We start from the raw sequence: 72,089 nt of genomic DNA, 5'->3' as shown, positions 1-72,089 counted from the left end.
TCAATCACTGCCACCAAGCTACAAGAGCTTCGTGATGAACTATAATATGCAAGGGATCGATAAGACGATTCCCGAGCTCTTCGCAATGCTAAAGGCTGCGGAGGTAGAAATCAAGAAGGAGCATCAAGTGTTGATGGTCAACAAGACCACCAGTTTCAAGAAAAAGGGAAGAAGGGGAACTTCAAGAAGAACGACAAGCAAGTTGATGATTAAGTGAAGAGCCCAAGTTTGGACCTAAACCTGAGACTGAGTGCTTCTACTGCAAATGGACTGGTCACTGGAAGCGGAACTGCCCCAAGTATTTGGCAGATAAGAAGGACGACAAGGTGAACAAAGGTATATGTGATATACATGTTATTGATGTGTACCTTACTAATGCTCGCAATAGCACCTGGATATTTGATGTTGGTTCTGTTGCTAATATTATCAACTCGAAACAGGGGCTACGGATTAAGCGAAGATTGGCTAAGGACGAGGTGACGATGCGCGTGGGAAAAGGTTCCAAAGTCGATGTGATCGCGGTCGGCACGCTACCTCTACATCTACCTTCGGGATTAGTTTTACACCTGAATAATTGTTATTTGGTGCCAGCATTGAGCATGAACATTATATCTGGATATTGTTTAATGCGAGACGATTATTCATTTAAAACTGAGAATAATGGTTGTTCTATTTATATGAGTAATATCTTTTATGGTCATGCACCCCTGAAGAGTGGTCTATTTTTTATGAATCTCGATAGTAGTGATACACATATTCATAATATTGAAGCTAAAAGATGCCGAGTAGATAATGATAGTGCAACTTATTTGTGGCACTGCCATTTAGGTCATATTGGCATAAAGCGCATGAAGAAACTCCATTCCGATGGACTTTTGGAATCACTTGATTATGAATCACTTGGTACTTGCGAACCATGCCTCATGGGCAAGATGACTAAAACGCCGTTCTCCAAAACTATGGAGCGAGCAACAGATTTGTTGGAAATCATAAATACTGATGTGTGTGGTCCAATGAATATTGAGGCTCGCGGCGGGTATCATTATTTTCTCACCTTCACAGATGATTTGAGCAGATATGGGTATATCTACTTGATGAAATATAAGTCTGAAACATTTGAAAAGTTCAAAGAATTTCAGAGTGAAGTGGAAAATCATCATAACAAGAACATAAAGTTTCTACGATCTGATCGTAGAGGAGAATATTTGAGTTACTAGTTTGGTCTTCATTTGAAACAATGCGGAATAGTTTCACAACTCACGCCACCCGGAACACCACAGCGTAATGGTGGTCCGAGCGTCGTAATCATACTTTACTAGATATGGTATGATCTATGATGTCTCTTACTGATTTACCGCTATCATTTTGGGGTTATGCTTTAGAGACGGCTGCATTCACGTTAAATAGGGCACCATCTAAATCCGTTGAGACGATGCCTTATGAACTGTGGTTTGGCAAGAAACCAAAGTTGCCATTCCTTAAAGTTTGGGGTTGTGATGCTTATGTGAAAAAGCTTCAACCTGATAAGCTCGAACCCAAATCGGAGAAATGTGTCTTTATAGGATACCCAAAGGAGATTGTTGGATACACCTTCTATCACAGATCCGAAGGCAAGACATTTGTTGCTAAGAATGGATCCTTTCTAGAGAAGGAGTTTCTCTCGAAAGAAGTGAGTGGGAGAAAAGTAGAACTTGATGAGGTAACTGTACCTGCTCCCTTATTGGAAAGTAGTTCATCACAGAAATATTTTCCTGTGACTCCTACACCAATTAGCGAGGAAGCTAATGATGAAGATCATATAACTTCAGATCAAGTTACTACCGAACCTCGTAGGTCAAGCAAAGTAAGATCCGCACCAAAGTGGTACGGTAATCCTGTTCTGGAGGTCATGTTACTTGACCATGACGAACCTACGAACTATGAGGAAGCGATGATGAGCCCAGATTCCGCAAAATGGCTTGAGGCCATGGAATCTGATATGGGATCCATGTATGAGAACAAAGTGTGGACTTTGGTTGACTTGCCCGATGATCGGCAAGCCATTGAGAATAAATGGATCTTCAAGAAGAAGACTGATGCTGACGGTAATGTTACTGTCTACAAAGCTCGACTTGTTGCAAAAGGTTTTTGACAAGTTGAAGGAGTTGACTACGATGAGACCTTCTCACCCGTAGCGATGCTTAAGTCCGTCCGAATCATGTTAGCAATTGCCGCATTTTAAGATTATGAAATTTGGCAAATGGATGTAAAGACTGCATTCCTGAATGGATTTCTGGAAGAAGAGTTGTATATGATGCAACCTGAAGGTTTTATCGATCCAAAGGGCGCTAACAAAGTATGCAAGCTCCAGCGATCCATCTATGGACTGGTGCAAGCATCTCGGAGTTGGAATAAACGTTTTAATAGTGTGATCAAAGCATATGGTTTTATACAGACTTTTGGAGAAGCCTGTATTTACAAGAAAGTGAGTGGGAGCTCTGTAGCATTTCTAATATTATATGTGGATGACATATTGCTGATTGGAAATGATATATAATTTCTGGATAGCATAAAAGGATACTTGAATAAGAGTTTTCCAATGAAAGACCTCGGTGAAGCTGCTTATATATTGGGCATCAAAATCTATAGAGATAGATCAAGACGCTTAATTGGACTTTCACAAAGCACATACCTTGATAAAGTTTTGAAGAAGTTCAAAATGGATCAAGCAAAGAAAGGGTTCTTGCCTGTGTTACAAGGTGTGAAGTTGAGTCAGACTCAATGCCCGACCATTGTATAAGATAGAGAGAAAATGAAAGATGTTCCCTATGCTTCAGCCATAGGCTCTATCATGTGTGCAATGCCATGTACCAGACCAGATGTGTGCCTTGCTATTAGTTTAGCAGGGAGGTATCAAAGTAATCCCAGAGTGGATCACTGGACAGTGGTCAAGAACATCCTAAAATACTTGAAAAGGACTAAGGATATGTTTCTCGTTTATGGAGGTGACAAAGAGCTCATCGTAAATGGTTACGTCGATGCAAGCTTTGACACTGATCCAGATGACTCTAAGTCACAAACCGGATACATATTTTTTTGAATGGTGGAGCTGTCAGTTGGTGCAGTTCTAAGCAAAGCGTCGTGGCGGGATCTATGTGTGAAGCGGAGTACATAGCTGCTTTGGATGCAGCAAATGAAGGAGTCTAGATGAAGGAGTTCATATCCGATCTAGGTGTCATACCTAGTGCATCGGGTCTAATGAAAATATTTTGTGACAATACTGGTGCAATTGCCTTGGCAAAGGAATCCAGATTTCGCAAAAGAACCAAGCACATCAAGAGATGCTTCAATTCCATCCGCGATCAAGTCAAGGAAGGAGACATAGAGATTTGCAAGATACATATGGACCTGAATGTTGCAGACTCATTGACTAAGCCTCTCTCACGAGCAAAACATGATCAGCACCAAGACACCATGGGTGTTAGAATCATTACTGTGTAATCTAGATTATTGGCTCTAGTGCAAGTGGGAGACTGAAGGAAATGTGCCCTAGAGGCAATAATAAAGTTGTTATTTATATTTCCTTATATCATGATAAATGTTTATTATTCATGCTAGAATTGTATTAACCGGAAACTTAGTACATGTGTGAATACATAGACAAACTGAGTGTCACTAGTTTGCCTCTACTTGACTAGCTCGTTGAATCAATAATGGTTATGTTTCCTAACCATAGACATGAGTTGTCATTTGATTAATGGGATCACATCATTAGAGAATGATGTGATTGACTTGACCCATTCCGTTAGCTTAGCACGATGATCGTTTAGTTTGTTGCTATTGCTTTCTTCATGATTTATACATGTTCCTATGACTATGAGATTATGCAACTCTCGAGTACCAGAGGAACACTTTGTGTGCTACCAAATGTCACAACGTAACTGGGTGATTATAAAGGTGCTCTACATGTGTCTCCGATGGTACTTGTTGAGTTGGCATAGATCGAGATTAGGATTTGTCACTCCGATTGTCGCAGAGGTATCTCTGGGCCCTCTCGGTAATACACATCACTATAAGCCTTGCAAGCATTGTGACTAATCAGTTAGTTGCGGGATGATGTATTATGGAACGAGTAAAGAAACTTGCCGGTAACGAGATTGAACTAGGTATGAGGATACCGATGATCGAATCTCGGGCAAGTAATATACCCATGACAAAAGGAACAACGGATGTTGTTATGCGGTTTGACCGATAAAGATCTTCGTAGAATATGTAGGAACCCATATGAACATCCAGGTTCCGCTATTGGTTATTGACCGGAGACGAGTCTCGGTCATGTCTACATAGTTCTCGAACCCGTAGGGTCCGCACGCTTAAAGTTCGGTGACGATTCATATTATGAGTTTATGTGTTTTGATGTACCGAAGGTAGTTCGGAGTCCCGGATGTGATCACGGACATGACGAGGAGTCTCAAAATGGCCGAGACGTAAAGATTGATATATTGTACGGCTATATTCGGACATGGAAGTGTTCCAGATAGTTTCGGAGAAAACCGGAGTGCCGGAGGGGTTACCGGAACCCCCCGGGGAAGTATTGGACCTTAGTGGGCCTGAGGGGAGAGAGAGGGCTGCAGCCCAGGAGGTGGCGCGCCCCCTCCCATGAGGAGTCCGAATTGGACTAGGGGAGGGGGGCGCGGCCCCTCTTTCCCTCTCTTTCCTTCCCCATTCATCCTTCCTAGTAGGACTAGGAAAGGATGAATCCTACTCATACTAGGAGGAGGATTCCTCCTCTCCTTGGGGCGCACCAAGGCCGGCCGGCCTCCCCCCTTGCTCCTTTATATACGGGGGCGGGGGGGGCTCCCAAAGACACAAGTTGATTGTTCCAAGCCATGTGCGGTGCCCCCCTCCACCATAATCCACCTCGATCATATCGTAGCGGTGCTTAGGCGAAGCCCTGCGTCGGTAGCAACATCATCACCATCATCATGCCGTCGTGCTGACGGAACTCTCCCGTGAAACTCTGCTGGATCGGAGTTCGTGGGACGTCATTGAGCTGAACGTGTGCTGAAGTCGGAGGTGTCGTGCGTTCGGTACTTGGATCGGTCGGATCGTGAAGACGTACGACTACATCAACCACGTTCTCATAACGCTTCCGCTTATGGTCTACGAGGGTACGTGAACGATACTCTCCCCTCTCGTTGCTATGCATCACCATGATCTTGCGTGTGCGTAGGAAAATTTTGAAATTACTACGTTACCCATCATAGACGTCAACTCACACATAATGGTAACCCTCCACCCCCATGCGATGGCATATGTCAGTCTTGGCAATTACAAATAATTTCCAGGAAGCTAATTATAAACCGAGTGGAGACAGGGAAAGGAGGTGAGTTAAACCTGGCCCTAGATTTGTGAAATTGAATGTTGATGCAGCTTTCTTTGCTGATGAGGGATCAGGAGCAACAAGAACGATTATCCGAGATGACAAAGGTAATTTCCTTGCCGCTCTGTGCAAAGTTATTGATCATGCGGCAGATGCTATTGAAACTGAAGCTTTGGCAATGCGTGATGGTCTAATACTCGCAAACTCTCTCGGATTCCCCCGTGTTGAGGCAGAATCAGATTCTTTGAATGTTGTCAATTTCTGTGATGGTCAATCTAGATGGTGAGATGCGGCGACAACAATATTTGCTGAGTGTGTGGATGTTGCTTCTTCTATCGGGAAGGTTACCTTTATGCATTTTTATCGCTCGTGTAACAAAGCGGCTCATGTGCTAGCTAATTTCAGTCGTTGTAATAAGGTTTCTTCTAGTTGGACAGACGAACCTCCAGACTGCCTTATATCCGTGCTAGTAGATGATGTAATCCCTTTGTTTAATTAATAAAGCTAGCCATGATGGCCTTCCATAAAAAAAAAACTAGTTACTCCAGCTGCCAGCTCCCAGGGATAAGTGCCCAAAGTTAAGTGGGGAAACGTTCGGGGCTGGAGCTTCGGCCAAGTCGGGCCGCAACCGCTCTAACCGGTTTGTTAGTTTCCCAACAATTTGGATGGTGGAAGAGACCAAAGAGCGATTTTTCTCTCTCCTTGCGTATCATGGCGCTCATGCGGTAGCGGTTCCCAGGGCATGAGACTCGTATGAGATCGTGATTTGTTCGCGGTTTTCTTGTAAGATTTCTCCCTCCCCTACTCTCGCTTGGTGATTTCTCGTGGCATCAACAAGTTCTCATTTTTCTGCTTCGTTCGGGGTGATTCAGGGGCGAGCCTTGCATCGCTGCCCACCCTTGGCGATGGCGGAGCGAGTTCCTGTCGAGGCTACCAGAGTAGCGATGTCAGGGGAAGGTGGGACTACTGGCACGGAGGTGGATCGTCTTCTTTCGGCTGGGGGAAGTGGTGTTCTTGCGCCATCGCCTTCCGTTGTGGAAGTTCCTGCAGTGGCCTTCAATCCTGCGCAGGAGGCGCACAGTTCACACTCCGCTTCCGGTGTTGAGGATATGCTCGAGCGTCTTCATCTCACGGCGATTGAGGCGCAACCGGTGATGGTGGATGATGACGATGATGCTGATCTGGTTGTCTCGGATTGCGCACTAGTGGGGAAGGTCCTCTCCCCTACTGTCCTCCATAACAACACAATTTCATCGGCAATGAGGCTGGCCTGGGGAAATCCTAGGGGTCTGCTATTTCACCCGGCGGGTAGCAACCTGTTTGTGGCTGAGTTTAGCACTGAGATGGACAGGGATCGTGTTCTGGATGGTTCGCCATGGATAGTGGGCAAGCATGCTATCTTACTCAAGGTTTTTGATCCTAACATACAACCAATGCGAGTGGAGTTTAATACTCTCTCTATTTGGGCACGTATTATGGCCCTGCCGCCCAGATTGATGAAGTCTAAACTGGGCATGGAGTTTGATATGCCAATTGGTAGAATTGAGCGTGTGGAAGCGGATGCTGATGGAAGATGATGGGGTGCTTTGATGCGTGTCCGGGCAGATATTATGGTACAGGAACCGTTGGTTCGGTATGTCACTATCAGTTCTGCGAAGACGAAGACGATTGAAACCTATGTTGTTATGTATGAGAGTTTGCCATATTATTGCTACTCATGTGGTATTCTAGGTCATTCCTCCATGCTTTGCCCAAACCCAGGTACACGTGATGTGAACAGAGACCTTCCTTATGCTGCGAAGAAATTGTGTGTTATGGAGGTCTTGTCCAGGAAATCAAGTGGATCCAAGTCGGGCAATAATTTTTCATATTCATCTTTTGATCCAAGGAACCGGGCTAACAGTGCTACTTCTGATGATGCCAGACCAGCTAATAATAGTGGCAAGTATTTCCCCCAAAATTATGAGGGTGTTGGGGAAGCTGAGAGATCATCTCCTATCATGAACAACCGATCAGGCAGGGGGCGTGGTCGTTCCTCTAGTGACCGGAGCCATGGTCGGTCTGCCGTTGCTGGAGATGAGATCTTTCCTTATCAGAGGACCAAGAGCAGTATGGCTGGACAGAAGAGGAAGCCCACTAAGAATCATGTTTCTGTGCATTTATCAGATGCGCAACCTTCAAGTTCTGCTGGTATTTTGACTATTGTGGTTTCTGACAAATCTGGCAAAGATGTTGGCACGTCTACTGAGGTGAGAGTTTGTGACTCAAACAAGAAACAATGTATTAAACCTTCTCGATCGGCGGATCCGGCGAAGGCTGCAGTGCAGCCCCGCCAAACGCAATGAATATTTTATGCTGGAACTGTCGAGGATTGGGTTCGGCCTCGACAGTTGGCGAGCTTCGCCGGCTTGTGAAGCTTCATCGACCCACCCTCCTCTTTCTGTCTGAGACAAAGATGAGGGATACTCATGTCCGTAATTTTATGTGGTCTTTAGGTTTTTCTGGTTGTTTTGCTATCAGTTCTGAGGGACAAAATGGTGGTCTAGCTCTATTCTGGAGGGAGTCGGTAACTGTATCTTTGAAGGCATGTAACTCAAGATGTATTGATGTTCTTGTATCTTCTGACTTGACTACAACATGGAGAGCTATATTTGTTTATGGTGAACCAAGAAGAGAAGATAGGGCTAATTTTTGGGGTCTTCTTCGACGTTTGAAACCGTTGTGGAATGGTCCTTGGATTATATGTGGGGATTTTAATGAAGTTCTCTCTCATGATGAGCACCTTGGCCCTCGTGATCGCTCTAAACAACAAATCGCTGCATTTCGTGATTGTTTGAGGGATTGTGATTTGAGGGACCTGGGCTTCTCTGGTCCCAAGTTTACTTGGTGCAATCGTCAAGATTCAAATGGCCATGTCAAAGTTCGCCTAGACAGGGCTGTTGTGAGCATTGCTTTTACTGACTGTTTTAATGGGTTTCACGTGAAAAATATCATTGCTACCTCATCTGACCATTATGCCATCCGTATTGGGCTATCTTGCTTTACGCAGGAATGTGAGCGACGCCCGGTGTAGCAAGGTTTCAAGTTTGAGGCCATGTGGTTGTGCGCCACCGATTACAAGGAAACTATGGAGCAAGCTTGGGCTGATGGTAGAAATGGTGAGATTACGCTTCAGTCCACATGGGATAATCTACACAAAGTGACGACATCTTTGAAAACCTGGAGTCGTGATTGTTTTGGGTCTGTTCATAAACAAAATTTTAAACTGGAAAGACGTTTGTGGTCAATTCGGGCTGCCCCAATCTCAGCTGCAAGTGTAACTGAGGAACGTGCTTTAGAGAAACATTTATGTGAGCTTTTTGAACACGAAGAAATAATGGAGCATCGACGCTCTAGGATTGACTGGCTCAAGGAAGGTGATCGTAATACCGATTTTTCCCAAGCACGTGCCAAGGCTCGTAGGCGCATCAATAGAATTCATTCTCTTCAGCAAGATGATGGATCAATATGTGAGTCACAAGATGCGATAAAAAAATATGGTGCAACAATTTTATGATGAGCTTTTTACTTCTCAACCTTGTGATACTTCTGCAGTTCTTGATGCTATTACTCCTAAAGTTTCTCCAAAAATGAATGATGATTTGTGTAAACCCTATTCTAATGAGGAGATCAAGACCGCTTTATTCCAGATGGGGCCTACCAAGGCGCCGGGACCAGATGGTTTTCCAGCATTGTTTTACCAGACCCATTGGAATTTTCTGCAAGAAGAAATTTGTCAGGCTGTTAGAAGTTTTCTTGAAGGAAATCCAATTCCTGATGGTTTTTGCGATTCAGTGATTGTGCTTATTCTGAAGGTGTCTAGGCTGAAGCAGCTTAAATTTTTTAGGCCAATCAGTCTATGTAATGTGTTGTACAAGATTGCCTCTAAGGTGCTTGCTAACCGTTTAAAGTTGCTTTTGCCAGTTCTCATTTCTGATTTTCAGAGTGCTTTTGTGCCTGGCCGTTTAATTACTGACAATGCTCTTATTGGATATGAGTGTCTGCACACTATTCGACAACAGAGGGCTAAGCAACCTTTCTTTGCAATGAAGATTGATATGATGAAGGCCTATGACCGTGTGGAGTGGGATTATCTTCATGGATGTCTCTCCAAACTTGGTTTTGCCCTAGCATGGATTAATTCCGTTATGAGATGTGTTACTAATGTTCGCTATGCTGTCAGGGTCAATGGAGATCTTACCGAGCCAGTTGTGCCCTCTAAAGGTATCCGATAGGGTGATCCAATAAGTCCTTACTTGTTCCTCTTATGCACTGAAGGATTGTCAAGTCTGTTAGTACAGAAGGAGAACTGTGACGAGCTACATGGTATCAAGAATGGTCGTCTAGGCCCACCTATCTCACATCTCCTCTTTGACGATGACATCATCTTCTTTGCATGGAGTGATACACGTAGTGTGGAGGCTTTGAAGTCCATCTTGAATCTTTATTGCCAAGGTTCTGGCCAGTTAGTCAACAAGGATAAATCTGCTTTGTTTTTTGGAAAGAAGTGTTCGGTGCAGGTCAAACATAGAGTTAAAAATCTGTTAGAGATTTCAAATGAAGCTTTCAATGACTCCTATCTTGGTATGCCATCAGAGGTTGGCAAATCCCCAACAAAAACTTTCAAATTTTTTATTGTTCGTGCTTGGGCTAGCATTTCTGGATGGTCTCACCGTCCAATTTCCAGAGCTGGAAAAGAAGCCTTGCTAAAGTCCATTATCCAGGCTATCCCGACATACATTATGAGTTGTTTCCAACTGCCAATTGATATTTGTGAGAAATTCCGTCAAATAATTGCTGATGAGTGGTGGGGCCGCGAAGATGGAAAACGAAAAATGCATTGGCGCTCGTGGGAGTGGTTGACTACACCCAAGGCTCTTGGAGGTATGGGCTTTCGTGACATGGACCTTTTCAATCTGGTTATGCTCGCCAAGCAGGGATGGAGGCTACTGACGAATCCATTCTCGCTTTATGCTCGGGTTTTGAAAGGACGATATTTCCCCACTTCTGATTTCTGGAATGCATTAGCGCCAAGGTCTGCGTCTGCTACTTGGCGTGCTATATTAGCCGGACGTGATTTACTCCAGAAGGGAGTCAGGTGGGGCATTGATAATGGTGAAGATGTTTATATTCTCTCAGATCATTGGATCCCTTCGACTCCTCCAAAGTGACTGTATCCTTTTCTGCCTATACCTGCTAATGTTAAGGTAAAATGCTTGATTGATGAGGAATCTAGTACATGGAATCAAGATTCTGTTAGGGCCTTTTTCCGTGATGATATTGTTGCAGAAATTCTCCGCATTCCTATAAGCAGGCATGGTGGTGTGGATTTTGCAAGCTGGCCTCTCACTATGTCTGGTGAATATTCGGTGCGATTTGCATACAATATGGCGCGATCGACGCATTTTCTTGAAACTCGCAGCAACTGTGGTTCTAGACAATCCTCGAGTGTGGCTGCTGAGGAGAAGAGTTGGAAGGCGATATGGTTTATTAAAGCACCCAACAAAATGAAGGTCGCACTTTAGCGTTTCGCTCATGATTGCCTTCCATCTGGGGCTCAATTGCAACACCACCATGTTCCTGATGCTGCGTGTTGTTGCTTCTATGGGCGACTGGAAAGCGTGGAGCACGCCATACTTTTTTGTCCACGTGCAAAAACTGTTTGGGATGCGATCAAGGAGTGGTCTGTCATTCAGCTTCGTCGCTCTTCTTTCAGGAATACCAAACTTTGGCTTTTTTATTTTCTCTCAAGATCTTCTGACAAAGAAGCCATGGTTCTGGCTGTTTCTTTTTGGCACTTATGGGAAGCACGAAATGATGCGCGGCATTCGTTAGAAGCTCCACATCCTTGTATTACAATTGAGAAAATCCGTGCTTATACTGATTAGATTCTGCAGCATCTCTATATCCAAATACCTTTCATTAGGCGTGAGTCTTCTTCACCCAATCCAATATGGACTCCACCGCCGCCTGGTGTTATTGCCATCAACTCGGATGCTGCAATCTTTTTAGATATAAACATGTCAGGTGCTGGAGTGGTGGCCTTAAACCATGAAGGTAGATGTGTTGCTGCATGTTTTGAACCTATTCAAGGCACGATGGAGTCTGAACTAGCTGAGGCGCCAGCTCTACGAAGGGTTGTATACCTGGCAAATGATGAACATTTTTCAAATATTTTATTTGCATCAGATTGCCAATCGCTGGTAAATAGAATTATTTCTGGCAAAATTTTGTTCGTTCCAGTATCGGTACGGTGATTAATGATATCAAGTTTGCTTTAAGGGGCTTTGTGTCTGCGGAATTCAAGCATGTTCGTCAGCAAGTTAATGTGGATACTCATCTATTAGCTAAGTCTTGTAAGAATTTGTCTAATCTAGTTATTTTTCATTCTATTTCGGATCGTATCCGGAAGACTCTTAGAGCAACTTCAATGGGGCGATCCATTTCATTCGCCCGCGTTCGTTTGGGTCGGCGCGGACAAAAATGGCGGCCCAACGCGTCGACCCAAACTCAAATCGTGTCCGTCCGACGTCCGCGCTGACCCATTTCCGGCCCCAAATTGTGCCTGGAATGCGTCGGCGCGGAAGCGCCGCACGTCTCCTCGTCGTCCGCCGCGTCCTCACCTGGCTGCCGTCCAACTACCTTGGTCAACATAATTTATGACGACCGCCTACCTTGGGCCCATGCGTCAGCGACGGTGGTCGTCCTTTTTTAAGCCGGGCGTGCGGTAGGGCCGTCCTCATCCACTACCACTCGCCCCCGTCCCCATCTGGCCACCCTTGCCCTCATGCCGGCGACAACCCTAGCCACCACCAGTATGGGTTTCTTCTCCGGCATCGGCAGCAGCGGCAAGGGCAAAGCCCCCGCCCGCCATTCCCCCTCCCTCCCCTCCCTCCCCGCGCCGGCGCGCGTTCCCCGGCAGAGGCAGCGCATCAACGTGCCGTTGCACCAGGCCGAGTGGCACTGGCACCACCGTGTGCCTCTGTCGTACCCGGACGTGACGCTGCCGCACGACTGGCATTTGGGTCCGGAGAGGATCCCAGTGCCGGCGGCGCCCGGATGGCCAGGGTCCATGCGAAGGAGGTGCGGCGCCGGCGGGCGTTGCTGACGTCGGAGCAGCGCGCCGACCCGCGCTTCGCCGTCGACTCGCTCAACTGGGCTCGATGGTTCGCCTTCGAGCACGAGAAGGCGAGGCGACGCGGCGTCCGCGGCATCGACCACAGCCTGCCGCCGCCCGCGCTCGTCGTCCGCGATGAGGACCGGGAGGCCGAGGCCGTTTACCAGGCGGCCATCAAGGAGAGCGAGGAGGAGGAGCGGTGGAGGGAGGCGGACGAGGCGGCGTTCGAGGCAGCCATGGCGGAGGCCATGGCCCTCTCCGCGATGGGCGACTGCGTCATGCCGCCGGTGGCCCCGCCGTCCCCGTCCAAAGCCGAGCCGGAGGAGCCGGCCTACCTCGAGCGCTACTCCTGGACCGGAGTAGTCCGTGAGTGGGTCAACGCTCCGTCGATCTGGCTCTGGGCGACGGAGAAGCAGGAGGCGGTCTACCTCGACCACTGGCGCCGTGTTCGGCTTGCCGAGGACCGCCGGGAGGGCGAGCGCCTGCAGATGCTCGAGCGCGAGGCCGAAAAGGAGGCGCGCCAGGCCCAGGCAGTTGCGGCAAAGCCCGACATCACCGCCGTCTGGAACACGGCGTTCCCCTGGGCCGACCCTGCGCCGACGTTGATCGACCTCACCGGTCCCGACGCAGACGCCGCCGCCGACGAGGATGTTTAGTGTTTTAGTTAATGTAATGTGGACTTTCGCAGGCCTTCGTGGCCGGCTTTTATGTTTAATTAAATGCATGTATTTATTTTCAAAATGCTTGCAATACTTTTTTTTGGCGCGCCGATGAAATTAGTCAGGCCAGCGTTGGACGCTCGCGCCGACCCAAACATAGCGTCGGACGCTTGTGTCCATCGGGCCGAGCCAAACGGACAAAAAACGGATAAAAGCGCCGTCCGTTTGGGTCGGCCGTTGGAGTTACTCTTATATCTTTGGTTATGTGATCAATAAAGCTGATGTTTAAAAAACAATTTGGATGGTGGGAAGTAAGCAAAGAAAGAATGGGTTCTTTCTTCACACGGATAGACCGACGTCCGACTCCCGTGAGTGTCCCGCTGGGCGTGGTGCGCCATGACCCCCGCCGTGCTTCCCCTCGCCCCCTCGCCTCCTTATCCAAAGCCACCACGGCTATGCCACAAACCCACCCCCGCGCGCCCGCTCTACCGGTGCGACGCCACACGCCGCGACTTCGCTGTCTACACCGCCTCCGCTGCCGCAGCCGCAATGAGCCCCGCCGCCGCTACTGCGGCAGATGAGGGGCTCCCTTCGGCGTCACAGTCACCGACGCTTCACCCTCCAAACGGCGGGGCTACCTCGTTGTTGGTCGGCATCGCAAACACGAGGTCGTGGTGGCAGTACTACGGCAGCGGCTTCTCCATCCGCGTGCCGCCGTCCTTCGACGACATCTTGGAGCCCGAGGTGACCGGTCTCGTCTACTTTTCTCCCTACCCTGCTTCAGATTTTCATAGCAATTTTGGGGTGAGCTCAAGATTTGTTTTCGGCTGCATTTCAGGATTTCAGCGCCGCCATGACCTATTATGGCGACAAGGCCAAGGTCAGGGCGTACGCAGCTCGGTTCGCATCTCCAGATAGGTAGGTAAGCAAGGCCCCTTTCGACATACCAGCTACAGACCTGTTGCATTTACAGCTGTGTGAAATGTTTATATTTTAATGATTACTTCCTCCGTCCGATGAAGAGTGTACATCTAGAAATTTTAGGACAAATTATGAAGTGAAGTAAAATATGCATTGGAAAGGTGCAAGCCACCATCTCTCTCCTCTTTAATTATCCAACCCCCAATGAGCTAAGTGCATGTAGAAATTAAGAAGACCATGTGTAGAATGTTATTGGTCTTGATTACCGTGTGATGAGAGAGAAGTATTTTTTCCTACTTTAAAGTGCATTGGAAATATAGAAGTACACTCTTTTGTGGACAAATTTTAAAGCCAAACACACACTCTTCACCGGATGGAGGGAGTAAACTTATAAATTTTGGCTAGAAAATTAGGAAAGTAAAGGAACTATATTATTCTCTGGGCTTTCCTGCGTGAAAGCTTAGATGTACTCCTAGCTACGAAATATTGTTACCACACCGCAAACACAAATTATGTTAAGTTAGCACTTTAATCGTTTGAGATTTTTGTCCGTAAGTTAAACTTTTTTTTTTGCGGGTAAGTTAAACTGATTTAATGATTTTTTTTCTCTCATGTCGGTTGATATATGGTGTTCACTTTCTTTCATTTGCTAGGCTCATCCCAAAAAAGCTCTGAAACCAATCTAGAGTTTCTTTTAAATAATTGATTTAAGATCTTGGATACGCGGCCTGTGATTACCCTATACCTCTTCACAATAGTTCTATGCACATGCCTTCTCCACTTACTCTTTTCCCTGTACCTCTTCACAATAGTTCTATGCACATGCCTTCTCCACTTACTCTTTTCACTTTCAATCAGTTGTCCACACCACATGCATGAGATGGCATGATAGCATGGTTAATAATATAGCCAACTGATGGCCATAAGGAACTGCCATGTCATCTATAGCCACCATCTATAGGTACTCATACAATAATGTGGTCTATGAGGTTGGCTATTACCTTAGTACTTTTTTTTCATCTTCTCTCTACCTCTTCCTTCACATTTATTGCATTTACCTGGAAATGCGAATATAGCTAGGCTCTTGCATGAGAGCCAACTCCCCTTACTTTTTCACATCTCCCTCCACATAGGCAAAAATGACATGGCTATAAGCCCACTATTGTACTAGCTCTTATGCAATCAATGCATAGCGCCATCTCTAACTAATTCTTCACACAACATGCATGAGATGACATAATGATGATGTCGCACGCATGCATGTGGCGTGCTTGCACGGTTAAGAAAAATAGGCAGTGGGTTGCAACTATTTAGAAATAGAGGATTCTTCACACAACATGCATGAGATGACATAATGATGACGTCGCACGCATGCATGTGGCGTGCTTGCACGGTTAAGAAAAAAAGGCAGTGGGTTGCAACTATTTAGAAATAGAGGATTACATTCGAATATGCCTAATGCAGAGAACCTTCTTCCTGTTTCTAATGTAGGTCAGAACTTGTAAGCGTGGTAATCAAGCCATCTAATCAGCTCAAGATCACATTCCTAGAGGTATGTTGAGGAACTTGCCATTTTTCACAACTGTTTCTTTACTTAAGGGCACTGCTAACTGGGGTGCACACGACCAGCCCGTGCGGTTTTGTAATTACATATATAGATCTTTTAGAAAAATAGATCTTGCCCTGCTTCCACCTCCTCCAAACTAGAAGTCCCCACCTGCACTTGTCATGCCGCTTCCCCGCCTCCGCCGCTGCGGCGTGCCCGTCTCCTGCGAGGTCCTGGCATGCTCTTGCCCCTCGTAGGTGACGCTGTGGCCAGCCGCAACGTCCCTGTCTTGAGCTCGACCAATTGTCTAATCTGAACGGCGGTCAAAACTAAGAGGCCCCCACCCGCACCTGTCAATTTGCTTCCTCGCCTTCACCAGCGATGCCGTGGCGTCCCCGTCTCCAACTCGGGTGTTATTCTTCTCCACGGTAGAAATCGACTGAACCGAAGGAAAAAATAGGACGTAAAAAAATCTCAAAGAAAAAATACGCAAAAAAGCCCACAAAAATACACATGCAGCTCTCTTGTACGAAATATATCAGCCCCCTTCCCCTTTGGCGCATTTAATTCACACCAGACCGACATTAAATGGGATGCACGTTACGCGTGGTCCATCAATTGGTCGCTGCTGCAAGGAAGGTGTTTTGCTTAACATCGGGGTTGTTTTGTGTTGAGCAGAGGAGGGGCCTGCCGAGTCAATGGCTCTTGCGGATGTGTCTTGCACAACTTCGCGCACCTCCTGGTCTAGGGCGGCCACTCATTGGAATGGGCCTGACCTGCAAAATATGGGGCTCCATTCAACACCCCCCCCTCAAGAGGGGTGATAGATATCTATTATTCTCATCTTGTCACACGCCAGACTACATACTTTAGTTCCTAATCCTTGTCAAGCAGTCTGCAATTTATTGCTCTGAACTCACATGCTCTATCTTGATGATCCCAACATCTAACTTCTATTTGATGAAGAATCTATCTATTTCCACATGCTTAGTTTTGTCATGCTGCACTAATTTTTTTGCTATGTCTGATTGCTGATTTGTTATCACACCACACATTCAAACAACTAGTCTTCAATATCTTCAATTCTTCTAATAAATTTCTTGTCCACAACCTTTCACTTAGCCCTTGAGCCATAGCTCTATATTCGGCCTCGACAGTTTAGGTGCACACAACAACTTGTTTCTTCTCCATGATACCAAGTTCCCACCAACAAAGACACAAAATCATGAGGTTGATCTACAATCATCTAGGCAACTTTCCCATGGTATCCATCGACCACGAGATGCTTGTTACTCTCAAATAAGAGTCTCATTCCTGGTGCCCCTTCAAGTACCTTGAAATTCTATACACCGCTTCAAGATGATCACTCGTAGGTTCATGCATGTATCTTCTTACTACACTTACCGCAATGGCAATGTCAGGGCATGTATGACATAAGTAGAACAACCTCCCAACTAATCTTTGATATATCTCCTTATCCACTTCTTCTCAGGCTGTCACTTTGTGGTTTTGCTCAATTGGGGTTGAGGCCATCCGACATCCTAGCATTCCTACATCACTTAGTAGATCTAAAGTATACTTCCTCTAAGATAGCGCAATTCCCTTGGCAGACCTGGTCACTTCTATGCCCAGGAACTATTTGACTCGGTCCAAATCTTTGACTTCCTCTGAGATAGTCAAGGGACGCCACGCAGGTGGCAACGTCAGTGGCGGCGTGGCGGCGCTTGGTGTGAGGTGGCAGCCATGGCGCTGCCGAGGGCGACGAGCAGCGCCGGGGGTTGGGCGGCACGACCTGGGCTGAAGACGGCATCGGTCGGCATGGGAGTCTTGAGAGTCGAGGCGGTCGGTGATAGGTTCATAAGGCGTTGTGGGTAGCTGATGTTGGGTGGGGGAGTTGTTGTACCGCGGATAGCTAAGATCATGAGCCCTCCGTCCCCGTTGATCGCCGGAGTTGTGTTAGGAAGGATCCGCATTTTGCCTGGTGGTCACCAGCTAGGCACTTTAGGCAGTTCCAACGATTCCCACTCCATTTCCGAACTCCCTGCCCTCTCGACGCCAGTAGTAGGAAGCCCAGGACAGTGGACTGGGCTCTTGGTCGGAGGTTCTTCGTCTGAAGTACCAAAGTCGATCTCTTCTTCTGCTTTTATATCGTTGATGGAAAATCCCTCTTTGTCGAGGTTGTGGATGGGTGAGGCCATTGGCTCGAGGTTCATGGACGTGATTTCAATTGGAAAGGGTGTTGGAAGAGAGGGAAGATATCCGTTGGGGACCTAGGGTGGGCGCCAAATGTCGATGAATAATGTTGTCATGGAAGATTGTAGAGAGAGGGATAGCTCGTCATCAATGATGGTGATATAGTAGTTTTACACAGGTTCAGGCCCTTGGATGGGAAAAAGCCCTACATCCTTCCTACCTATCTTTATTTATTAAAATCACAATGGAATTTTTCTACCTACCGAGCTATAGGCTACCCGCTTGACCCCCTTATTTTGTGGGCATATGGATAGTCATAGCATTTTATATGCACACATATGAAACAAATAGTGGTTTTTTTTGAAAAGGAGGAAAGCTCCCGACCTGTGCGTCAAAACGATGCATGCAGCCATTTTATTTAACGAAAGTACGAAGACAAAGTCTGAGGTCCAGTACTGGCTCACAAAAGGAGCCTGCACGAAGTAAAAAATGTAAAGTAAAAGATGCCACATCCGGCAAAAAAAAGGCTACGATGACTAAACACCTAGCCTATTATTAACTCGCCATCCAAATCGGTTGAAGATAGCCCGTGGTACCATCTCCCACCGGTTGCACCCAGTAACCAAAAGCTCCCTGGAGTCCGCAGGAATGAGTAACGACCACGTACGGATCCAAGCTGTGGCTTTGTAGATAACCTGCAAAAAGTTGGTAAAAAATTTCCCGTTAAGATCATATCATTTCTGCAGTTCCATATAGCCCAAAATAGTGCACATATTCCTATTTGAATATGTCTCGCAATATTGGATTCCACGCAATTTAGCCACATCCCAAATAACGTGTTGATGCTAGTGGGAGGATTAACGTTGAAGGCTATATGAATCGTACGCCAAAGCAGTTTGGTTAGCGGACAATCGAGAAGAGGTGTTGTATATTTTCATCATGGTCGCAAAAACAACATCGAGAGCTACCCACCCATCTTTGCTTTAGCAAGTTATCCTTGGTTAAGATCACTTCCAACCACATGAAAATTTTAATCCTCAACGGAACTTTAATCTTCCAGATATGAAGTGATCTCGAGATTGGCCTAGAGTCAATTAGATCCAAGTACATGGATTTCACCGAGAAACTACCATTCCTAGATAATTTCCAGTGAATGGCATCTGGTTGGTCTGAAAGTTGAACGTCCATCAACCTGTGCACCAAGTGCAACCACGAGTTCCAACATTCCCCCACCAGAGACCTCCTGAATTGGATATTAAGAGGGACCCTTTGTAGTACTATAGCAACATAAGCTTCCTTACGTTGTACAATATTATATAACGTGGGGTATTGCAGGGCTAAAGGCGTCTCCCCTAACCATGCATCTTCCTGAATCTAGTTGTGTTACTGTTACCAATGATAAATTTCACCCTTTGAAAAAAGGTTTCTTTCATCCTCAATAACCCCTTCCAAAATGGTTAGGTCTAGCGGTAACCTAGGCCAATGTCTTAGATTGTAGGTACTTGTTACGCAAAATTTGTACCCTCGTACCCTCAATCACAACAGACAACCGAAATAGGCATTTGCTAAGTAGGCATCTACTTCTAAGTTCTCTACCCCTAACCCACCCTGGTCTTTGGGTTTGCAAATTATATCCCATCTCGTCAATCTGTATTTCGTCTTAACTTCATCACATTGCCAGAAAAAGCGAGATCGATAAAAGTCTAGTCTTTTCCGTACCCTATAGGTACTTCAAAGAAAGATAAAAGGAGCATCAGCAAACTAGTCAGAACTGAGTTTATCAACACAAGCTGGCCCCCATAAGACATAAGCTTGCCCTTCCAGCAGCTTAGCCTTTTTTCAAATCGATCTTCAATGCATTTCCACTCCTTATTAGATAGTTTGCAATGATGAATTGGTATCCCTAGATAACTGAACGGTAGGGAGCCCATTTCACATCCGAACAACTATTTGTATGCATCTTGTTCCTCTTTGGCCCTCCCAAAACAGAACCATTCGCTCTTGTTAAAGTTAATTTTCAGTCTCGGTAGTTCTTCAAATAAGCTTCATATTTCTAGCTTCTTCAAGATCATGTTCCATGAAAATAATTGTGTCATCCACATATTGTAGTATGGACACTCCCGCATCCACAAGATGACCCACATCCACAAGATGCGGAACTAGTCCTTCTACTTGGCCGTTTTCTTTAGCCCGACCGATAAGAATTGCCAACATATCCGCAACTATGTTGAATAGAACAGGAGACACCGGGCTCCCTGTCGTAAGCCCTTATGCGTCTGGAAATGATGACCTATGTCATCATTCACCTTAACCCCAACACTATCTTTTTGAATGAAGGAGTCCACCTGTTTCCTCCAGGCCTCATCGAACCCCTTCATGTGCAGGGCCTACTGGAGGAAGGGCCATTTGACCTATCATACGCTTTCTTGAAATCCACTTTGAAGATAACCTCGTCCAGTTTCTTCGAATGGATCTCGTGAAGAGTTTCATGTAAGACAACCCCTTCTAGGATGTGTCTTCCTGGCATGAAAGCAGTCTGAGATGGTTGCACCACCGAATGGACAATCCGCGTCGACCTAGTCGTGCCAACCTTGGTGAAGATTTTGAAACTCACATTGAGCAGACATATCAGCCTAAACTGCTCAATGCGTATCGCCTCCTCCTTTGGCAACAACGTTATTGTTCCAAAATTTAGGTGGAATAGCTGTAACTGTCCGTTAAATAAGTCATGAAACATAGGCATAAGATCACCCTTAATGATATGTCGGCATCTCTTGTAAAACTCTGCTGGAAATCCATCAGGTCTAGGAGCCTTATTCTGTTTCATCTGTGTTACCGCGTCAAACACCTCTTTCTCCATAAACGGGGCAGACAAAATCTCGTTTTCGTCTGTGTTGAGTTGTGGAATGTCCCCTGTTGCGCCCTCATCAAGCAACACAAAATTATCTTCGCCTCCCTGCAAAAGTAGCTTATAATAATTGGAGGTGTACAACTTGAGGTCCTCATGCCCTACAATTGTACCCTCATCCTGTTCTAGTTGGATTATTTTCTTTCTATGCTTCCCATTTGCAATCATGTGGAAGAACTGGGTGTTGTCATCACCTTGGACGACCTTTGTCACCTTCGCTCTGAGAGCCCATTTCATCTCTTCTTCTCTAAGAAGAGGATGCAACTTCTGCTCAGCCTCATTCTTAACAGTCCGATCCGACACATTAAGAACATTAGACTCAGTTTTCAAATCTAACTCATGCACCCGTCTAAGCCGTCTGATCCCAGTTTTTTTAAATGCGATTGCATTGCTATTAGTCCCCTGCGTTTCAAAAGATGATACCTGACAAAATAAAAAAAGTACCTGCAATTGCCGAAAAACCTATGCAAGTTCTTAATTTTCGGTCAAGTAATCTGCGAAAATCATTTAAATCTTCAGATATAATGATGAAAAACACACATGAGTTGGCTAGCCAGGTCAAAACTAAACCCCATATGGATATGTTTCTTTGATTCTTTTTCAAAATCAACCATGACGCTAGATGAGGCAATTTTAGTGCTAAACAGAAGCAACTTCACTCCTAAAAATAACTAATTAGCAATAATAAGCAACTAACTAATAATACAGAACAACTTCGAAACAGAGGTGGATAATATCACATCACCTTCATAAGCAACTTTCCTTCGATAAGAGGCAACCTTAGTGCTAAAAGCAGGCAACTTCACTACATTTTGTGTCCTAGTTAATTTATGTAACATTCTCCTAACTTCCTCATCGGTACTTCTAAGTTGCCTATTGTTCATGCTCGTATGTCGTCATTGTTTCTAAATGGCCTATAATACTACGATGTCGTCTTCCACTTCAAAGTGTTTGTAGGCAACTTAGAAAAACAATGATAAACAACTTCATAATATTGTAGGCAACTATTTTGCAAAGTTAGGCAACCGAGAAGCAATTGTAGGCAACTAATTACCAATAGCAGGCAACTAGGCATCAATATAGGCAGTTTATTTCATTTATAGGCAATTGACCATCAACCGTAGGCAACTAAGAATCAACAATAGGCAATTGAGCAGCCATGATAGACAAGTTGGGACAATGTTACCAAACTCACAGATACACATAGTGCAGTGAAGTTGCTTTGTATGTAGAACTATAGATGCCTTATGTTTTGTGTGATTTTTCTTGTTTTTACGCAAACCAACCTAATAGTCAGTCCAACTAGGCGAAAAAGTAGTTGCTTCCCTATAACACTATAGTTGCCTCCATTGCATCCAAAGTTGCTCTCAAAAAAAGTTTGACAAAACCTACTCATATGAGATCTAGTTTTGGAGAACTCGTCGTCAGAAATCTGCCGGTGAAAACAGAACTGGATTTCGATGCTTGAATCAAAAGTTATGGCTTTTACAACTTTTTAAACCCCCAAATAAATGCACGTGGGGACAGGATTTAGGCTGATTCAATCGGCACCCATGTGCGCTACGGGATGTGGCCAAACAATTACCTTTTTTAGCGTAGACAGCTGGACACAAGGACATGCACTTACTATATACGGCGGTGCGCTTCAGACAACAAACGAGTGCAGCGGCGCTCCCTAGCCACGTCCTTGATTCTTGGTCCAGCCCCTCAAGAACTGGTGCAAATGTCGAATTTTATTTTGCCACGTATCGACATTCGAATGTCCACCTGACTCCTTGGCCCATTCTCTAGCAATGAGATCCATGAAGCCGTCCCTCTCGAACCATCCTAATTTGAAAGAGAAAATGGTCCTGTTTCCCACATGGGTCGCTTCCCCAGAGTCAACCAGTAACGGTGTATGATCAGAAATTGCTCTCTGAAGCGCCTGAACCGTTACCAACGGAAACTTCTGTTCCCACTCTATGCTGGTGAGCACTTGGTCCAACTTCTCATATGTTGGAACCGGCAATGTGTTCGCCCACGTGAACTGTATGCATTGTCTGGCAGTGAGGTCAATCTCCCTCAAATCGAGACTCTCAATGATCGTATTAAACATAAATGACCATCTTCCGTCGAAGTTGTCATTATTTTTCTCTTCTCTCCTAATTATGTTAAAATAAATAGTGGGTTAAAAAGCTTTTATGAACATATGCTAACTGTGTTACTATTGATCATGCTATTCCTTATCACTTTATCCTTGTTACTTAGAAGGCTTGTGCTTTTATCAGATATTACGAAAATAGAAAATCCTCATGTTCTTACGCGGATATTTGTTCACAGGCCAAAGATATAACGGAGTTGGGCACTCTAAAGGAGGCGTCCAAGTTATTTGTACCTGGTAATTTCTATCATCTTAGCTTGAAAGTCGCAACACTTTTTTAATGTGCTTTTAAATGAAAGTTGCCCTGGACAGTTGGACTACTTACTACTTCCAAATATTAGACGAGGTATGAAAAGAACTTAGTAGACAAAGGAACCACTTAATGTTAGCCTTAGCTTGCTGTGGGATGTCACTCTAAATATGTTGATTGATGGTCTGATCAACATATTATGTTTACTACTGAAATTGATTTATTACCATAATCATATTGGTGTGTTGTAAAGTTTTGCTTAATGTGCATAAAAGTTCAAAATAAATAGCAAACATAGCTAACTGCTTTTGGTGAGTTGTCTAATGGGGTTACATTCTTTATTTTGCCTTATGTTTGACATTTTATAATTGCGTAACCGTGCAGTGCAATAGTTTTCGTAAAATAGTTATGTTCCTAGATGAACATATGAGTTGAAAAACTTTGGTAAATAACTTGTGTTAAGGAGTATAAGTATTGGTTCAAGTCCCCTTGCGTATTCATACTAGTCTAGATTTCTTCACTTGTACCCTAAGTCCCTTGTAATCTATATTCACCCATTGGGCTATGTAATACAGACACGTTGGTCCTCTTAACCTGGTATCAGAGCCCTAGGTTTTACCCCGGACACCGCAACCCTCCAATCTCGATCGATTTTTTCAGTCTCTACGTTCTCTCCGTACCACTGATTACGAGTAAGAGGGACTAGTCAAGACTAGTCGACAGACTAGTCTACGAGTCGCAACTTGAGTGCCGACTACAAATCTCGTGTAGACTACTTGGTCTAGTCGAGTAGTCGACAGACTAGTCGAGCTATTTGAGTCAAGCGACTCAAAATTTTGAGGGGATAAGTCACCCAGCCTGGCCGGAGCTCGTGCTCGGGCGGCAGCGATGGCCGTGACACATAGGCGCGCATGGCCCTGAGACGAGAGAGAAGGAAGAGAGATAGAGGAGAGGAGAGGAGGCATGGAGGTGGTTGGCGGCAGCGGCTGAGGCCAGCAGAAGGCGGCTGGAGGTGCGGGTTGCGCATGCGTGCTCCCGTGTGTGATGGTGCTGGCGGCGGCAATGGGATTGATCGGGAGCTAGGGTTCCAGTGACGGGAGCTAAGTAGGCTGGCCACTTGGGCCCAAATGGGCCAGCTAGGGGGTGTTGTGTGGGTGCTGGGCTGGGCTTGGCGAGCGTTGCCTAACACTTCTGGTTTTATTGCATACTGTACTGTTTATATATACTACATACTACTACTTAGTTATTAACAATAGTTGAGTACTACAGTACCATGTCGACTAGTCCAGCACTAGTCTAGACTAGTCACGATTAGTCTATGAGTCTCAACCTCGGAACGACTCGTCGACTCATAAACATTGCTCCGTACCAATCTCCTTCTCTCTTGAACGAAGTTAGCCAGGGTTGTCTCCTGGCTTGACTCCATCCGCTCCCTGATTGAACTTTCTCTCGGTCTCCGTCGATCTCCCTAGATGGATCAAATCTGGCCGTTCCAACCAAATAGCCGCGCGTCGGGCCGACCATCACCCTATACTGCTGCTATACACCACCGGACTCCTCTGACAGATCGGGTCACCGCTCCTGCATCACATCTCCAAGATTCAGCCGCCTCTCCTACTCGATTCCTCGGTTCTTCGCCTCTCCAGTAATAGGACTCCCCCACTGTAGATCACGACATTAACACCCTCTGTTGGCTGGTCCAGATCTACGCCCCAACTCACACCTTGTTTCAGTCCGATACCCGTGACCGTCCAATGTGCCGTTCCCCACCATGACGCCATTGCCGCAGTCTTCAACACTAAATTATGTAGAAAAGGCGAAGCCCAACATATAGTTGTCAGGACCTATTATGAATCCTGAAGAACAGCGACACCTTCAGTTATCAAAGAATACACCTCCTATTCCATTGGCAGGCCCCGTTTGCCAAATTAATAAGGCAGAACACACTACTTAAACTGGAATTTGCTTGTCATCACATCAGCATGGATTTTGCAGAGGGACTACCATAAGGAACTCATCCTGGTTGTGGTAGACAAATTCACCAAATATGCACAATTTTTATCCATGAAGCACCTGCTTATTGTCCAAACAGTTGCTAGAACCTCTGATTACATTTTCAAGCTCCATGGGCTCCCTGCAGTCAGATAAATCTTCACTAGCTCCCTTAAAAAAAATATTCACTAGCTCTCCCCGGCAGAAACTTTCTGAATCCCTGTGAGTCAAGCTCCATCTCTGTAGTTCAACCATCCACAAACTGATGGTCAGGCAGAAAAGAGTAAATCAGTGCTTGGAGAACTACAACTACTTGAGATGCATGGCATTCCAGCAACCCAAGACATGGCATTCCTGCCTAGCTTTAGCAGCTTAGCTGAGTGGTGGTACGATGGTATTTTTTACATTTCCTTGCAGATGATACCTTTTCAGGCACTTTATGGCTTCCCACCCCCTCTGATAGTTGAATCCACCTTGCATGATTTCATCTCCGAAGACTCCCTTGACCTCCTCCATAATAGGGAATTAGCAAACCAGGCCATCAAGGACAACCTCCTCAAAGCACAATGATGAAACACTTTGGTGACGAGAGAAGAAAAGAGAATTCTCTGTTGGAGACATGGTCTACTTAAAGATCCAACATTAGAGACACTTATTTCAGTATTCAAAGAAATCTGAAGCTCCATTCCAAGTTCTATGCCCTCTTTAGAATACTGGAGAAGATAGGTAACACTTTATACAAACTGTTACTCCCTGACGGTTGCAAGTTACACTCAACATTCCATGTCAGTCTACTAAGGCAACATATTGGACCTGATGTGATTCCACTCCCCACCTTCCTCTGTTGGATGATCATGGCCACACTTCAACAGCAAGCTTATACCCAGACCTCAAGGTGCTATCAGTGTTTACCCATAAGGTTTTCCCCTTCACGTGTTGAAAACAAGTCTGATCTTCTAGCGCGCACATGGTTCTGAATCCTGAACAAAAGCGACACCTTCTGTTTTCTGTTCCTCGTCCGACACTAGCTGGAAGCTATGAGATCGTCCAAGGCCAGAATCAACGGCTGGGATGACCTCGATGAACTGGTGAGCAAGTGAATAAGAAGAGGACGCTGCAGGTGCAGGATCCCCACGGCTCCATTTAGTTATTTTTACCCGCCATTTACTGTTTCCTGTGATGTCGTTGTCATCCCTCTCTTTTTAGTTTTACCGAGCCTTTGGACTGTAATGCTATAAAGCCAGTGATTCCAGACAGATCGGGCATCGAGTTGTAATTGTGATAAAGCCTAGCCACCACTGGAGTGGTTTGGCTCTACTTTCCTCTTCCAAGAAATAGAACCCGTGGTAGATCCCCTCTTAATTCAGGGCTAGTTTCTGATCTCTGAATTTTGTGAGGTATAGTAGTTCAGCTCTTGACAATAGTGTTAACAATTAACATGATATACTCATTTGAAATGCTTTATAGACTGTCCTAATATGTTAATTATGTTATTTGTTTCATTTCATAGGCGGTGCAAAAATATACTCAGCTCGAACAATTAAAGTTAAGGATCAGGAGGGTATCAGGTTATTTCTCTCAATTTTCAAGGGAATATTACAAAAGGCAATGGCTTCTGTAGTTAAATTGCTTTATGAGATAATATTTTGCAGGACGTATTACTTCTACGAATTTCGTTTTGACAGACAACATGTTGCTCTAATGGCCACCGTGGATAGTGGGAAGGTACTGGCTTGTCACATTTTATTTACATTTTTGGAAGAAATAAAGACAAATGATATTTTCTTTTCTTTTGCTTTTCATCATGTATTTTGTGCGAAAATTCGTTTCTGAGCCCGGGCTCAAGTGCACCTGATATCTTGGCCATCCAGTCACATGTGGATTCCCGCTGTAAGTAGTATTCCACCCGGTATTCATAGCGTACATGATATGGAAAAGAAATGGGCCATCGCCTTATTTATTACGTGTGCGACCTCACCGCTCGGCCGGAACAGGCCGCCCCGCACGGCCCTCCATTTTTCCTGCGCTGTCCTGAGCCATCTGCGTGGCCTGACGGACAAACACAGCGTACTTATCTTACCCATCTCGCTCAAGCCCAGAAACAAACCCTGTCGACTCGTCCCCTCGCCCCGCCTCCTTTAGCCGCAGAGTGCTCGTACTCAAACCCACCATGGTTGCATGCTCGTCTTCCTCTGCCCCAGTGCCAAATGATGCACTTCTTCCCATGATCTAGTGCCCCTTCTGCGGCGATGACCTTTTCACTGCATCGTCACGGTCATGCCACTTGCTTCGCCAACAATAGCCGCCGGAGCCATGGACACGCACAACCGCTCTGCAACCAACAAGCCTGTTCAAACAGGAGCAGCTAGCTGTTCCAATTTTGAATTACATCACACTAGCCGAGACTGTAGGCTTACTAACTAGTAGATGCACCACATGTTCTCCCACTCCATGTGGCCAACCACACGCAGGCCAGCAAAATACACAAACCAGTTCACCAGCTGCAAAATCGCCAACAAAACTCACAGAGCACAGCGCCCAAGCAAAATTCACAACCAGTTCACCTGAAAACTTAGTCTCTGTTTTTATTCAGGTCACTACTAACTAGATTATATATCCCAATCTGGGATCATTACAAATGTTCAAAACAATAAACACTTAATACATGGATGGATAAGCGTCCAGCACAGATCACACAACACACCAAAGAATACTCATATCACATTTTTTCCAACTAACGTACTAGACTACTAGTTTATGGCCCTAGACTCTCCTTCGGTTACTTCGAAATGTGCAACTTGCACCATTGGTGAACGCTGTCAAGGTACACTTAACTAATTGCCACCTCCACAGCTCTGTTCTGATCTACAAAGATTACCAACACACTCAGTCAGCATGACGGATTCAAACCAATGAAACAGTAAACACCACCGCTGCAGTGGCATGTAAAGTGCACAATCTGTAGGTCCACCCATCATCGTCAAAAATTCCGCAAAAACCCACTCAAAACTTTCTGCTTGATCGTCCCTCACCAACACACCAGCCAATATAATGCTCAAGAAGTGGTTGTTAACCCCCAACAAAAAGACCAAACGGCATGTCATATAGATTCATCCTATACGTCGTATCAAAAGTGATGCCATTCCTAAAGAACTTGTACTGCATCAGGCTGCTACCGTTTATCCACATCAAATTCTCACTCCTGCTCCCGCTATCCACAAGAACTACGTGAAATCAGGGTCTCCAGCCACAATGTCGGCGAAAACCTCCAAAGTTTTCCACACGTCATCGTCTGCCAGTTCACGACCTGAAGAAACTTCCGATGATGCTATACACTTTCCCAAGGTTCACAATATTTTCCTGCAACTGTTTTATAGGATCCTTTGCGTAAACATCTATGTGTGTTGTGTGACGGCCAGTGAACCTTCTCGACCATTGTCAATGACAAAGAGCGGTTGTGATTCTCGCTGTACTCAGTTATGTACAACTTGTTGTCGGATGCCCTCAACAGCCTAATCAACACAGGGCATTTACACCTACACGACCGGCCGTTCTCCGCCTCAGGCTTCCCCTGCACAACAACATGCAGACAATTTAACACATGTTTTCTCGCATCCTCGCAATAGACAAATGCCATCGTTCAAAAAAAAATCAGTCTAGAAAGAAAAGCTCTCACCGAACAGCCACTGAGCCACAAATTATCTCGTGCATCGACTTTGTCCGCTCGTCGTTCAGCCTGCTCTCCCCATACCGTATGCCGAAGCCAACCTCCCAAGAATACAAATTGTAAGTCATACGCGTCACCCAACAAGTAAAAACTCAACCCAAGATCTGGTTTCACCGCACTTTTTGTAGGTTCTTCTGCAAATTTGTGGATAGATTGTTCAAGCGCACTCATCCGCGAGGCACGCGGCATCTGGTCTGGTAGTGCACTACAGAAGCACAACCTGAATTACCCAGAAAGTTCTAGTATCAACTAACAGTTTTCCAAAATTCTGAAAGAAAAAAAATCACCTAACACCCATATTTGAGCATGTTGAACAGACGGCACAAACCAGCCAAACACATGGGACCAATCATAAAATCCCTAAAATCAACTATACAAACTAACTTTGAGGATTTCCAGCATCTATAGGATGGCCACGCACAGCAGGATTCGAACAAACAAAAGTTGACTGGATTACCTCTCTTCGTCCATCAGGGGGCTTCGGGATTCACCTTCCCAGTGGATTTCGCAGATTGGGTCGGCGAGGCATTCTTCCTCCGGCAGCACTCGCCTGCAGACCGCCCAGGGCTGCAGCTCCCTACCCGCTGCGCACAGCCGGAGCCGCAAATTGGAATCCGCCGGCAAAGCAGGCGCCTCCTCGCGTGGCGACAGTAACGCCAGTGGCACATGATATGGGTGCTCAAACCTTTCCGCGAATTCTTCCCTAGGCGGGAACCTGAAACCGACGCTGGAATAAGCGGTGGCGACGGGGACGACGGCAATCCACAGAAGCAGATCTTCAGACGAGTTAATGGTGTGAAAAAACTGACCGGTCTACTGGATCCAGCAAGAACTCGAGCCCGTCGGCTTCCATCGCAGCTCCGCTGGAAGGGGTCGCAGCCGCCGCCGCCGCCGCCGACGACGACGCCATGCTCGCGAGCTACCATCACCCACTTCTCGGTCTCACTACTTTTTTCTTTCCCTTGCGAAGCCCACGCAGTAGACAGGACAGCTCAGCTTCGACCATCGAGCTGGACTACTTGGGCTTACGGCATGGGCCACGGCTCAGGACCCCAACCACTCACGGACGGACACCGCCAGCTACGAAACTGGCCCACCTGTACGCACTGTGCAAAGCCGTATATCGAGCGTATCCTCATTTTTCGCCGCTCCAACCCTGACGCGTCTGACACACTTCCGTCCATCCCTATGCACCTGCCAGTGGCTGAGATATCAGGTGCAGCTGAGCCCGAGCACCAAAAAGACCCTCTCTGTGTTGCTACTTTCTTTAGTCCTTGCAGCTGCATTCTAGATTCTTAAACTATAAAATTATATATCCTACTAATGTCCCCAAGCATTCATCCATTCGTTCGCTCCTTGAATACGGCGTGAACCGATAAACACAAAAATAATGCATGAGTCGTTTGGAGGCATATCACCTACTCTACTCCCAGGCATTATTTCTCGCGCTTGTAATGTTCTTTTCTCTGTTTCCGGTAAAATTTATTGTTGGGCTTCCTCTATGGGTTTCAACTAAAAGAATAAGTGCACATAACATTGATATGTTCAGCTGAAAGACTGCTATAGGTAGACCTTGTCAGAATAATTTCTTTTCGAGAAACTTTCAGACTAATGTCATAACCTTATCAAGACAAGTAATTTTTCTCGTTCTTTTTTTCCCGAGTAGAATATTTTCCTGTTAATTTCTGATTTTTTACCTTGTGGGGTATTTGTGTTGCACTGTGTAACATGCATTGTCATTGGTGGCAGACATATATCGCTGCCGCCACTGCTCCAGAGACGAGGTGGGAGACGGATGGAGTGACATTGCGTTCGGCTGCTGTATCTATGTCTCTCGTGTGATCTACACTAGTGTCAAAAATACTCTTATATTATGGGACAGAGGAAGTACTATTTATATATTATAGAACTACGGTATTAAAACACTTTGAGTAGAGTTATCTGGTTTTCTCACTCCAAGCCACGTCACGTTTCAAATGGCTGACCTTCATCTTGAAGTCGATCAAGAATATTAAATTTACAATTTACAGCATGTGGGGTAGCTCGCAACCGTCCGCCGCCGTGCCGGTGATTCCAGCGCTCGCAACCCACCTGCCTCCACCCACCCGCGTGATCTCGATGCCAATGTGTGTGATTCCTTCGCCGCCGCTCACCCATGCGATTTTGGTGCCAGCCCAACGCCGCCGCCCACCTGCGCGACCTTCACTCGTGCCACCGCTCACTTGTGTGATTCAGCCGCCCAGGGTTGGTGAAGTCACTCCTTCCCTGTAGTTGGTGGAATCGCCACCAGAGCCTGAGCTGGTTGCCGAGTTCCCGACTCTGCTTCTTGTACTCCTGTGGATGGCATGATGATTTGCTAGTTTCTGGAAACATTCAATCAGGAAATCAAGAAATTGATCATGATGATCCGCTAGTTTTTGAAACAATCAATCAGGAAATCATGATTACTACTTTTGGAAACAATCAATATACTCCTTGGCGAATTACAACAATCAGACAAGGTTTGGAGTAGATGAAATTCAGTGCTGAAATTCACTGTAATATTGTTACTCCAGATTTTGGTCACATTTTGGAAACAAACAACCAGACAAGATTAAATGTTCAAAAATTCTATAGGTGCTGACTAAATGGTCCTTGCTATGCCTGTTGACTAAATAGCAGAATCTTACTGTAACAAATACTCCTTGCAATGTTACAATGTGCAATGAGTAATTTAGGAACATTCGGATCATTCATAGACAGAACATATATCAGTTTCTTGTATTACAGACAATTGATTTAGTCAGGTTCTGAGAACATATCTGATGTGTATTTCTCATTCATATGAATCTTCTGCCAAGTGAGCTTTCCAAAAGTCAAAATTAGCCGCCTACGCAGAGCGTAGAGTCACCGATATGGACATGGGATCATGCATGACTGGTATATATGGAAACTTGCATATTCAGATAGCTCAATCACAAGGATAGTTTTCTTGGGCATGCGTAGAGCATATTACTCGTATTAAATCCAATTGCAACAATATTCTTTGCGGTTTTCCCAACACAAATTGGATATGAATTTGATACTTTAAATGGATACTTGATGCTTTAGAAACTGTCTAAAAAACTTCACATTTTTTAAAATCGTTAGTATGCGACCTAAAGTAACAAAAAAAAACATGAGTTTTGACCTAGCACTACATAATGCCACTCAGCTTATCTTAAAATGCAATTTTGGAAAGCATCAGATTTGGAGTTGCTCACCTCTTCCCGTGCGCTCACACCCAACCAAACTTCAAACCAAATGGCAGGCAAGGCCGTAGCCGCGCAGGCACGACCACCTACCACATCGCCGGTGCAATCGTTAAAGCGCCGGTGCAATCGTTAAAGCCATAGAGAATAAATGTATCTTTAAGAAGAAGACTACCGTTGATGATAATGTTACTGTCTACAAAGCTCGACTTGTCGCGAAAGGTTCCCAAAGTTCAAGGAGTTGATTACGACGAGACTTTCTCACCTGTAGCGATGCTTAAGTCTGTCCGAATTATGTTAGCAATTGCCGCATTTTATAATTATGGAATCTGGCAAATGGACGTCAAAACTGCATTCCTTAATAGATTTCTTAAAAAAGAGTTGTATATGATACAACCAGAAGGTTTTGTCGATCCTAAAGGTGCTAACAAAGTGTGTAAACTCCAGCGATTCATCTATGGACTGGTGCAAACATCCCGGAGTTGGAATATACGCTTTGATGATGTGATCAAAGCATATGGTTTTATATAGACTTACGGTGAAGCATGTATTTAGAAGAAAGTGAGTGGGAGCTCTGTAGCATTTCTAATATTATATGTGGATGACATATTACTGATTGGAGATGATATAAAATTTCTGAATAGCATAAAAGGATACTTGAATAAGAATTTTTCAATGAAAGACTTCGGCGAAGCTACTTCTATATTGAGTATCAATATCTATAGGGATAGATTGAGACGCTTAATAGGATTTTCACAAAGCACATACCTTGGCAAAGTTTTGAAGAAGTTCAAAATGGATCAATCGAAGAAAAGGTTCTTACCTGTGTTGCAAGGTGTGAAGTTGAATAAGACTCAAAGCCTGACCACGACGGAAGATTGAGAGATAATGAAAGTCACTCCCTATGCCTCAGCCATGAGTATGCCATGCTGTGTAGCAGACCTGATGTGTGCCTTGCTATGAGTTTGGCAAGGGGTACAATAGTGATCCAGGAGTGGATCACTCGACAGCGGTCAAAATTATCCTTAGTTACCTAAGAGGACTAAGGAAATATTTTTCGGTTATGGAGGTGATAAAGAGTTCACCGTAAAGAGTTACGTTGATGCAAGCTTTGACACCAATTTAGATGACTCTAAGTCTCAATCTAGATATATATTGAAAGTGAGAGCAATTAGCTAGAATAGCTCCATGTAGAGCATTGTAGACACAGAACTTTGCAAAATACATAAGGATCTCAATGTGACAAACCCGTTGACTAAACTTCTCTCACAAGCAAAACATGATCACACCTTAGTACTCTTTGGGTGTTAATCATATGATGATGTGGACTAGATTATTGACTCTAGTAAACTCTTTGGGTATTGATCACATGGCGATGTGAACTATGGGTGTTATTCACATAGCGATTTGAACTAGATTATTGACTCTAGGGCAAGTGGGAAACTGAAGGAAATATGCCCTAGTGTGACGCCCCGAGACCGATGTGCCAGGTGTCTTCCAGTTGTTCGCCGGCGTTGCCATGTCATTTGCTTGCGTGTTGCATTTCATCATGTCATCATGTGCATTGCATCATCATGTTTTCAAAACTTGCATCCGTCCGGGTTTCCCCAGTTCTGTATGTTGTCCGTTCTGAGCCCAACCACACGCACGCGCCCGTGGCATGTCCAAAATATTATTTTATAAGTGGCCGGAAAATGTTCTCGGAATGGGTTGAAAGTTGGCGTGTGGTCTTGTTATAGTGTAGATAGACCGCCTGCCAAGTTTCATCGCATTCGGAGTTCGTTTGATAGCCCAACCGTTAAACCATAGCGGCATTATAGCCGGGCAAACGTCGGACGTTTTCGGTCTCCGAAAACAGATGCCGGGCCCTCTCTCTCTCTCTCTTCTCTCCTCTCAGTCTGAGGCCTTCTGCACAGCCCAGCTAGGCCTACCTATCCCCCTCTCGATCGGATCCGTCGGATCGCGATCGGAGACTCCAAAAACCCCTCCTCACCCCTAACCCTAGCTTATGTCTATATATAGACATCCCAACTTCCAAATATGGACTAACCCAAGCCTACACTATCCCTAGCCCTTCTCCCACCTCGCAGCCGCCGCCCCCACCTCCGTTTTCGTGCAGGCCACCTCGTCCCTGCCACTTGGCGTGTAGCCATTGGCTGCGCGGCCACCCCGCACCGCCCGTGGCCAATCAGAGGAGGCCACATCGCCCCCTCGGCCTCCACCACCACCGCGGCCCTCCAGGCCCATCCACCGTCCCATGCGCTGCTCCTCCCCCGAGCCCCCGCTCGATCTGGACTGCCGAGTCCTGAGCGCCGTCCTCCGTGCCGGCAAGCCCGCCCCGCCGACGACCTCGAGCGCCAACGCCACCCAGGCCCAACCCCGTTACCACCTCGCCACCCGGATCCACTCCACCACCTCGGCGTTTGCACGCCTCCCGCTCCGCGCCCGCACCTCGCCATCTTGCTGCTGCCCGCACCATCGAAGGTCCGCCGGACCCGCGACTAGGTCACTGCCGAGCCTCCTCACGACCAAGAACAGAACCCTGGTGACCTCCCGTGCTCGGATCTGGCCGCCCTGACGCCTCCGCTCGCGGATCCGGCGAGCCCCATTCGTATCACGCCGCCTCCACTCCTCCATGCCATCGTCAGCGCCACCATCAACCTCCCTGCTCGAGCGGGAGCACGAGGACGTCGAGCACGCCTCGCTCGCCTGGGCCAGCCGGCCTCGTTGGCCCAACCACAGCCCAGCGCCTCCCCAGCCCACTGCGCAGCTGGCCCAACGCACCAGCCTCTGCACCGAGCGGGCCTCAGCCCACTAGGTGAGGCCAACCCCAGCGCCCAGCCGCCCCTGTTGCCATCCAGCTCTTGTTTTTTTTTCAGTTCAGCGAATTTATCTATTTTTCCAGAGACAACAGTTTTGCAGAAAACCCCTTCATGATCATGCATATTGTAACTCACAAATGATGCATCATATTAAAATAAACTTAATATGAAAAATGCTTAGAATTGCATCTAGTTTCATAATATGTCATTTTCACCCATGTTTAAAATGTTTAATTTGCTGTTTGTTTAAATTTGCTCCTATGCCATGCTAAAATGCTTTAATTCATAACTAAATAACCGTGGCTCCGAATTTAATAAACTTTATATGTAAATGGGGTGGAATTTTGCCTAGTTTAACATGGTCTACTTGTTTTGCATGTTTATTAACTCTAAAATTGCGTTTAGGGCAGAACCGCACCAAATCAAAAATATGCTATGGGGATTTACCGGAATTGTTGTTCATTGCTTCCGGCCTCATTTAAACTTGACTAGATAGGTAGTTTTACTTTGCTTCACCCTCTTGCCATGTTAACAACATTTAATCTTGTTGGTTACCTAAACGAGAGAGAACTAAATAAGTCATGTGGTGTTTTCTTCAATATGCAACTCCGTTGCATATTGAGCTCCACTTAATTTGTAGGATTGTTTGTGCATCTTGCCATGCCATGCATATTTAACCCGGACATGCATCATACTTGGTTGTGCATCATGCCATGTTTATGTGATGGTTGTTTACTATGTTGTTTGCTTCTTTCTGGTGTTTGCTTCTTCGGGTTGGTTCCGGTAACGTCGCGTTGTGAGGATCCGTTCGACTACGTCCGTTTGTCTTCTTCATGGACTCGTTCTTCTTCCTTGCAGGATTTCAGGCAAGATGACCATACCCTCGAAATCACTTCTATCTTTGCTTGCTAGATGCTCGCTCTTTTGCTATGCCTATGCTGCGATACCTACCACTTACTTATCATGCCTCCCATATTGTTGAACCAAGCCTCTAACCCACCATGTCCTAGCAAACCGTTGATTGGCTATGTTACCGCTTTGCTCAGCCCCTCTTATAGCGTTGCTAGTTGCAGGTGAAGCTTGGAGGCCGTTCCTTGTTGGAACATTTATTTACTTGTTGGGATATCATTATATTATCTTGTTATCTTAATGCATCTATATACTTGGTAGCCTCTCGCCTAGTGTTTTGTTCCAGTCTTGCCGCCCTAGTTTCCGTCATATCGGTGTTATGTTCCCGGATTTTGCGTTCCTTACGCAGTTGGGTTATAATGGGAACCCCTTGATAGTTCGCCTTGATTAAAGCTTTTCCAGCAATGCCCAACCTTGGTTTTACCATTCGCCACCTAGCCTCTTTTCCCTTGGGTTACCGGAGCCCAAGGGTCATCTTATTTTAACCCCCCCGGGCCACTGCTCCCTCTGAGTGTTGGTCCAACCTGTTAGCTGCCGGTGACCACCAGGGGCAACTCTGGGCTGGCCTACCCGTACCTAGGACAATCTGAGTGTGCCCTGAGAAAGAGATATGTGCAGCTCCTATCGGGATTTGTCGGCACATTCGGGCGGTGTTGCTGGTTTAGTTTTACCCTGTCGAAATGTCTTGTTGTACCGGGATACTGAGTCTGATCGGAATGTCTCGGGAGGAGGTCTATTCCTTCGTTGACCGTGAGAGCTTGTCATGGGCTAAGTTGGGACACCCCTGTAGGGATTTCAACTTTCGAAAGCCGTGCCCGCGGTTATGGGCAGATGGGAATTTGTTAATGTCCGGTTGTAGATAACTTGAACCTTAACTTAATTAAAATGAATCAACCGAGTGTGTTACCATGATGGCCTCTTCTCGGCGGAGTCCGGGAAGTGGACACGGTGTTGGAGTAACGTTTGCGCAGGTTGCTCTCTAGTTTCTCGCTCGTGCTTTGCCTCCTCTTCTCGCTCTCTTTTGCGAATAAGTTAGCCACCATACTTGCTAGTCACTTGCTGCAGCTCCACATGTATTTACCTTGCCTTACCTATAAGCTTAAATAGTCTTGATCGCGAGGGTGCGAGATTGCTGAGTCCCTGTGGCTCACAGATTACTATTACACCAGATGCAGGGCGTGATGATTCCGCTCCTGGAGACGCGTATGAGCTCAAGTGGGAGTTCGACGAAGACTCTCAACGTTACTATGTTTCCTTTCTCGATGATCAGTAGTGGTGCCCAGTTGGGGGTGAACGGGACCATTGTCGCATGTTGGGTTCTCTTTTATTTTGGCGCCGTAGTCGGGCCATGAGTGTTTGGATGATGTAATGTTATTTATGTACTTGATTGACGTGGCGAGTGTAAGCCAACTATTGTTATCTCCCCTTTATTATTTATATTACATGGGATGTTGTGAAGATTGCCTAACTTGCGACGTATGCCTTCAATGCGATTATGTCTCTAAGTCGTGCCTCGACACGTGGGAGCTATAGTCGCATCGAGGGTGTTACACCTAGTGGCAATAATAAAGTTGTTATTTTATATTTCCTTATTCATGATGAAGGTTTATTATTCATGCTAGAATTGTATTGATCGGAAACCTAAATACATGTGTGAATACATAAACAAATATCATGTCCCTAGTAAGCCTCTACTAGACTAGCTCGTTGATCAAAGATGGTTGAGGTTTCCTAACCATAGACATCTGTTGTCATTTGATAACGGGATCACATCATTAGGAGAATGATGTGATGGACAAGACCCATCCGTTAGCTTAGCATAATGATTGTTCGGTTTATTGCTATTGCTTTCTTCATGTCAAACACATATTCCTTTGACTACGAGATTATGCAAGTCCTGAATATCGGAGGAATGCCTTATGTGCTATCAAACGTCACAACGTAACTGGGTGATCATAAAGATGCTCTACAGGTATCTCCGAAGGTATTTGTTGAGTTGGCATAGATCAAGATTAGGATTTGTCACTCCGAGTATCGAAGAGGTATCTCTGGGCCCTCTCGGTAATACACACCATAAGCTTGCAAGCAAATGGCTAAGGAGTTAGTCACGAGGTAATGTATTACAGAACGAGTAAATATACTTGCCAGTAATGAGATTGAACTAGGTATGAAGATACCGACGATCGAATCTCGGACAAGTAACATACCGATGGACAAAGGGAATTATGTATGTTGTCATAATGGTTCGACCGGTAAAGATCTTCGTAGAATATGTAGGAGCCAATATGGGTATCCATGTTCCACTATTGGTTATTGACCGGAGAGGTGTCTCGGTCATGTCTACATAGTTCTCGAACCCGTAGAGTCCGCACGCTTAACGTTCGATGATGATATAGTATTATATGAGTTATGTGATTTGGTGATGGAATGTTGTTCGGAGTCCCGGATGAGATCACGGACATGACGATGAGTCTCAAAATGCTTGGGAGATAAAGATTCATATATAGGACGATGATATTTGGACACCAGAAGTGTTTCGGGTGGTACCGGGTACTTATCGGGTCACCGGAAGGGGTTCCGGGTAGCCCCGGTAGGTTTTTGGGCCTTATGGGCCAAAATGGGAAGAGCACATCAGCCCACAAGGGGATGGTGCGCCCCTCTAACCCCTGCCCACACACCAAAGGAGGGAGGGAAGGAAAGGGGAGGCGCCCTAAGGCAGCCGTCTCCCTTTCCTTTCCTCCACATGTCCAAATAAGGAAAGTGGTGGCGCAGGGCAAGGTAGCAGTGAAGGAAATATTCCCTAGAGGCAATAATAAAGTTATTATTTATTTCCTTATATCATGATAAAAATTTATTATTCATGCTAGAATTGTATTAACCGGAAACATAATACATGTGTGAATACATAGACAAACAGAGTGTCACTAGTATGCCTCTACTTGACTAGCTCGTTAATCAAAGATGGTTACGTTTCCTAACCATGGACAAAGAGTTGTTATTTGATTAACGGGATCACATCATTAGTTGAATGATCTGATTGACATGACCCATTCCATTAGCTTAGCACCCGATCATTTAGTATGTTGCTATTGCTTTCTTCATGACTTATACATGTTCCTATGACTATGAGATTATGCAACTCCCGTTTGCCAAAGGAACACTTTGTGTGCTACCAAACGTCACAACGTAACTGGGTGATTATAAAGGAGCTCTACAGGTGTCTCCAAAGGTACATGTTGGGTTGGCGTATTTCGAGATTAGGATTTGTCACTCCGATTGTCGGAGAGGTATCTCTGGGCCCTCTCGGTAATGCACATCACTTAAGCCTTGCAAGCATTGCAACTAATGAGTTAGTTGCGGGATGACGTATTACGGAACGAGTAAAGAGACTTGCCGGTAACGAGATTGAACTAGGTATGGGATACCGACGATCGAATCTCGGGTAAGTAACATACCGATGACAAAGGGAACAACGTATGTTGTTATGCGGTCTGACCGATAAAGATCTTCGTAGAATATGTAGGAGCCAATATGAGCATCCAGGTTCCGCTATTGGTTATTGACCGGAGACGTGTCTCGGTCATGTCTACATTGTTCTCGAACCCGTAGGGTCCGCACGCTTAAGGTTTCGATGACAGTTATATTATGAGTTTTGATATACCGAAGTTAGTTCGGAGTCCCGGATGTGATCACGGGCATGACGAGGAGTCTCGAAATGGTCGAGACATAAAGATTGATATATTGGACGGCCATATTCGGACACCGGAAGTGTTCCGGGGAAGTTTCGGATAAAACCGGAGCACCGGGGGGTTACCGGAACCCCCCGGGGTTAATGGGCCTCATGGGCCTAAAGTGGAGAAGAGGAGGGGCTGCCAGGGCAGGCCACGCACCCCCTCTCCCCCTAGTCTGAATTGGACAAGGAGGGAGGGGCGGCGCCCCCCCTTTTCCTTCTCTCCTTCCCCCTCTCCTACTTGGACAAGGAAAGGGAGGGGAGTCCTACTCCCGGTAGGAGTAGGACTCCTCCTGCGCGCCTCCTACTAGGGCCGACTGCACCCCCCCTTGGATCCTTTATATACGGAGGCAAGGGGCACCCCTAGACACACAAGTTGATCCACGTGATCATATTCTTAGCCGTGTGCGGTGCCCCCTTCCACCATAGTCCTCGATAATATTGTAGCGGTGCTTAGGCGAAGCCCTGCGATGGTAGTACATCAAGATCGTCACCACGCCGTCGTGCTGACGGAACTCTTCCCCAACACTTTGCTGGATCGGAGTCCGAGGATCGTCATCGAGCTGAACGTGTGCTAGAACTCGGAGGTGCCGTAGTTTCGGTGCTTGATCGGTCGGGCCGTGGAGACGTACGACTACATCAACCAAGTTAACGCTTCCGTTGTCGATCTACAAGGGTACGTAGATCACACTCTCCCCCTCTCATTGCTATGCATCACCATGATCTTGCGTGTGCGTAGGAATTTTTTGAAATTACTACGTTCCCCAACAGTGGTATCAGAGCCTAGGTTTTATATGTTGATGTTATATGCACGAGTAGAACACAAGTGAGTTGTGGGCGATATAAGTCATACTGCTTACCAGCATGTCATACTTTGGTTCGGCGGTATTGTTGGATGAAGCGGTCCGGACCGACATTACGCGTACGCTTACGCGAGACCGGTTCTCCCGACGTGCTTTGCACATAGGTGGCTTGCGGGTGACAGTTTCTCCAACTTTAGTTGAACCGAGTGTGGCTACGCCCGGTCCTTGCGAAGGTTAAAACAACACCAACTTGACAAACTATCGTTGTGGTTTTGATGCGTAGGTAAGATTGGTTCTTGCTTAAGCCCGTAGCAGCCACGTAAAACTTGCAACAACAAAGTAGAGGACGTCTAATTTGTTTTTGCAGGGCATGTTGTGATGTGATATGGTTAAGACATGATGCTAAATTTTATTGTATGAGATGATCATGTTTTGTAACCAAGTTATCGGCAACTGGCAGGAGCCATATGGTTGTCGCTTTATTGTATGCAATGCAATCGCGCTGTAATGCTTTACTTTATCACTAAGCGGTAGCGATAGTCGTGGAAGCATAAGATTGGCGAGACAACAACGATGCTACGATGGAGATCAAGGTGTCGCGCCGGTGACGATGGTGATCACGACGGTGCTTCGGAGATGGAGATCACAAGCACAAGATGATGATGGCCATATCATATCACTTATATTGATTGCATGTGATGTTTATCTTTTATGCATCTTATCTTGCTTTGATTGACGGTAGCATTATAAGATGATCTCTCACTAAATTATCAAGAAGTGTTCTCCCTGAGTATGCACCGTTGCGAAAGTTCTTCGTGCTGAGACACCACATGATGATCGGGTGTGATAGGCTCTACGTTCAAATACAACGGGTGCAAAACAGTTGCACACGCGGAATACTCAGGTTATACTTGACGAGCCAAGCATATACAGATATGGCCTCGGAACGCGGAGACCGAAAGGTCGAGCGTGAATCATATAGTAGATATGATCAACATAGTGATGTTCACCAATGAAACTACTCCATCTCACGTGATGATCGGACATGGTTTAGTTGATTTGGATCACATAATCACTTAGAGGATTAGAGGGATATCTATCTAAGTGGGAGTTCTTTAAGTAATATGATTAATTAAACCTAAATTTATCATGAACTTAGTACCTGATAGTATCTTGCTTGTTTATGTATGATTGTAGATAAATGGCCCGTGCTGTTGTTCCGTTGAATTTTAATGCGTTCCTTGAGAAAGCAAAGTTGAAAGATGATGGTAGCAATTACACGGACTGGGTCCGTAACTTGAGGATTATCCTCATTGCTGCATAGAAGAATTACGTCCTGGAAGCACTGCTGGGTGCCAGGCCTGCTGCTGGAGCAACACCAGATGTTGTGAACGTCTGGCAGAGCAAAGCTGATGACTACTCGATAGTTCAGTGTGCCATGCTTTACGGCTTAGAACCGGGACTTCAACGATGTTTTGAACGTCATGGAGCATATGAGATGTTCCAGGAGTTGAAATTAATATTTCAAGCAAATGCCCGGATTGAGAGATATGAAGTCTCCAATAAGTTCTATAGCTGCAAGATGGAGGAGAACAGTTCTGTCAGTGAGCATATACTCAAAATGTCTGGGTATAATAATCACTTGATTCAAATGGGAGTTAATCTTCCAGATGATTGCGTCATTGACAGAATTCTCCAATCACTGCCACCAAGCTACAAGAGCTTCGTGATGAACTATAATATGCAAGGGATGAATAAGACTATTCCCGAGCTCTTCGCAATGCTGAAAGCTGCAGAGGTAGAAATCAAAAAGGAGCATGAAGTGTTGATGGTCAACAAGACCACTAGTTTCAAGAAAAAGGGCATAGGGAAGAAGAAGGGGAACTTCAAGAAGAACAACAAGCAAGTTGCTGCTCAAGAGAAGAAACCCAAGTCTGGACCTAAGCCTGAAACTGAGTGCTTCTACTGCAAGCAGACTGGTCACTGGAAGCGGAACTGCCCCAAGTATTTGGTGGATAAGAAGGATGGCAAGGTGAACAAAGGTATATGTGATATACATGTTATTGATGTGTACCTTACTAATGCTCGCAGTAGCACTTGGGTATTTGATACTGGTTCTGTTGCTAATATTTGCAACTCGAAACAGGGACTACGAATTAAGCGAAGATTGGCTAAGGACGAGGTGACGATGCGCGTGGGAAACGGTTCCAAAGTCGATGTGATCGCGGTCGGCATGCTACCTCTACATCTACCTTCGGGATTAATATTAGACCTAAATAATTGTTATTTGGTGCCAGCGTTAAGCATGAACATTATATCTGGATCTTGTTTGATGCAAGACGGTTATTCATTTAAATCAGAGAATAATGGTTGTTCTATTTATATGAGTAATATCTTTTATGGTCATGCACCCTTGAAGAGTGGTCTATTCTTATTGAATCTCGATAGTAGTAACACACATATTCATAATGTTGAAGCCAAAAGATGCAGAGTTGATAATGATAGTGCAACTTATTTGTGGCACTGCCGTTTAGGTCATATCGGTGTAAAGCGCATGAAGAAACTCCATACTGATGGACTTTTGGAACCACTTGATTATGAATCACTTGGTACCTGCGAACCGTGCCTCATGGGCAAGATGACTAAAACGCCGTTCTCCGGTACTATGGAGAGAGCAATAGATTTGTTGGAAATCATACATACAGATGTATGTGGTCCGATGAATATTGAGGCTCGTGGCGGATATCGTTATTTTCTCACCTTCACAGATGACTTAAGCAGATATGGGTATATCTACTTAATGAAACATAAGTCTGAAATGTTTGAAAAGTTCAAAGAATTTCAGAGTGAAGTTGAAAATCATCATAACAAGAAAATAAAGTTTCTACGATCTGATCGTGGAGGAGAATATTTGAGTTACGAGTTTGGTGTACATTTGAAACAATGCGGAATAGTTTCGCAACTCACGCCGCCCGGAACACCACATCGTAATGGTGTGTCCGAACGTCGTAATCGTACTTTACTAGATATGGTGCGATCTATGATGTCTCTTACTGATTTACCGCTATCGTTTTGGGGTTATTCTTTGGAGACGGCCACATTCACGTTAAATAGGGCACCATCAAAATCCGTTGAGACGACGCCTTATGAACTATTGTTTGGCAAGAAACCAAAGATGTCGTTTCTGACAGTTTGGGGCTGTGATGCTTATATGAAAAAGCTTCAACCTGATAAGCTCGAATCCAAATCGGAGAAATGTGTCTTCATAGGATATCCAAAGGAGACTATTGGATACACCTTCTATCACAGATCCGAAGGCAAGACTTTTGTTGCTAAGTTCGGAAACTTTCTAGAGAAGGAGTTTCTCTCGAAAGAAGTGAGTGGGAGGAAAGTAGAACTTGACGAGGTAACTGTACCTTCTCCCTTATTGGAAAGTAGTGCATCACAGAAAACTGTTTCTGTGACACCTACACCAATTAGTGAGGAAGCTAATGATAATGATCATGAAACTTCAGAACAAGATACTACTGAACCTCGTAGATCAACCAGAGTGAGATCCGCACCAGAGTGGTATGGTAATCCAGTTCTGGGAGTCATGCTACTAGATCATGATGAATCTATGAACTATGAAGAAGCTATGGTGAGCCCAGATTCCGCAAAATGGCTTGAAGCCATGAAATCTGAGATGGGATCCATGTATGAGAACAAAGTGTGGACTTTGGTTGACTTGCCCAATGATCGGCAAGCAATTGAGAATAAATGGATCTTCAAGAAGAAGACTGACGCCGACGATAATATTACTGTCTACAAAGCTCGACTTGTCGCAAAAGGGTTTCGGCAAGTTCAAGGGGTTGACTAAGATGAGACCTTCTCACCCGTAGCGATGCTTAAGTCTGTCCGAATCATGTTAGCAATTGCCGCATTTTATGATTATGAAATTTGGCAGATGGATGTCAAAACTGCATTCCTGAATGGATTTCTAGAAGAAGAGTTGTATATGATACAACCGGAAGGTTTTGTCGATCCAAAGGGAGCTAACAAAGTGTGCAAGCTCCAGCGATCCATTTATGGACTGGTGCAAGCCTCTCGGAGTTGGAATAAACGCTTTGATAGTGTGGTCAAAGCATTTGGTTTTATACAGACTTTTGGAGAAGCCTGTATTTACAAGAAAGTGAGTGGGAGCTCTGTAGCATTTCTGATATTATATGTGGATGACATATTACTGATCGGAAATGATATAGAATTTCTGGATAGCATAAAGGGATACTTGAATAAGAGTTTTTCAATGAAAGACCTCGGTGAAGCTTCTTACATATTAGGCATAAAGATCTATAGAGATAGATCAAGACGTTTAATTGGACTTTCACATAGCACATACCTTGACAAGATTTTGAAGAAGTTCAAAATGGATCAAGCAAAGAAAGGGTTCTTGCCTGTGTTACAAGGTGTGAAGTTGAGTCAGACTCAATGCCCGACCACTGCAGAAGATAGAGAGAAAATGAAAGATGTTCCCTATGCTTCAGCCATAGGCTCTATCATGTATGCAATGACGTGTACCAGACCTGATGTGTGCCTTGCTATAAGTCTAGCAGGGAGGACCAAAGTAATCCAGGAGTGGATCACTGGACAGCGGTCAAGAACATCCTGAAGTACCTGAAAAGGACTAAGGATATGTTTCTCGTATATGGATGTGACAAAGAGCTCATCGTAAACGGTTACGTTGATGCAAGCTTTGACACTGATCTGGACGATTCTAAATCGCAAACCGGATACGTGTTTACATTAAACGGTGGAGCTGTTAGTTGGTGCAGTTCTAAACAAAGCGTCGTGGCGGGATCTACGTGTGAAGCGGAATACATAGCTGCTTCGGAAGCAGCAAATGAAGGAGTCTGGATGAAGGAGTTCATATCCGATCTAGGTGTCATACCTAGTGCATCGGGTCCAATGAAAATCTTTTGTGACAATACTGGTGCAATTGCCTTGGCGAAGGAATCCAGATTTCACAAGAGAACCAAGCACATCAAGAGACGCTTCAATTCCATCCGGGATCTAGTCCAGGTGGGAGACATAGAGATTTGCAAGATACATACGGATCTGAATGTTGCAGACCCGTTGACTAAGCCTCTTCCACGAGCAAAACATGATCAGCACCAAGGCTCCATGGGTGTTAGAATCATTACTGTGTAATCTAGATTATTGACTCTAGTGCAAGTGGGAGACCGAAGGAAATATGCCCTAGAGGCAATAATAAAGTTATTATTTATTTCCTTATATCATGATAAAAGTTTATTATTCATGCTAGAATTGTATTAACCGGAAACATAATACATGTGTGAATACATAGACAAACAGAGTGTCACTAGTATGCCTCTACTTGACTAGCTCGTTAATCAAAGATGGTTATGTTTCCTAACCATGGACAAAGAGTTGTTATTTGATTAACGGGATCACATCATTAGTTGAATGATCTGATTGACATGACCCATTCCATTAGCTTAGCACCCGATCGTTTAGTATGTTGCTATTGCTTTCTTCATGACTTATACATGTTCCTATGACTATGAGATTATGCAACTCCCGTTTGCCAAAGGAACACTTTGTGTGCTACCAAACGTCACAACGTAACTGGGTGATTATAAAGGAGATCTACAGGTGTCTCCAAAGGTACATGTTGGGTTGGCGTATTTCGAGATTAGGATTTGTCACTCCGATTGTCGGAGAGGTATCTCTGGGCCCTCCCGGTAATGCACATCACTTAAGCCTTGCAAGCATTGCAACTAATGAGTTAGTTGCGGGATGATGTATTACGAAACGAGTAAAGAGACTTGCCGGTAACGAGATTGAACTAGGTATGGGATACCGACGATCGAATCTCGGGTAAGTAACATACCGATGACAAAGGGAACAACGTATGTTGTTATGCGGTCTGACCGATAAAGATCTTCGTAGAATATGTAGGAGCCAATATGAGCATCAGGTTCCGCTATTGGTTATTGACCGGAGACGTGTCTCGGTCATGTCTACATTGTTCTCGAACCCGTAGGGTCCGCACGCTTAAGGTTTCGATGACAGTTATATATGAGTTTTGATGTACCGAAGTTAGTTTGGAGTCCCGGATGTGATCACGGACATGACGAGGAGTCTAGAAATGGTCGAGACATAAAGATTAATATATTGGACGGCTATATTCGGACACCGGAAGTGTTCCGGGGAAGTTTCGGATAAAACCTGTCAGGACCCCGACTCAATGCCACATCGATCTAGCATGTAACACCTCATATCACTTTGCGGCCTCACGCACGGTATCCCCACGGGTGTCGCCTTACCTTTACCCGGGACCGTTTGCGCCTTTTGGCACACGTATATGACAGTGTCGCTAGCATCCATATGAAAAGGAGCCCGGGCTGACATGGCTAGTCGTAAACCCAAAGTGGCACTAACTTACAGGGACAGGCATCCATGACCCAGCATCGAACGTGTCGGTCATCAGCGAGTGAATCCAGGCTGTAGCACTGGGCTAACAGGACTCCGGTGAACCGGGCTGTAGCGGGTTTCACAAATCCTCATTTCAAAATTAAATGGAATTTAAACATGATGCACAAATGACTAGCTAGTCTAGGTCATACCAGACTAGGGATGTGACAACTCGCCCCCACTTGAAAGAATCTCGTCCCGAGATTCAGGGGTTGACGGAAAGAAAGTGGGGTACTCCAGTCAAAGACGATCTTCTCGCTCCCAAGTAGCTTCTCTCTCGGAATGATGAGACCACTGAACTTTGAGAAACTTGATGTTCTGACGTCGGGTAACACGCTCTGCTTGATCAAGAATGCGAACCGGGTACTCTCGGTAGGTGAGGTTATCTTGGAGATCAAGCGTTTCGTGGTCCACTCCGCGGATAGGATCCGAGAAGCAACGCTTGAGTTGAGAGACGTGGAAGACATCATGAACTCGAGAAAGATGTGGGGGTAGTTCCAATTGGTAGGCAACCTCTCCTCGTTTAGCGAGAATGCGAAAAGGACCAATGTAACGAGGAGCCAACTTGCCCTTGATACCGAAGCGATGGGTACCCTTCAAAGGAGTAACCCGAAGGTAAGCCTTGTCGCCAACTTCATAAGCCACTTCCTTATGACGACGGTCATACTGGCTCTTTTGACGAGACTGGGCTGTTTTCAAATTCTCACGAATGATGCGAACTTGCTCTTCTGCCTCCTGGATCATGTCCGGTCCAAAGAATTGTCTTTCACCGGTTTCTGACCAGTTCAAAGGTGTTCGACATCTTCGTCCATAGAGAACCTCAAAAGGAGCTTTCTTGAGGCTGGATTGATAGCTATTGTTATAAGCAAACTCGGCAAAAGGAAGACATTTCTCCCAATCCATACCGAATGAGATAACACAAGCTCTAAGCATGTCTTCGAGAATTTGGTTGACCCGTTCCACCTGACCACTCAACTGAGGGTGGAAAGCGGTACTGAAGGAAAGATGGGTTCCCATGGCGGTTTGGAAACTCTCCCAGAAATGAGAAGTGAAAAGACTGCCATGGTCTGAATTGATCTCTAGTGGAACACCATGAAGTGACACTATTCGAGAAATGTATAAGTCAGCAAGCTGACTAGCAGTGATACTCTCTCGAACAGGAAGGAAGTGAGCCACTTTGGAAAGACGATCAATGACTACGAAGATAGCGTTATTCCCTCTCTTGGTCCTGGGAAAGCCGGTGATGAAGTCCATACCAACTTTATCCCATTTCCATTCAGGAATAGCTAAAGGCTGAAGGGTGCCAGCAAGCCTTTGATGCTCTGCGTTAACACGACGACATACATCACAATTAGCAACGAAGTCGGCGATTTCTCTCTTCATCCTAGTCCACCAGAACCTCTGGCGTAGGTCCTGATACATCTTAGTGCTACCGGGATGAATCGTGAGAGGAGATTCATGCGCCTCCTTAAGAATCAATTGTCGCAGATGTTGATTCTTGGGAACCACCAAGCGATTCTCAAAGAAAACAACACCACGATCATCCATAGAGAAACATCCACCAACTCCCTTCTTAATGTTTCTCTTGATCCGAGAAATTCCTGTGTCTTGCTTTTGAGCAGCGACAATCCGATCTTCAAGATCAGGTTTCGCCACCAAGGTAGAAAGGAATCCGTGAGGAGCAATGTGAAGATTAAGCTTACAGAATTCCTCATGGAGAAGTGGTTGGCCTTGCTGCAACATGAGATTGTTGCAATAGGATTTACGGCTTAGAGCATCAGCCATGACATTGGCTTTGCCTGGGGTGTAGGTAATCCCTAGATCATAATCTGTGATCAACTCCAACCAACGTCTTTGCCTAAGGTTCAGATCCGGTTGGGTGAAGATATACTTGAGACTCTGGTGATCGGTGTAGATGTCGCAACGTTTACCCAGAAGGTAATGTCGCCAGGTCTTGAGTGCATAGACTACGGCTGCAAGCTCTAGATCATGTGTAGGATAATTCTCCTCATGTGGATGCAACTGTCGAGATGCATAGGCAATCACATGACGATCCTGCATAAGAATGCAACCTAGTCCCTGTCGTGAGGCGTCACAACAGATAACAAAGTCCTTTGTGAAATCCGGTGGCACAAGTATGGGAGCAGAAGTCAGGCGTCTTTTCAGTTCCTGAAAACTGTACTCACATTGTGGGGACCACTCGAACTTTTTATCTTTCTTGAGAAGTTCCGTGAGGGGTTTGGCTACTTTGGAGAAATTTTCAACAAAGCGGCGACAATAGCTGGCTAGACCAAGGAAACTTCTAACTTGTTTAACGGTCTCAGGTGGAGTCCAATCGAGAACGGCCTTGACTCTCTCGGGATTGATAGCAATGCCCTTACCAGAGATTACGTGGCCTAAGTAGGTCACTTCTGGCAACCAAAATTCACACTTGGAGAACTTGGCATAAAGGCGGTGCTCTCTGAGTTTTTCAAACACAAGTCTAAGATGTTCGGCATGCTCTTCCTCGTTCTTCGAGTAAATAAGAATATCATCGAGGTAAACCACGACGAACTTATCTAAGTACTGCATGAAGATCGAGTTCATCAAGCGGGAGAATGTGGCTGGGGCGTTGGTTAGGCCAAAGGACATGACGGTGTACTCGTACTGGCCATAACGAGTGACAAAAGCTGTCTTGGGAATGGCCCCGTTTCTGATCTTGATTTGGTGGTAGCCTAACCTTAAATCCATCTTGGAGAAGACTGAGGATCCAGCGAGCTGACCATACAGGTCGTTGATCCTGGGGAGCGGATATTTGTTCTTTATCGTGACCAAATTAACGGGACGATAATCTACAACCATCCGGTCCGTACCATCCTTCTTCTTGACGAAGAGGACGGGGCAAGCCCAAGGAGAAGAACTAGGACGGATGAAACCTTTTTGCAAGGACTCATCAAGTTGTTTCTTAAGCTCGGCTAGTTCTAAGGGTGCCATCTTGTAAGGTCTCCTGGAGATTGGAGCTGTTCCTGGGATAAGATCTATGACGAACTCTACATCTCTGTTAGGTGGAACACCTGGCAGTTCCTCTGGAAAGACATCCGGGAAGTCACGGACTACCGGGATATCTTCAAGCTCTGGAAGAGGGCTGGCATTAAGAGAACAGAGCTGACGCTTTGCAACTCTAGTGGAGACAGTGACTATCTTGCCACATGGGTGTGTAAGCTGAACAGATCTGGTGTAACAGGACTCCGGTGAACCGGGCTGTAGCGGGCCAGGGCGATGGCGGCGACATGAACGGCGGCAGGAAGCTTCGGCCGTGGTGGGGAGGAGGGCTACGGCGAGCGGGCAGCTAAATGGAGGGAGGGGAACGGTGGCGGAGCTCACCGCGGACCTCCAGGGCTGCTCGTTGTGGCCGGGGACGCGTTGGAGACGGCGAATCAGAGTCGGCGATCGGCGGCATCCGAGGAGGAAGACGATGGCGACGGCGGCTCCACAGGGCGTCCGGCGTCTTGTGGCTTGACGGAGAGCTTCAGGGCGAGGGGGCGGAGCTCCTGCGCATGTCGGAGATGCGAGGGGGAGGCGGTGGCTACGGCTACGGTGGACGGCGGCGATGAGCTCTGCTCGGCTGCGCGCGCAAGAGAGAGAGCAGAGGAGGGGGGAAGGAACGAGAGAGAGTGAGAGGGTACGGGGGGGGGGGCGTGGCGTCTCCCGGGCGTCCAGACGAGGAGGGGAGAGGGCAGGCAGGCAGAGAGGGAGGTGGCGTGGCGCGGCGGAGCGCGCGCGCGTCGGGCACGCGCCCGTCCTCCTGTCGGGGAGGAAGACGACAGAGGGGGGGGGGGCAGGTGGGCTGGGCCGGCACTGGCTGCTGGGCCGGCCAGGCCGCACAGGGAGGAGGCCCAGGTAAGTCTCCCTTTTTATTTCTGTTTTCTAATTTTTCTGACATATGTTTTGATTTAGTAATAATACTAAATCAATTTATTTCCTTATGCCAATTTTTGCAGGAGCTAACTATATTATTCCAGAGCTCCCCAACAGGTGGCATAATTTTTGGACATATATTAATATATATAACTAATATATTTCCAATGCAAATATTTATGCATTAATTCCAAATGCCCAAAATAAATACCTATGAGCTCTTAAAAATATTGGTTTGATTTTTATCTCTGTCCAATATTTTCAGAGAGCAACATGAGCATTTTCTTGGACCCTTTTGGAACAATTTTTATTTGGGTCATTTCAGAGATGATTCTGAGGGTTTCACAAATTCTCATTTCAAAATTAAATGGAATTTAAACATGATGCACAAATGACTAGCTAGTCTAGGTCATACCAGACTAGGGATGTGACAAAACCGGAGCACCGGGGGGTTACCGGAACCCCCCGGGGGGTTAATGGGCCTCATGGGCCTAAAGTGGAGAAGAGGAGGGGCTGCCAGGGCAGGCCGCGCGCCCCCTCTCCCCCTAGTCCGAATTGGACAAGGAGGGAGGGGCGCCCCCCCCCTTTTCCTTCTCTCCTTCCCCCTCTCCTACTTGGACAAGGAAAGGGAGGGGAGTCCTACTCCCGGTAGGAGTAGGACTCCTCCTGCGCGCCTCCTACTAGGGCCGGCCGCACCCCCCTTGGATCCTTTATATACGGAGGAAAGGGGCACCCCTAGACACACAAGTTGATCCACGTGATCATATTCTTAGCCGTGTGCGGTGCCCCCTTCCACCATAGTCCTCGATAATATTGTAGCGGTGCTTAGGCGAAGCCCTGCGACGGTAGTACATCAAGATCGTCACCACGCCGTCGTGCTGACGGAACTCTTCTCCGACACTTTGCTGGATCGGAGTCCGGGGATCGTCATCAAGCTGAACGTGTGCTAGAACTCGGAGGTGCCGTAGTTTCGGTGCTTGATCGGTCGGGCCGTGGAGACGTACGACTACATCAACCAAGTTAACACTTCCGTTGTCGATCTACAAGGGTACGTAGATCACACTCTCCGCCTCTCGTTGCTATGCATCACCATGATCTTGCGTGTGCGTAAGAATTTTTTTGAAATTACTACGTTCCCCAACAAGCATCCCTAGGGGCTGCCTCCTCCCCTCCCACCTATATATACATGGTGAGGGGGCGCCGCATAAGGAAACACCATTGTCTTAGCCGTGTGCGGCGCCCCGTCCACCGTTTACTCTCTCGGTCATATTTTCGTAGTGCTTAGGTGAAGCCCTGCAGAGATCACGTCACCATCACCGTCACCACATCGTCGTGCTGTCGGAACTCATCTACTTCCTCGCCGTCTTGCTGGATCAAGAAGGCGGAGAATGTCACCGAGCTGAACGTGTGCAGAACGTGGAGGTGCCGTGCGTTCACTACTAGATCGGTTGGAGCGCGAAGAAAGTTCGACTACATCAACCGCGTTGTGAAACGCTTCCGCTTACGGTCTATGAGGGTACATAGACACACTCTCCCCTCTCGTTGCTATGCATCTCCATGGATAGATCATTGCATGTGCGTAGGAATTTTTTTTGTTTTCCATGCAACGTTTCCCAACAGTAGCATCGAGAGCCAGGTCTATGCATAGATGATATGCACGAGTAGAACACAAAGAGGTGTGGGCGGTGAGAGCCATACTGCTTACCATCAACGTCTTATTTTGATTCGGCGGTATTGTGGGATGAAGTGGTTCGCACCAACCTTACATGTCCACGCACATGAGATCGGTTCCATCGACTGACATGCAACTAGTTTTGCATAAAGGTGGCTGGCGGGTGTCTGTTTCTCCTACTTTAGTTGAATCAAATTTGACTATGGCTGGTCCTTGAAGAAGGTTAAAACAACAAACTTGACGAATCACCATTGTGGTTTTTGCCATAGGTAAGAACGGTTCTTGCTAGAAATCCGTAGCAGCCACGTAAAACTTGCAACAACAAAGTAGAGGACGTCTAACTTGTTTTTGCAGGGTATGTTGTGATGTGATATGGTCAAGACATGATGTGATGTACATTATTGTATGAGATGATCATGTTTTGTAAGATATCAGGCAACCAGCAGGAGACTTATGGTTGTCTCTTTATTGTATGAAATGCAAACACCATGCAATTGCTTTACTTTATCGCTATGAGTTAGCAATAGTTGTAGAAGCAATAGTTGGCGAGACGACCACGATGCAATGATGGAGATCAAGGTGTGGAGCCGGTGACAATGGAGATCATGACGATGCTTTGGAGATGGAGATCAAAAGCACAAGATGATGATGGCCTTATCATGTCACATATTTTGATTGCATGTGATGTTTATCTTATATGCATCTTATTTTTCTTAGAAGGACGGTAGCATTATAAGATGACCCCTTCACTAAATTTCAAGGTAAAAGTGTTCTCCCTGAGTATCCACCGTTGCTACAATTCGTCGTTTCGAGACACCACGTGATGATCAGGTGTGATAGACTCTGTGTTCACATACAACGGGTGTAAGACAATTTTACACATGCAGAATACTTGGGTTAAACTTGACGAGCCTAGCATGTACATACATGGCCTCGGAACACTGGAGACCGAAAGGTCGAATGCGAGTCATATAGTAGATATGATCAACATAGAGATGTTCACCATTGATGACTACCCCATCTCACGTGATGATCGGACATGGGTTAGTTGATTTGGATCATGTATCACTTAGATAAACTTGAGGGATGTTTATTTAAGTGGGAGTTCATTAGTAATTTGATTAATTGAACTTAATTTATCATGAACTTAGTCTTGATAGTTTTGCATATCTATGTTGTAGATTAATAGCTCGCAATATAGCTCATATATATTTTTGATATGTTCCTAGAGAAAACTAAGTTGAAAGATGATAGTAGCAATGATGCGGACTCGGTCCATGATCTGAGGATTATCCTCATTGCTGCATAGAAGAATTATGTCCTTGATGCATCGCTAAGTGACAAACCTGTTGCAGGAGCAGATGCAGACGTTGTGAACGTTTTGCAAGATCAATATGATGACTACTTGATAGTTTAGTGCGCCATGCTTTACGGCCTAGAACTGGGATTTCAAAAAACGTTTTGAATGCTACGGAGCATATGAGATGTTCCAAGAGCTGAAAATTGGTATTTCAGATTCATGCCCGTGTCGAGAGGTATGAGACCTCTGACAAGTACTTTGCGTACAAGATGGAGGAGAATAGCTCAGCCAGTGAGCATGTACTCAGACCGGGTACTACAATCGCTTGAATCAAGTTGGAGTTAATCTTCTAGATACGATAGTGATTGATAGAGTTCTCTAGTCAGCATCACCAAGCTACTAGAACTTCGTGATGAACTATAATATGCAAGGGATGACAAAACAATTCCCAAGCTCTTCGCTATGCTGAAATCGGCGAAGGTAGAAATCAAGAAAGAGCATCAAGTGCTGATGGTTGACAGGACCACTAGTTTCAAGAAAAAAAGAGCGAGGGAAAGAAAGGGAACTTCAAGAAGAATGGCAAACAAGTTGCCACTCCCGGGAAGAAGCCCAAAGCTGGACCCAAGCCTGAAACTAAGTGATTCTACTGCAAAGGGAATGGTCACTAGAAGCGGAACTGTCCGAGATACTTGGTGGAAAAGAAGGATGGCAAAGTAAACAAAGGTATATCTAATATACATGTTATTGATGTGTACTTTACTAGTGTTTATAGAAACCCATCGGTATTTGATACCGGTTCAATTGCTAAAATTAGTAACTCGAAACAGGAGTTGCAAAATAAATGAAGACTAGTTAAGGACGAGGTGACGATGTTTGTTGGAAGTAATTCCAAGGTTGATACGATCACCATCGCACACTCCCTCTACCTTCAGGATTAGTGTTGAACCTAAATAAATGTTATTTGGTGTTTACGTTGAGCATGAAGATGATTAGATTGTGTTTAATGCAATACAGTTATTCATTTAAGTCAGAGAATAATTGTTGTTCTGTTTACATGAATAAAACCTTCTATGGTCATACACCCAGTGTGAATGTTTTATTGAATCTCGATCACAGTGATACACTGTAGGATCGAAAGTATGTCTAGAGGGGGGGGGGGTGATTAGACTACTTGACCAAATAAAAATCTAGCCTTTTCCCAATTTTATGTCTTGGCAGATTTTAGCAACTTATCACAAGTCAAGCAGTCGACCTACACATGCAAATATAAGAGTATAGCAGCGGAATGTAAATCATTGCATATGAAGGTAAAGGGGAGGAGTTTGAGGGAGCAAACGCAATGTAGACACGGACATTTTTGGCGTGGTTCCGATAGGTGGTGCTATCGTACATCCATGTTGATGGAGACTTCAACCCACGAAGGGTAACAGTTGCGCGAGTCCACGGAGGGCTCCACCCACGAAGGGTCTGAAGGAAATATGCCCTAGAGGCAATAATAAAGTTGTTATTTATATTTCCTTATATCATGATAAATGTTTATTATTCATGCTAGAATTGTATTAACCGTAAACTTAGTACATGTGTGAATACATAGACAAACGACAGAGTGTCACTAGTTTGCCTCTACTTGACTAGCTCGTTAAATCAATGATGGTTATGTTTCCTAACCATAGACATGAGTTGTCATTTGATTAACGGGATCACATCATTAGAGGATGATGTGATTGACTTGACCCATCCGTTAGCTTAGCACGATGATTGTTTAGTTTGTTGCTACTGCTTTCTTCATGACTTATACATGTTCCTATTACTATGGGATTATGCAACTCCCGAGTACCGGAGGAACACTTTGTGTGGTACCAAACGTCACAACGTAACTGGGTGATTATAAAGGTCCTCTACATGTGTCTCCGATGGTACTTGTTGAGTTGGCATAGATCGAGATTATGATTTGTCACTCCGATTGTTGGAGAGGTATCTCTGGGCCGTCTTGGTAATGCACATCACAATAAGCCTTGCAAGAAATGTAGCTAATGAGTTAGTTACGAGATGTAGCATTATAGAATGAGTAAAGAGACTTGCCGGTAATAAGATTGAACTAGGTATTGAGATACCGATGATCGAATCTCGGGCAAGTAACATACCGATGACAAAGGGAACAATGTATGTTGTTATGCGGTTTGACCGATAAAGATCTTCGTAGAATATGTAGGAGCCAATATGAGCATCCAGGTTACGCTATTGTTTATTGACCGGAGACGAGTCTCGGTCATGTCTACATAGTTCTCGAACCCGTAGGGTCCGCACGCTTAACGTTCAGTGATGGTCGGTATTATGAGTTTATGTGTTTTGATGTACCGAAGGTATTTCGGAGTCCCGGATATGACCACGGACATGACAAGGAGTCCCGAAATGGTCGAGACATAAAGATCGATAATTTGGATGACTATGTTTGGACTTCGGAAGGGTTCCGGGCAAGTTTGGACAAATACCAGAGTACCGGGGGGTTACCGAAACCCCCCGGGGAGTGTAATGGGCCTGTTGGGCCTTAGTGGAGAAGAGGAGGGGCGGCCAGGGCAGGCTACGCCCCCTCTCCCTCTAGTCTGAATTGGACAAGGAGGGGGGGGGCCCCTTTCCTCCCCCCTCTCTCCTACTCCCTACTCTTGGAAGGGTTGGAGTCCTACTACCGGTGGGAGTAGGACTCCCCTTGGGACACGCCTAGGAGGGCCAACCTCCCCCCTCCACTCCTTTATATACGGGGAGGGGGGCACCCCATAGACACACAAGTTGATTAGTTGATATTTTAGCCGTGTGCGGTGCCCCCCTCCACCATAATCCACCTCGGTCATATCGTAGCTATGCTTAGGCGAAGCCCTGCGTCTGTAGCATCATCATCACCGTCATCACGCCGTCGTGCTGACGGAACTCTCCATCGAAGCTTTGCTGGATCGGAGTTCGTGGGACGTCACCGAGCTGAACGTGTGCTGAACTCGGAGGTGCCGTGCGTTCAGTACTTGGATCGGTCGGATTGTGAAGATGTACGACTACATCAACCGCTTTCTCATAACGCTTCCTCTTACGGTCTACGAGGATACGTGGACGACACTCTCCCCTCTCGTTGCTATGCATCACCATGATCTTGCGTGTGCGTAGGATTTTTTTTTGAAATTACTGCGTTCCCCAACAGTGGCATCCGAGCCAGGTTTATGCGTAGATGTCATATGCACGAGTAGAACACATAGGAGTTGTGGGCGTGGGTATATAAATATTGCTTGCTGTCACTAGTTGATTCTTGATTCAGCTACATTGTTGGATGAAGCGGCCCAGACCGACATTACGCGTATGCTTACGCGAGACTGGTTCTACCGACGTCCTTCGCACACATGTGGCTAGTGGGTGTCTGTTTCTCCAGCTTTAGTTGAATCAGATTCAATGAACAGGGTTCTTTATGAAGATCAAAAAGCAATCACTATACCGCATTGTGGTTTTTGATGCGTGGGTAAGAATGGTTCTTGCTCAGCCCGTAGCAGCCACGTAAAACTTGCAACAACAAAGTAGAGGACGTCTAACTTGTTTTTGCAGGGCATGTTGTGATGTGATATGGTCAAGACATGATGCTAAATTTTATTGTATTAGATGATCATGTTTTGTAACACAGTTATCGGCAACTGGCAGGAGCCATATGGTTGTCGCTTTATTGTATGAAATGCAATCGCAATGTAATTGCTTTACTTTATCACTAAGCGGTAGCGATAGTCGTGGAGGTAATAGTTGGCGTGACGACAACGATGCTTCGATGGAGATCAAGGTGTCAAGTTGATGACGATGGTGATCATGACGGTGCTTTAGAGATGGAGATCAAAGGCACAAGATGATGATGGCCATATCATATCACTTATATTGATTGCATGTGATGTTTATCTTTTATGCATCTTATTTTGCTTAGATCGACGTTAGCATTATAAGATGATCTCTCACTAAATTTCAATGTATAAGTGTTCTCCCTGAGTATGCACTATTGCGAAAGTTCGTTGTGCCGAGACACCACGTGATGATCGGGTGTGATAAGCTCTACGTTCACATACAACAGGTGCAAGCCAGTTTTGCACACGCAGAATACTCGGGTTCAACTTGACGAGCCTAGCATATGTAGATATGGCCTCAGAACACTAAGACCGAAAGGTCGAGCGTGAATCATATAGTAGATATGATCAACATAGTGATGTTCACCATTGAAAACTACTCCATCTCACGTGATGATCGGACATGGTTTAGTTGATATGGATCACGTGATCACTTAGATGATTAGAGGGATGTCTGTCTAAGTGGGAGTTCTTAAGTAATATGATTAATTGAACTTTAATTTATCATGAACTTAGTACCTGATAGTATTTTGCACGCCTATGTTTTTGTAGATAGATGGCCCGTGCTGTTGTTCCATTGAATTTTAATGCGTTCCTTGAGAAAGCAAAGTTGAAAGATGATGGTAGCAATTACACGGACAGGGTCCGTAACTTGAGGACTATCCTCATTGCTGCATAGAAGAATTACATCCTGGAAGCACCGCTAGGTGCCAAACCCGCTGTAGGAGCAACGCCAGATGTTATGAACGTCTGGCAGAGCAAAGCTGATGACTACTTGACAGTTCAGTGTACCATGCTTTACGGCTTAGAATCGGGACTTCAACGACGTTTTGAACGTCATGGAGCATATGAGATGTTCCAGGAGTTGAAGTTAATATTTCAAGCAAATGCCCGAATTGAGAGATATGAAGTCTCCAATAAGTTCTACAGCCGCAAGATGGAGGAGAATAGTTCTGTTAGTGAACATATACTCATAATGTCTGGGTACCACAACCACTTGACTCAACTGGGAGTTAATCTTCCTGATGATAGTGTCATTGACAGAGTTCTTCAATCATTGCCACCAAGCTACAAGAGCTTTGTGATGAACTATAATATGCAAGGGATGGATAAGACGATTCCCGAGCTCTTCACAATGCTAAAGGCTGCGGAGGTAGAAATCAAGAAGGAGCATCAAGTGTTGATGGTCAAGAAGACCACCAGTTTCAAGAAAAAGGGTAAAGGGAAGAAGGGGAACTTCAAGAAGAACAACAAGCCAGTTGCTGCTCGAGTGAAGAAACCCAAGTCTGGACCTAAGCCTGAGACTGAGTGCTTCTACTGCAAAGGGACTGGTCACTGGAAGCGGAATTGCCCCAAGTATTTGGCGGATAAGAAGGATGACAAGGTGAACAAAGGTATATGTGATATACATGTTATTGATGTTTACCTTACTAATGCTCGCAGTAGTGCCTGGGTATTTGATACTGGTTCAGTTGCTAACATTTGCAACTCGAAACAGGGACAGATTAAGAAAAGATGAGATTTAAGAATAGAGGGGGGGTCTAAAGAGAAAACACTACCCATATGCACATGAGACAAAAACAAACAATTCACTTCATTCAATCAATCAAACAAGGGCATACAATCGATCTAACTATCGCAGAAGTGCTCGGACTACTATATTTACATGGTGGACTACTACTACTGTTGTGGTGGTCTACTAGAAATATTCTTCGGCTGCAGACTCCATGATATTTGCTCCAGCTTCATCAACATAGTCATCATCGCTATCATCTGGATCCGAGTCAGTGTCGTTGATGATGATGTAGTCTTCCGGGCGAATCTCCTTGGGTTCTTCGTCTTCTTCTACTAGGGTAGGGTCTCCCATGAATATTCCAATCTTCTTGATCAGATCGTCATTCTTCTCCACTAATACTTTGATTTCCTCTTCATAATCTTCACGTGTAGTCTTGAGTTCTTCCTCCAGTTCCTTGATTCTTGTCCTCGCCTTCTTCAGATCTATCATGTCGGCGCACATCTGGTTCTCTTGACGTCGAATGTGTTGGTTTAACTCCTGGATAAAAGCTGCAACTGATCTATCCTTCCTAGTGCCGATCATCTCCCAGTGCTCATCTCGGCGCCCACAAATCTGGTAGATAGTATCCTTGAGATCATTGCGGTAAACTTCTCCAATGCGTCCCATGGCGATGTGAGCTGCCATGCTCTTTCCGAGACTCCAAGTTGGTGCGTCAAAAGAAAACTCTATGGGCTCAGTGGCTGGCATGAACGTCCTTCCTGGAACTTGAACTTGAATCATCCAGCGCTCTTCTTGAGGTAAAGTGGCGTTGTATGTCCCGGTGAAGCTTGGTACTCTTATGTTCAAGTATCTAGTGACTTACTTCAAGTGACGTCCAAAGGGTGTATCTTCATCCGGTTGCATGAACTTGTTCCTTGCATCCGCCATCCTAAAAGAGTAGAAAAGATGAGAAGTCAGAATGAGAAGAGAGTGAGTAGTGATCTAGGTCTTTAGCAGTGGTCGTGTCCTACAGTCAGCGTGTGCTCTGATACCATCTTGTAGCGACCAGACCTCAAACGGTCCAATCTCTGTGCTCAGGTGTCATCCCTGGATCAGTAATGCTGACACCACACAGTACTTGAAGGATTTATAACAGAGTAGCAATCACACACTTATTACATCGAGTGCCTCAAAAGAGAACTTATTACAATAAATATGGCTTAAGGCCATCTAATAACGATAACAGCGGAAGGCTTGGAAGATAAGTGAGTCCATCAACTCCAATGGCATCACTGAGTATAGAACCACGACCTAAAGGCACCTTAATCATCGTCTGAAAAGTCCGCAACATTAATGTTGCAGCCCGAAACGGGTCAGCACATGGAATATGCTGGCAATGTAACACATAGAGAGTAATGGAATGAAATAGGCTATTCTATATGCATATATGGCTGGTGGAAAGCTCTATGGTTACAGTTTTGCGTAAAGCCAATTTTTCCCTACTGCAAAGGAATAAATTTTATTTAACTATCATGGTCGTTGTTAAACATTGAGAATGGTTGATATCATTCTCAATCCCAATTAAGCATCATCATTAAACAAAACCCAAAAAATTAATTTTTGAGTAACATGTTGAGATTCACATGATAATCCAGGTACTGGATACTCAAGATGTCCATAACCGGGGACACGGCTAACCATGATTAGTTTATACACTCTGCAGAGGTTTGCGCACTTTTCCCCACAAGACTCGATCTCCTCCACTGGATTTCTTGCACTACATGGTGTTTGAGAAATGGATGGCCGAGACATAGTCTTTCAGAAGCTCTAGCACCTTACGAACGGGTAGACCGTACCAACCTACCCCCCCTACATCTGCTAGTCTACCACTGTAAGAGTTCGCACGACTTAGTCAACTATGCTAGAGCCCATAGTAGGTTGTGGCTGCACACGGAAGTTTCTAGCATTAATAATCTCATGATCCCTTTGAGCCTGGGTGGCGGTCCAAAAGAAAACAGGCAATCTCTGGAATACCCAGGTGCCTCAATCCACCCAGATGTGTGATTAGGTTGCCACCTTAAATAAACCATTAATTAACAATCTCACATCTGTCATGGATACACTTACCCAATCCACGTCTACTAGCATAGCATGGCACAATAAGCAAACGTAGAAGTAACTCCCAAAGGTTTGATAATAAACAGGTAATAGGTTCTACCTCAACTACTTCCCAAACCCACAATTTAATTAGATCCTAATCATGCAATGTGTGAGGATTGATCTAATGCAATAAAACTGGGTAGTAGGAGGTATGATCAAAGTGTTACTTGCCTTGCTGATGATCCGCAAAACCTAGCGATTCGAAGTAGCAAGCTGCGCACTCCGGGTACTCTATCGCAAACAAACAAGCATACAATAAGTACTCAACTAATGCACCGGTAAAACACAAATAAAATATCTAACCAGAAAGTTCAACTTAAGAACTCCAGTTGGCAAAAAGAATCAAAACGACCGAAGCAACGAAAGACAAACGGCAAGAGAAACAAGCTTAGTTTACTATTCTAGATCTAGGGAAATTTTTACAGTGGCAAAAACTTGTTTAAGTTGGTTAAACGGAAAGAGGGTTTCGAGACGAAACGCCACGCGCTTGAATCGCCTGATTCTGATAAATGAGCGAAAAGTTAAACTAAAACGAACATCGGATCAGAGATCGCGGTCAGAAAAACCGCGGATTTAATCCGAGAAAAAGAAAAACGACGAACAGGTTAACGAACGAACGTTCGTTAATAGGAACTAAACGAAAAAAACGCGTTCATTAAAACAAACGGACGAGCGGGCGCTCGCTAAATAAATAAACCGGAGAAAACCGATCTATTTAAAAAAACTAAAACTAGGGTTTTCGAAAAAAAACCGAAACGGCCTTTTCTCAAAAACCGGCCGGCGGTTACCTCGGCGGCGGCGCTCTGGCGATGCTCCGGTAGGGCGGCGGGTGGCGCGAGGCGGTGTGGTGGCGGCTTCGGGCGGCACGGCAGCGGCAGGCGGCGCGGCGGCGTGCAGCGGCGGCGGTGGTGTGCTTGCAGGGGGAGCGGTTATAAAGGGGCAGGGGAGGTCGACTTGGGGGAGGGGTCGGCCTCGGGAGGCGTGTCCTCCCCGGGCACGACGGCGGCGGCGATCGGGACTCTGTTCCAGATCCGACTGGAGGCGGCGGCAGCTGGCTGGGCCGGCCCGCTCGGCTGGGCCCTTGGTCCAGTCGGGCGCGGGGTTTTTTTTAAACAATTTCGCTGTGCCAAAAAAATTCTAGAAAAATAAATAAAAATCTAAAAATGCCAAAACAATTTTTCTCCGTCTAAATAAAATATTTAGAACAGGATGAACATTGTTCTGGCTCTAAATGCAATTTTTGAAAACGTGCATTTTTTCCTAAATTCAAATAAAATAGAAAATAAAACCAAAATAAAATCTTATTTGATTTTTTATTAAACCCTCAATATTTCTTTATTTTTGGGAAAGTCATTTTATTCCCTCTCTCATATTTTGATAATATAAATAATTGAATATAAAATAAATAAAATCAAATGATCCTATTTTCAAAATTTGAGGAAACTCAAATATGAAAATAACGAAATCCCCAACTCTCTCCAAGGGTCCTTGAGTTCCGTAGAATTTCGAGGATCCACCAAAATGCAAATAAAATATTCTATGCAATGATGATCTAGTGTATAACATTCCAAATTGAAAATTTGGGATGTTACAAACCTACCCCCCTTAAGATGAATCTCGCCCTCGAGATTCGGGTTGGCTAGAAAATAGGTGAGGGTGGTCCTTCAGCAATTCTTCCTCTCGCTCCCAGGTGGCTTCATCCTCCATGTGGTGGCTCCACTGAACTTTGCAAAACTTGATAACCTTGCTGCGGGTGACTCGACTGGCATACTCTAGAATCTTAACTGGTTTCTCCTCATAGGTCAAATCATTGTCCAACTGAATTGCTGCCAGCGGCACCATATCTCTCAGCGGTATATCAGCCATTTCTGCGTGGCACTTTTTCAACTGGGAAATGTGGAATACGTCGTGAACTCCTGACAATCCTTCGGGCCACTCCAACTAATAGGCTACTTCTCCCATACGCTCCAAAACTTTGTATGGGCCTACAAAATGTGGCGCTAATTTTCCCACCAAAGCGCTTAACTCCTCGAAGTGGTGATACTCGAAGATAAACTCGGTCTCCGACTTCGTAAAGTGTCTCCTTGCGTTTTGAATCTGCGTAGCTCTTCTGCCTGGACTGAGCTACCTTGAGCCTATCGCAAATCAATTTAACTTTCTGTTCAGACTCCTTAATCAGATCCGGTCCAAACAACAGATGGTCTCCAACTTCATCCCACGACAATGGGGTCCTGCACCTCCTTCCGTACAAGGCTTCAAAAGGGGCCATCTTCAAACTGGATTGATAACTGTTGTTGTAAGAGACTCTGCATATGGCAAATTCTCGTCCCAACTAGATCCATAATCTAGCGCACAAGCTCTTAACATATCCTCCAAAATCTGATTGACTCTCTCGGTCTGTCCATCTGTCTGCGGATGGAAAGCTGTACTAAACTCCAGTCTAGTACCCAAAGTTTCATGCAACTGATTCCAGAACTTTGAGGTGAATTGGGTTCCTCTAGCTGATACAATGCTCCTTGGAACTCCATGCAGACATACGATTCTGGTCATGTATATCTTTGCCAACTTTGCATTGGTATAGGTACTATTCACTGGAATGAAATGAGCTACCTTTGTCAAACAATCGACTACAACCCAAATCGAGTCATAGCCTGAACGAGTTCTGGGAAATCCTGTGATAAAATCCATGCCTAACTTATCCCACTTCCATTCGGGTATCGGCAATGGCTGTAGCAATCCTGCTGGCTTCTGATGCTCTGCCTTTACTCTCTGGCATACATCACAAACTGCTACATATTTCGCAATATCCTTCTTCATTCCGGTCCACCAGAAAGTACCCTTCAAACCCAAATACATCTTGGTATTTCCTGGGTGAATCGAATATGGTGAATCATGGGCCTCTTGCAGAATTAACTTCCCGATCTCCGAATCATTAGGCACATAAACACGGTCTTCAAACCATAAGGTATCGTGCTCATCCTCACGAAATCCCTTAGTTTTTCCTTTGCTCATTTTCTCCTTAATAGAAGCGATCTCTTTGTCAGTCCTTTGAGCTGGTCTGATCTTATCCAAAGTTTCATGCAACTGATTCTAGAAATTTGAGGTGAATTGTGTTCCTCTATCTGATACAATGCTCCTTGGAACTCCATGCAGACATACGATTCTGGTCATGTATATCTTTGCCAACTTTGCACTGGTATAAGTAGTATTCACTGGAATGAAATGAGCTACCTTTGTCAAACGATCGATTACAACCCAAATCGAGTCGTAGCCTGAACGAGTTCTGGGCAATCCTGTGATAAAATCCATGCCTAACTTATCCCACTTCCATTCGGGTATCGGCAATGGCTGTAGCAATCCTGCTGGCTTCTGATGCTCTGCCTTTACTCTCTGGCATACATCACAAACTGCTACATATTCCGCAATATCCTTCTTCATTCCGGTCCACCAGAAAGTATCCTTCAAATCCAAATACATCTTGGTATTTCCTGGGTGAATCGAATATGGTGAATCATGGGCCTCTTGCAGAATTAACTTCCTGATCTCCGAATCATTAGGCACATAAACACGGTCTTCAAACCATAAGGTATTGTGCTCATCCTCACGAAATCCCTTAGTTTTTCCTTTGCTCATTTTCTCCTTAATAGAAGCGATCTCTTTGTCAGTCCTTTGAGCTTCTCTGATCTTATCCATCAAAGTAGACTGAATCTCCAATGCTTCTACATATCCTCTCGGAACTATCTCCAAACATAGCTCACGAAGATTCTCGGCTAACTCCCTTGGTAAATCTCCCGTCATTAAGGTGTTGACATGACTTTTACGACTCAACGCGTCAGCTACTATGTTAGCTTTTCCGGGGTGATAATGCAATCTCATATCATAATCCTTGATGAGCTCCAACCATCTCCTTTGCCTGAGGTTCAACTCCTTCTGCGTGAAAATATACTTCAAGCTCTTGTGATCCGTGTACACCTCACAATGGTTTCCAATGAGAAAATGTCTCTAGGTTTTCAATGCATGCACTACGGCTGCTAACTCCAAATCATGCGTAGCATAATTCAACTCATGAGGTTTGAGCTATCGTGAGGCATATGAAACAACTCTTCCTTCCTGCATAAGCACGGCTCCAAGTCCTCGACGTGAAGCGTTGCAATACACCTCATAACCCTTGGTCTGATCTGGGAAAATCAACACAGGTGATGTAACCAAACGTTTCTTCAACTCCTGGAAACTGGCCTCACATTCCTCAGTCCATATGAACTTGGTATCCTTTTTCAACAACTCCGTCATAGGCTTCGCAATCTTCGAGAAATTCTCAATAAATCTCCGTTAGTATCCTGCGAGTCCAAGAAAACTCCGGATCTCTCCAACTGTTGTTGGGGCTTCCCAATTGGTCACGGTATCAACTTTAGTGGGATCTACTGCTATACCTTCTCCTGATATAACGTGTCCAAGAAATCCAACTTCCTTCAACCAAAACTCACATTTGCTAAACTTGGCATATAATTGATGTTCTCTGAGCTTACCAAGTACCAAACGCAAATGCTCCTTATGCTCCTCTCCATTCTTCGAGTAAACCAGGATATCATCAATGAACACTATGATGAACTTATCCAAAAACTCCATAAACACCTTATTCATCATGTTCATAAAATATGCAGGTGCATTAGTCAGACCAAATGACATAACGGTATACTCGTACAGCCCATACCTGGTAGTAAAATCCATCTTAGGTATATCCTTTTCTCGAATCTTCAACTGGTGGTATCCTGATCGCAGATCGATCTTGGAAAATACCTTCGCTCCTTGCAATCGATCAAACAGATCATTGATCATCGGTAGTGGGTACTTGTTCTTGATGGTTACTTCATTCAATCCTCGATAATCAACAACCATCCATAACGATCCATCCTTCTTCTCCACTAGAAGTATTGGCGATCCCCAAGCTGAAGAACTTGGGCGAATATATCCTTTATCCAGTAACTCCTTAATCTTCTTCTTAATCTCCACCAAATCCTTTGCGGGCATCCTATATGGTCTCTTTGGTATTGGCCCTGTGCCTGGCAAAAGCTCAATCAAAAACTCAATATCTCTATCCGGTGGCATGCCTGGCAATTCCTCTGGAAATACATCTGGGAAATCCTTCACCACTGGTACTTCCTCCTGCACAACTCCTGTTAAATAATTTACTTGAGTCCTCTTTGGCACATGCCGGGCTACATACTTGATCCTTCTTCCTTCTGGGGTGGTAAGCATAATTGACGTACTGGCACATTCAATATTCCCTTCATACTTTGATAACCAATCCATGCTTAATATCACATCCAATCCTTGAGATTCCAACACTATTAGGTCTGAGGGAAATACGTAGTTACCAATCCTTAATGATAACCGATCACACCATAGATTAGCCATATACTCTGCTCCAGGCGAGGTTACTAACATGGGTGATCTAAGGGCTTGGGTTGGTTGTTTATACTTATCCACAAATCCCCTTGATATGTATGAATGCGATGCACCAGTATCAAAAAGAACGAGTGCAGTAAATGACTTAACCAAAAACTTACCGATTACTGCTCTTCAACCTCCTCCACGTTAACGTGGTTCACCTGTCCCCTGTTGAAAGGGTTCGGCTTCTTCCCAGAGCTTCCATTGCCATTTCCATTCTGGGATTCAAGACATTCATTGGCATAATGTCCGGTCTTCTGGCACTTAAAGCAAGTGACTTGGCTCAGGTCTTTCTTGGCTGGGGTCGATGGGTTGGTGCAGTTCTGGATGTTGCTTCCTCCATTCCCATTACCATTTTTGGTGCCATTGTGATTGTGTGAACTACCTCCTCCATGGGTATGCTGAAAATGTCCCCCCGGTCTAGGGGTAAAACGTGGCTTCTGCTAAGCTCCTGGATTGTACTTCCCTTGTCCATACTTCCTCTTGCGATTCTCAATATGCTTCTGCTTCCCTTCAACCATGAGAGCATGATCTACCAACTCCTGGTAGTTGTTGAAGGTTGCTACCATCAACAACATGCTCAACTCATCATTCAATCCTTCCAGAAACTTCTCCTGCTTAGCTGCATCCGTAGCAACGTCATCTGGGGCATAACGTGCTAACTTACTAAAGTCCTCCACATACTGGACAATTGTCCGTCCTGCTTGGCACAACTTGCGAAACTCTCGCTTCTTCATGGCCATAGCTCCTGCTGAAACATGGGCAGTATGAAAAACCTGCTGAAACTGGTCCCACGTGACAGTGTCAATAGGGAAAGTGGTTGTGAAATTCTCCCACCATGATGTTGCGGGTCCTTCCAGCTGATGTGCCGCAAACTTCATCTTTTCCGCATATGTGCATCCTATTGTGGTCAACTCCCTTGCTGTCTTGCGGAGCTAATCATCTGCTACTACCGGCTCGGTGCTACTGGAAAACACCGGCGGATTCAGCCTAAGAAAACAGGCTAAGTGATCAACAGGTGGTGGTGGTGGTGGTGGTGAGTTGTTGTTCCCCTGATTCTGATTCTGGACTAGCAACTACATCAATGTGTTCTGCTGCTGGATCAACTGGGTGAGCTCCGGTGGGAAGGTAAATCCGGGGTCACGTCTTGGAGGCATCTGAGGGTTTAGAAAAGATGAGATTTTAGAATAGAGGGGGGTCTAAAGAGAAAACACTACCCATATGCACATGAGACAAAAACAAACAATTCACTTCATTCAATCAATCAAACAAGGGCATACAATCGATCTAACTATCGCAAAAGTGCTCGGACTACTATATTTACATGGTGGACTACTACTACTGTTGTGGTGGTCTACTAGAAATATTCTTCGGTTGCAGACTCCATGATATCTGCTCCAGCTTCATCAACATAGTCATCATCGCTATCATCTGGATCCGAGTCGGTGTCGTCGATGATGATGTAGTCTTCCGGGTGAATCTCCTTGGGTTCTTCGTCTTCTTCTACTAGGGTAGGGTCTCCCATGAATATTCCAATCTTCTTGATCAGATCGTCATTCTTCTCCACTAATACTTCGATTTCCTCTTCATAATCTTCACGTGTAGCCTTGAGTTCTTCCTCCAGTTCCTTGATTCTTGTCCTCGTCTTCTTCAGATCTATCATGTCGGCGCACATCTGGTTCTCTTGACATCGAATGTGTTGGTTTAACTCCTGGATAAAAGCTGCAACTGATTTATCCTTCCTGGTGCTGATCATCTCCCAGTGCTCATCTCGGTGCCCACAAATCTGGTAGATAGTATCCTTGAGATCATTGCGGTAAACTTCTCCAATGCGTCCCATGGCGATGTGAGCTGCCATGCTCTTTCCGAGACTCCAAGTTGGTGCGTCAAAAGAAAACTCTATGGGCTCAGTGACTGGCATGAACGTCCTTCCTGGAACTTGAACTTGAATCATCCAGCGCTCTTCTTGAGGTAAAGTGGCGTTGTATGTCCCGGTGAAGCTTGGTACTCCTATGTTCAGGTATCTAGTGACTTCCTTCAAGTGACGTCCAAAGAGTGTATCTTCATCTGGTTGCGTGAACTTGTTCCTTGCATCCGCCATCCTAAAAGAGTAGAAAAGATGAGAAGTCAGAATGAGAAGAGAGTGAGTAGTGATCTAGGTCTTTAGCTTAGTGGTCGTGTCCTACAATCATCGTGTGCTCTGATACCATCTTGTAGCGACTAGACCTCAAATGGTCCAATCTCTATGCTCAGGTGTCATCCCTGGATCAGTAATGCTAACACCACACAGTACTTGAAGGATTTATAACAGAGTAGCAATCACACACTTATTACATCGAGTGCCTCAAAAGAGAACTTATTACAATAAATATGGCTTAATGCCATCTAATAACGATAACATCAGAAGGCTTGGAAGATAAGTGAGTCCATCAACTCCAACGGCATCACTGAGTATAGAACCACGACCTAAAGGCACCTTAATCGTCGTCTAAAAGGTCTGCAACATTAACATTGCAGCCCGAAATGGGTCAACACATGGAATATGCTGGCAATGTAACACATAGAGAGTAATGGAATGAAATAGGCTATTCTATATGCATATATGGCTGGTGGAAAGCTCTATGGTTACAGTTTTGCATAAAGCCAATTTTCCCTACTGCAAAGGAATAAATTTTATTTAACTATCATGGTAGTTGTTAATCATTGAGAATGGTTGACAGCATTCTCAATCCCAATTAAGCATCATCATTAAACAAAACCCAACAAAATTAATTTTAGAGTAACATGTTGAGATTCACATGATAATCCAGGTACTAGATACTCAAGATGTCCATAACCGGGGACACGGCTAACCATGATTAGTTCATACACTCTGCAGAGGTTTGCGCACTTTTCCCCACAAGACTCGATCTCCTCCGCTGGATTTCTTGCACTACATGGTGTTTGACAAACGGATGACCAAGACATAGTCTTTCAGAAGCGCTAGCACCTTACGAACGGGTAGACCGTACCAACCTACATACCCTACATCTGCTAGTCTACCACTGTAAGAGTTCGCACGACTTAGTCAACTATGCTAGAGCCCATAGTAGCTTGTGGATGCACACGGAAGTTTCTAGCATGAATAATCTCATGACCCCTTTGAGCCTGGGTGGCAGTCCAAAAGAAAACAGGCAATCGCTGGATACCCAGGTGCCTCAATCCACCCAGATGTGTGTTTAGGTTGCCACAATAATAAACCATTCATTAACAATGTCACATCTGTCATGGATACACTCACCCAATCCACGTCTACTAGCATAGCATGGCATAATAAGCAAACGTAGAAGTAACTCCCAAAGGTTTGATAATAAACAGGTAATAGGTTCTAACTCAACTACTTCCCAAACCCACAATTTAATTAGATCCTAATCATGCAATGTGTGAGGATTGATCTAATGCAATAAAACTGGGTAGTAGGAGGTATGATCAAAGTGTTAATTGCCTTGCTGATGATCCGCAAAACCTAGCGATTCGAAGTAGCAAGCGGTGCACTCTGGGTACTCTATCGGAAACAACCAAGCATACAATAAGTACTCAACTAATGCACAGGTAAAACACGAATAAAAGATCTAACCAGAAAGTTCAACTTAGGAACTCTGGTTGGCAAAAAGAATCAAAACGAACAAAGCAACGAAAGACAAATGGCAAAAGAAACAAGCTTCGCTTACTATTCTGGATCTAGGGCAATTTTTATATTGGCAAAAACTTGTTTAAGTTGGTTAAACGGAAAGAGGGTTTCGAGACGAAACTCCAGGCGCTTGTATTGCCTGATTCCGATAAACGAGCGAAAAGTTAAACTAAAACGAACATCGGATTAGAGATCGCGGTTAGAAAAACCGCGGATTTAATCCGAGAAAAAGAAAAACGACGAACAGGTTAACGAACGAACGTTCGTTAACAGGAACTAAATGAAAAACGCGTTCGTTAAAACGAACGGACGAGCGGGCGCTCGCTAAATAAATAAACCAGAGAAAACCGATCTATTTAAAAAAAGGAAAACTAGTGTTTTCGAAAAAAACCGAAACGGCCTTTTCTCAAAAACCGGCCGGCGGCTACCTCGGCGGCGGCGCTCCGGCGAGGCTCCGGCAGGGGGGCTGGTGGCGCGAGGCGGTGGGGCGGCGACAGGCGGCGCGGCGGCGGCGCGGCGTGTGGCGGCGGCGGCGGCGGTGGTGTGGTTGCAGAGGGGGCGGCGGTGGTTATAAAGGGGCGGGGGAGGTCGACTTGGGGGAGGGGTCGGCCTCGGGAGGTGAGTCCTCCCTGGACACGGCGGCGGCGGCAATCGGGACTCCGGTCCCGATCCGGCTGGGGGCGGCGGCGGCTGGCTGGGCCGGCCCGCTCGGCTTGGCCCTTGGCCTAGTCGGGCGCAAAATTCTAGAAAAATAAATAAAAATCTAAAAATGGCTAAACAAATTTTCACCGTCTAAATAAAATATTTAGAACAGGATGAACATTTTTTTGGCTCTAAATGCAATTTTTGAAAACGTGCAATTTTTCCTAAATTCAAATAAAATAGCAAATAAAACCAAAATAAAATCTTATTTGATTTTTTTATTAAATCCTCAATATTTCTTTATTTTTGGGAAAGTCATTTTTTCCCTCTCTCATATTTTGATAATAGAAATAATTGAAGATAAAATAAATAAAATCAAATGATCCTATTTTCAAAATTTGAGGAAACTCAAATATGAAAATAACGAAATCCCCAACTCTCTCCAAGGGTCCTTGAGTTGCGTATAATTTCGAGGATCCACCAAAATGCAAATAAAATATGCTATGCGATGATGATCTAGTGTATAACATTTCAAATTGAAAATTTGGGATGTTACAACAGTTTCAACCACTTTATAGTGAAAGAGGTTGAAGACTCTGTAGGAGTGTGAATCCTTTCCATATCCAAGCAAAAAACCTTCATGTGCTTTCGGTGCAAATTTTGAAGTGTGATGTGGTTCCTTGATCCAGCACCTGGCACCAAATACTCTGAAGTAACTGACATTTGGCTTCTTGCCAGTAAGGAGCTCATAGGATGTCTTGTTCAGAAGCTTGTGAAGATAAACACGGTTGATGATATGGCATGCAGTATCAATGGCTTCAGGCCAGAACTTTCTTGGAGTCTTGTATTCATCGAGCATCGTCTGGGCCATCTCAATAAGTGTTCTATTCTTGCGTTCCATGACGCCATTCTGCTGCAGCGTGTACGGAGCTGAGAATTCATATGTGATGCCAAAAGTATCAAGATAAGTGTCTAGGCCAGTGTTCTTGAATTAAGTGCCATTGTCACTTCTGATGTGCTTGATCTTGGTGCCATAGTTGTTCATGGCTCGATTGCCGAAGCGTCTGAAGACATCCTACACTTCAGTCTTGTAGAGGATTATATGCACCCAAGTATATCT

At 45.2% G+C, this 72,089-nt stretch overlaps 2 protein-coding genes across 5 annotated transcripts; one reads left to right on the top strand and one right to left on the bottom strand.

Moving 5' to 3' along the window:
* The first annotated feature begins 13,502 nt into the window (after positions 1-13,502).
* LOC123102794 (uncharacterized) lies at positions 13,503-30,779 on the top strand. 3 transcript variants are annotated; one of them, XR_006449364.1, is made up of 7 exons: positions 13,505-13,921; positions 14,016-14,095; positions 15,590-15,650; positions 23,065-23,122; positions 26,638-26,695; positions 26,780-27,017; positions 30,604-30,779. XR_006449364.1 is itself a non-coding variant. In XM_044524222.1 (7 exons), the coding sequence occupies exons 1-7, from the start codon at positions 13,574-13,576 to the stop codon at positions 30,694-30,696; spliced, it is 771 nt and encodes a 256-aa protein (XP_044380157.1). In that variant the 5' UTR covers positions 13,508-13,573; the 3' UTR covers positions 30,697-30,779. The 3 variants fall into 3 exon arrangements, 2 of the variants coding, with proteins under 2 accessions (XP_044380156.1, XP_044380157.1); XM_044524222.1 differs by having other exon boundaries at positions 13,508-13,921; positions 26,780-26,852; XM_044524221.1 differs by having other exon boundaries at positions 13,503-13,921; positions 26,638-26,852.
* LOC123102792 (uncharacterized) lies at positions 27,687-29,896 on the bottom strand. 2 transcript variants are annotated; one of them, XM_044524219.1, is made up of 4 exons: positions 29,664-29,896; positions 29,312-29,569; positions 28,804-29,074; positions 27,687-28,698 (listed from the first exon to the last, which is right to left on the bottom strand). In XM_044524219.1, the coding sequence occupies exons 1-4, from the start codon at positions 29,762-29,764 to the stop codon at positions 28,456-28,458; spliced, it is 873 nt and encodes a 290-aa protein (XP_044380154.1). In that variant the 5' UTR covers positions 29,765-29,896; the 3' UTR covers positions 27,687-28,455. The 2 variants fall into 2 exon arrangements, with proteins under 2 accessions (XP_044380154.1, XP_044380155.1); XM_044524220.1 differs by having other exon boundaries at positions 28,804-29,059.
* Positions 30,780-72,089: the final 41,310 nt, after the last annotated feature.

The sequence above is a fragment of the Triticum aestivum genome, chromosome 5A (genome assembly GCF_018294505.1).
Source record: "Triticum aestivum cultivar Chinese Spring chromosome 5A, IWGSC CS RefSeq v2.1, whole genome shotgun sequence".
NCBI lineage: Eukaryota > Viridiplantae > Streptophyta > Magnoliopsida > Poales > Poaceae > Triticum > Triticum aestivum.
The sequence above is the reverse complement of the archived record's forward strand: the minus strand, read 5'-3'. Positions and strand labels throughout refer to the sequence as shown.

Excerpts from the sequence above, each read along its gene's own strand:
- LOC123102792 (XM_044524219.1), bottom strand. The coding sequence starts at position 29,764 with ATGGCGTCGTCGTCGGCGGCGGCGGCGGCGGCTGCGACCCCTTCCAGC. Across the intron at positions 29,570-29,663 it reads TTGCTGGATCCAGTAGACCG|GTTCCCGCCTAGGGAAGAAT; the intron begins GTCAGTTTTTTC and ends CGTCGGTTTCAG. Across the intron at positions 29,075-29,311 it reads CCCCTGATGGACGAAGAGAG|GTTGTGCTTCTGTAGTGCAC; the intron begins GTAATCCAGTCA and ends TGGGTAATTCAG.
- LOC123102794 (XM_044524221.1), top strand. The coding sequence starts at position 13,574 with ATGACCCCCGCCGTGCTTCCCCTCGCCCCCTCGCCTCCTTATCCAAAG. Across the intron at positions 15,651-23,064 it reads TCAAGATCACATTCCTAGAG|GCCAAAGATATAACGGAGTT; the intron begins GTATGTTGAGGA and ends ATTTGTTCACAG. Across the intron at positions 26,853-30,603 it reads CCACCGTGGATAGTGGGAAG|ACATATATCGCTGCCGCCAC; the intron begins GTACTGGCTTGT and ends CATTGGTGGCAG.